This window comes from Dermacentor albipictus, unplaced genomic scaffold, assembly GCF_038994185.2.
Source record: "Dermacentor albipictus isolate Rhodes 1998 colony unplaced genomic scaffold, USDA_Dalb.pri_finalv2 scaffold_21, whole genome shotgun sequence".
In the NCBI taxonomy this organism is placed as follows: domain Eukaryota; kingdom Metazoa; phylum Arthropoda; class Arachnida; order Ixodida; family Ixodidae; genus Dermacentor; species Dermacentor albipictus.
In genome coordinates this window covers 2,504,631-2,576,719 of record NW_027225575.1, presented here as the reverse complement: position 1 = coordinate 2,576,719, position 72,089 = coordinate 2,504,631, and the positions used below count along the sequence as shown (strand labels likewise).

Sequence of the window (72,089 nt, the reverse complement as noted above, 5' to 3'; positions counted from 1 at the left end):
CTGAATCACTCGTTGAAACAACATCCTTGTATGGTATTATAGGACGATATAAACTGCTGCTTGTCTCTTTCTATTACATTTCTAAAAAAAAAACACGGATTGAAATTAGCCTTGACTACGGTGCGGGAGGTCGAAGGGTTTTGTGTTTTCTCGACTCCGCGCATCCCACGCTTTCGCGTTTTAGTAGTTTTGTTATCGGGTAGTGCTGCGGTGGTTTAGCTGGCTCGCGAAACTTGCACAAAGTGAAAGTGGCAGAGGATTCAACTTCCATGTGATGTCGCGGGATTCCCGAATGGTCTATGCCACTTGACCAAAAAGCAGCTGCAGCGGCGAATCCGCCTGTCTTGGCTCTTTACCGCCGTCTGTCAGGCACCGCTTAACTCTGCGATGGCAGCAAAGGGTGGGGATGGCGTATGCAACGTCACCACTTTCCTGGTAGGGTGGCGGGAGATTTGAATTTTGAAAAAGGTATTCGGACCCTTCAGAAGCAATTTTCTCGTAAACTAAGTATTTTCTTGGCGCGGAACAAGCGTCGTGAGGTTTCTGTAATGGTAGTTAACCAGTCCACTTCGACTTAGTATTTGCCTTTAGTGCACCTTTGATAAGGAAAGTATGAGTCGGGTCGAAGATCACTATGCAGAAGACAAAGATAATCCTGAATAGACTGGCAAGAGGAGAAGAGTTGTGGATCGCCCGTCAAACTCTCGAGTCTGTGAATGAATAAGCTTACCTATGTCAACCATTTATGGAGACCTTGATCATGATAAGGAAATTCACAGAAGAACAAAAATGGGTTGGAGTGCTTGCGGTGGACATTGTCAGATCCTGACAGGAAAATTAATCGTTATCATTGATAAGAAATGTGTACAATCAGGTCATTCTAGCGGTGCTAACATGTGGGGCAGACACTTGGAGATTCACAAAGAAGCTCGAGAACAAGTTTAGGACCATGCAAAGAGCGATAGAACGAAGACTGTTAGGCGTAACGTTAAGAGACAGGAAGACAGTGGTGTGGACAAGAGAGAAAATGGGGATAGGTGATATTATATTTGACAGTAAGAAAAAAAATTGAGCTACGCAGGTCATGTAATGTGTAGGTTAGATAACCAGGTACCAAGCGAAGGGAAGCGCAGTCGAGGACCTCAGAAGACTTGGTGTCGCGACGAAGTTAGGAAATTCGCAGGCGCTTGTTCGAATCGGTCGGCGCAGGGCAGGGGTAATTTATATATATATATATATATATATATATATATATATATATATATATATATATATATATATATATATATATATATATATATATATATATATAGGCTGATGATGATTATCATTAGGCTGAGAGCTCTGGTTAACGGAGGCAAAGAACACACGTTTTGACAGGCGTAGAACGGAGTCGACTGGCTTTATTCAAACGTAAGAGCCGGTGTGCCGAGAGGCTGTGGTGGCGCCCCCGTCGGGCATGCAGGGGGCAATGGCCTCCACGTCGAGGCATGTTAAGAGGTGCAAAGCGCAAGGACCCCCACGGAGAGGCGAAACGGATTTCCAAGGAGCGGGGCGACGAAGTGAGGGGGGGTTGCTACAAATACAAAGAGTTCCAGGTAAAGATCAAAAAGTAGCGATGATAAACACCATACTTGTTTTACAGATCATTCAAAGCAAATACTTACACTCAGTTTCTTATTGGTCACAAGTTTCGCTATACATTTATCATACACCATTTTCATGCCATCTAGAATTATAGATGATACATTGACATAATTCGGGATAAGGAACAATATTTCGTGCACAATTTTATCAAATGCCTTTTTCAAATCTACTTGAAGCATAGCAACTCAATCCTTCATGGCATCGCAGCATTGGACAACAGTTTTTGTCACGTGGATATTTGTAAGATTGGTTCTACCTATTATTGCGGAGGTCTGATGTTGACCTAAGAGAGAATTGATAATACTTTGGAGACGGTGAGTTAAAACTTTCATGAAAATCTTGTAATCAATATTCGTTACAATTATCGGCCCGTATGCTTCTATTGAACTCAGTTTAACTTTGTCATTAATTTTCGTGATCAGCATCATGTGGGATGTTCACAAGGTCGATGGTGCTAGTTTCTTTTCATGGCATTATTTCATTTTTTTTATAACCCGGTGTAGAGAGTCTGCCATTTCACTTTTGAAGTGCTTGTATACAGCTGCACCGAGACCATCTGGACCAGGCGCTTTACCAGGACTGCGATAGGACTGAGATTAAACATCTGCGACTGTTATTGGCCTTTCAAGTGACCTTTTTTTCGTAATCAAGCCTAGGCATAAGCGGTAGAAAGGCAGTTCAAAACCGTTCAGTATCGCATGTTTTATGACTAAATAGTTTTCTGTAATATTGAGCAAAGGCAAGCCGTGTCATTTTCACTCCCTTGAGTTGTGTCATGTCGAAAACTCATTTTGTTTTTTGCTTTCAAATTTGCATGTTTATTTGCATGTTCGTGCTTGCAATTTGCAATTTGCATGTTTGAGCGCGTTTTATTGGCATTCCGCCAAATCAGAGCTGCTCGGAAATATATATCTCTAACGTCCTCATGTTGTAAACTTATAGAACATATTATAGCCACTGAGATTATAGAATTCTTTGACAAACACTCCATATTAACAAGTTTTCAGGCACGGTTTTAGAAAGAAGTATTCGACCGTTACGCAACTCGTCGTTACATGGTTTTGATAATAATATTCAGATAGACAAAAATTTTTTATTTCTGTAAGCCCTTTGATAAGTTCCTCAGGACAAACTAATCTAGAAACTCAACAACATTGGTCTTCCGGAGGAGTTGGTGGCTTGGGTGGCTGAATATTTGAGAAATTGGGTGCAGTTTTTCACAGTCGAGGACCTAAATTCGCGCCTTCTACCAGTCAGGTCGGGTGTGCCCCAAGACAGTGTGCTAGGGCCCTTGCTATTTTTGTGCTATATGAATAATATCGCGGGTATAATTGATCCAACTATTCAGATTCGATTGTTCGCAGATGACTGTATATTATTCCGTGAAGCTTGCAGCATACATTATCAACTAGAACTAAACGAAAATATAGATTACATATACCAATGGTGCAACCAGTGGGGCATGGTCATAAATGCACAAAAAAATCTGTTTCCTTTCCTATTAATAAAAAAAAATCCACTTTTCAGTATGGTTACTCCCTATGTTCATCTACAGTTAATCATGTCGATAGCTACAAATATTTAGGTGTAACGTTCACTGCTAACCTCTCTTGGAATTCACACGTTGATAACATTTGTTCTGCTTTCAGAAAATTGTGTTTTTAAGACACAAGCCTCGTAATTCACCACCAAAAGTAAAACGTCTATGCTCTCAGTCATACATCAGACCAAAGCTAGAATATGCAAGCATAGTATGGGACCCTTACACAAAACGTACCATTGATAAATTCGAAAGAATTCAAAGAAAGACTAGTAGATTTACTTTTTCTAAATTTCGTCGTGTGGACACTCCGTCGGAACTAATGACAGTCAATATCGTACCCCAACTTCTGTACCGAAGAAGGTAATTTCGCTTCGACTTCCTGATTTCTCTCCTTGACCAGAAATTCACTATTAACCCTTCATTGTATTTATCCCCCGTATCAACAAGACATACAGGACATCAACAACCAGGATCTTTAAAGCCATATTTCGCAAAAACAGATGCTTGTAAATTGTCCTTTTTCCTGCACACAGTGTCTCAATGGAATTCTGTACCATAGCGCGATGGTCTTGCCATCATGTAGCATTGTGTACATTTAGCCATTGTGTTCATTTTTGCTATTTATTTGTGTCTGGATATAAAACAAAATGTATGTGCACCTTTAAACGCAATGTGATTTGTTAAATAAATGCCCCTCCTGCTTCGACCACGTTAACTGGACTGCAGGATGTATAAATAAACAAAATACCGGACATAAGAGCGCGAAAAAATTGTATTGCTACCAGCTAATGCTCTTTCTTCGGTTCACTATACCTGAAAAGGACGTACACTTGAATTAACTCTCAAAAAATTATAAACTACGTAAATCGTACCGGAGATTACACCGTGTGTTATACATGAAAGTCGTGATTTTATTTGCATGAAGGTGGACTATTAAAAATGATGAAACAAAATAGCCATACGACACTTAGGATTTTCAAGCACAGGTGATGAAAAGAAATTGCAAAATGAATGGCTCGTCTTCAACAAACTCCAGCATTAAAATGATCAAGAAGCCTGAGCAACACGTCCATGCATTCAACACTACCACTACACAGGCTGCGGGAGCCTCAAACACGAAGCTGGTCTCCTGCAGGTCTAGATAGCAGGTCTTCTGGCCAAGCGGTGTTGACGGCGGTTCCAACGGCGTTCATTAGCCGCCTCTATGTTGACAGCCTGTTGTAGGCATATCCTCTGTCGCATTGATTCTAGCGGGTACAACGCCCACAGGACGTCGATGGTTCTACGGCTTCCCGTGCGTCCCTGGGACATGTCCCGCCAACAGTCACTTCTCTGACCGACGTCACCGCCACTATTAGGCGCACCGGGTTCTCCAACTGCCACGCCATGAACGAATCATAGCGACTACGCAGCCTGTCGGACCAAAACGTCATGCAATAACCGTGGAATGCGCCGGTTGCGAAAAGCACGACGATTTTCAAGACATGACCGCTCCAATCAAGCGCTTCCAACGCTCTCCTAAGGTACAGGAAGGAGAATAAGGTGGCTGATGTGATTAGGAAGAAGCAGAGAAGGTCGATCAGCAGCGCTTGTCGTAGCCGCCCGTCGCTCTGCCAAACATAGTGGAAGAACCGGCGTGCGCTCCCGGGTTGGGCCGCCATCGGGAAATGCTCACCGCAGAGCTCGCAGATGTCTACGTTCCGCTGGTTCAGCCAGTGCTCCAGGCAGGACACATGCACGAAGGCCATGGTGCCAGTGCAGCTGCAGGGGGACACGAGTGGATCCTCCCGGTCGCCTTCATGGCAGATCCGGCACATGGGTCCACTGTTCACGGCCCCGTTTAGGTCACCAGTTGCCTGATCGGGACAGACGCAGTCCCGCGCCGAGGCATCCTTGGAGTCACTCATAACTTCAGGACTTTTCAGCAACGGCTGTTCCACGTCCTTGGACAGTGCACCGACGTTCGTTTGCCCTGCGTGCTCTTCGCCCTCCAGGCTAGAGCCCACGTATGGTGGCGAGGGGGTGACTACACCTGATTGAGAAGGCTCACAGTCAGAGCACGGGATGTGGCGAGCACCATCAGTCTCTGGGTATTGCGAAGAGGACGGCAAAGATGAGGAAACGGGGCAGCTCTTCTTTTCGGGTGATGAATCCTGATCGTCGCGGTGGCATCGACTTCACAGCGTTGGTACGTTAACTTGACGAAAACACAAGTGGTGGTCGCGCTTACTAGATTCCGCGCGCGTTTCCTTGTTCGAGTTCTCGTTGTGCTCACTGGCCATTGTGCTTGCTGTCCTTCTGCCACTTCTGCTCGCAAAAGATACGAATGCCTGCACAAAGCCGCTCGCAGGGCTATTTATACCGGTCTCTTCCTTTGTACTCTGCTGTGCAACGTCATCTACTCGTGAATATAAGTCTGTGGAAACGTGTGTTCTCACCTTCCATGAACAAACAATAGCGCAACATATATAATGCACAGTAATGGTGCGGTCAGTGACACGCAGTGTTACATTTTGCGCAGTGTTTATGCACATCGAGCGCCCCTAGCTATCAACGAAAGAGAGGCCAATTTAGTATTTGGCCCGGAAAGAACGTATCAGCCCTTTAAAGAGACCCTGGCCATCTGATGATAAAGGAGCTCTTGCGCTGCAGGGAACTATTGGCCATTCGCAAAAGGCGTTGCTGCCATGTCAGTGCCCACTTCAAAAGCACCGGCCAGCGCCGTGTTTCTGTCAGGTGGTAAACAGAAAATATTCTAATTAGCAATGCACGCATGGATGTTGCAGCACTGTATTATGCGCAGACGCCTGACAAAACAGTGACTGCAGGACCGATATGTCGATGAGTCTACACGTTAGTATTTAACCCGAGTAGAAAACCAGAAAGACGGTATCACCCCTGTGAAGCCACAGTGGTCCCACACCAGGCTTGAACCTTGCAAACAAGCAACTGTGGTACGTATCTTGTGCGGTAACTATTGTGCCTGCAGAATATTACACCGATGTAGCTGCAAAAGGCTACATTGGTGTAAGGGGCCACTCCGATAACAACTGGAGATGACGTCACACGTGTGGCGTCACACTGTCAGAGCCCAAATGGCCAGCACCGGCCAATGCGAAATCTCCGAGGCTCCCGCGAAATGCAGTGCGAAAAACAGGCTCTGGAATATTGCAAGAACGAAGACAAGAAAGAAAAGGACGAGTTGCGTAAAACACGGTCTCCGACAACAAGAATACTAATAGCTTAATAGAACAAAAGACGTTGCGGTTCCTACAGGGCAGCCTTGCTGACGACAATCTTCTGCTCTCCTAAAAAAATTAGTATTTTTGTGGTTCGTGTCCGTGTTGATTACACACTTATGTCGTGATGATTCCTGACTGGAAGAGCATTCGCGAAACCATCAATTTCTAGAAAAAATGCTCTGTTGGTGCAAAACACATGTTCAGTTCAGTTCAGTTCAGTTTTATTCCTTAAAGGCCCCCATTTCAGGGGGTGTTACATAAGGGGTGGGATTACATTTGTAGTGAGAAAAACAAACAGCGATGGTGATTTAACATTGAAGGTGATCTGTTACGCGTTCTTGAAAAGCAGGTGTTGAAGCGATGCCGACGATGTCATGGGGTAGGCCGTTCCAGTTCGTGGCTGCTCGAAGAAATAATGAAGCTGAAAACGTAGTAGTACGCGATAGTGGGCGGGCAACTTGAAGGGGATGACTGGTGCGGTGAGATATGCGTGATGTGGCGGCGATATACGGTTCTTGATTGAGAGGAGAATAAAAGAATTTGTGATAAAGGGTGAGGCTAGCAATGCGACGACGAAAAGAGAGGGGTGGCAGTCCGGATGTAGCTTTCAAGGATGAAACACTGACGTCTTCATGAAACGAAGGTTTAGGCACGTGGTTAATAAAGGCTATACAATCATGCAATGATAGTGCAACAACAAGGCTACACAACAACTTACAACAGGTGTTTATTGTTGTCTTGTTTATTCTATAGATTGTTTTTTCAACACAAATGCCACACCTTTAAAATCACGAAACATTCATATTTATGCCTAGAAGGAGCCAGGGCTTATGCTGGAACAAGTGGACCCCACGCATGGCAATAATAGAGTGACGACAAAGTAATGACGATGGCGGAATGACGACAACACCGTGAGGGCGACGGCGTGACGATGGTGAAACCATAACAACTGCATGACGCCCAATGTATGACCACAATGCAATGACGACGATGGAAAGAGACGATGGTATAGAGAGAATGCCATGACGTCACTGGAATGACGACGGCATCACAGCAATGCTATTACGATTCTCGAACGATGACGACGGTATGAGAACCACCGTGCGACAATGGCATGTTGAAGATTGGATGACATCCATGCAGCGAACACGATAGCATTGCAACGACGCTGTGACACAATGCCGTGATGTTGACGGAATGCCAATAAGGGTACGCCAGGAACACCTCGCCGTATTGTTTTGAAAATAAAATAATATTTCATCCCAACGTATGAATATTTGTTCTCGTTCTCAAGGGCGCACTTTTAAACATGAAGTCTTTCTTATGGGTAGTCTTTTCATATGGGGTATGTTTCTAGCCTCTTTCGTGGGCCGAATCCAGAGATACTCCAGCCAACAAAATGTCGGCCAATATAGGCTACTGGGTATGTGACCCAGGCACATACTAACAAGAGCTACTTGCAAATACAACTTGCAATGCACGCAGTCTACAGAAGCAATTTGCAGTAAAGAAGAAGAGCAGGGGTACTGCTGGCTGCAAAGTCGTGGCCGATTATACAGACACTTTCATAAGCTATTCACATAGCGGCTAAAGCAGTCATAGCAGCGTCTACAAGCACAAAAAAAGACCTTCACGGTACAATTATTCATAATGATACCACAAAACACACACAAAAGAAGAAGCAGTCGTGGCCGGGAAGTAAATATACAGGATATTAGAAGCGCGATGGCTTAGAAATATATTGGCTCCTTCCCACATTGGCTGAAATAGTGTCCACGGCGTGAGTAATTTTTTTGTAAGCCTGAGTGGGACCTTGTGCATTTTTGTAGAGGAAGCAAATGCGCGTAGAACATTTAGTTAACGCATGTTCTACGTAACTTCGCGTAAATTAAAAAAAATGTCACATACCCGACCCCCACGCGCCTAGAGAAAACAACAACAGCAACCTGCAACTTAATTTGTTCAGAGCAGGGAGCATTCAATGAAGGGGTAAACCGAGCAATAAATAAAAATAGCGATCGTTGTAACCGAGTGGTTACGGCGATGCACTGAAATCCATTGCGTCCCCGATGGAAGGTTCGAATCCTCTCGGCTGTTTGACTTATTTTTTATTTTTTTGCAAGTCTGAGTGGTATCTTGAGTTACAAGGGTGGTCAAATGTCTCAGCGCCACGCACCGAAGGAAACCAAGAAAATCAATTGCATTTATTCAGCGCAGTGACGAGTCAGAGAAGGCATGCTGTTAACAGTTACAGCCGTTGCCGAGATCAAGGTCCATATAAATAGGTCGCGAAGCTCGGAACGAAAAGCGTGCCAAAACCAATCGCCAAAGATATCAGTTAGTGTTGCACGATTGAAGCGCGACGTGGTGAGGGGAGGGGGAAAACACTGAAACTCAGAATCAGAATACTGGCATACGATTAACTTTTCTGTTTCAATATTTTTCTTACACTAAAGGAACAAATGCTAATTTGTTTTGTATTGCACAATTTATTAGTTCTTTGTCGGCGACTCGTACCAACCAGTGATTCTGGCGCAAGACTTGGCAAAGCTATGCAAACCAGCTATTACCTTGTGAGGAATGGCGTTGCTCACTTGAACGCGGCTGTTTTGTCCGTTTTTTTTTCCTGGAATGTTTCTTGAAAAAGAGGTGTGCGCTTCACTTCGAACGTTGCGTCACAGAGCGCACTGCATTCGTTGGCGAAAGGTGTGACTGCAGGTTTTTTGTTATCGTGCAAGTTCACGCTGTGGCATCCGACGCGCTTGTCTCGTCGTGACGATAAATGCGGAACGCCCCTCGAAGAAACGTCACGCTCTGTAACACAGGCTGTGATTGTCCGACTGGCAGCAAAATTAGTAAGTGCAATGTTTTCTAAATGATTATGATGATCATCATCATCAGCCTCGCTACGCCCACTGCAGGGCAAACCCTTCTCTCATACTTCTCCAACCACCCCGGCCATATGTGCTAATTGTGGCCATGTTGTCCTTGCAAACTTCTTAATCTCATCCTCCCACTTAACTTTCTGCCACCCCCTGCTACGCTTCCCTTCTTTTGGAATCCCATCCGTAACCCTTAATCACCATCGGTTATCTTCCCTCCTCATTACATTCCTTGCCCATGCCTATTTTGTTTTCTTGATTTCAACTAAGATGTCATTACCTCGCGTTTCTTCCCTCACCCAATCTGCTCTCTTCTTATCCCCCCTTAACGTTACATCCATCATTCTTCTTTCCATACCTCATTGTGTCGTCCTCAATTTAGGTGGAACCCTTTTCGTAAGCCTCTAGGTTTCTGTCCCTTAGTGGTGTATTGGTAAGAGACAGCTGTTATACACTTTTCTCTTGAGGGATAATGGCTACCTGCTGTTCATGATTTGAAAATGCCTGCCAAACGCACCCCAGCCCATTCTTATTCTTCTGATTATTTCAGTCTCATGACCCGGATCTGCGGTCACTATCTGGCCCTGAGCAGATGTATTCGCATACCACTTCCAGTGCCTCGCTACCTATCGTAAACTGCTGTTCTCTTCCGAGACAGTTAAAGATTACTTTAGTTTTCTGCAGATAAATTTGTAGACCCACCCTTCTGCTTTGCCTGTCCAGGTGAGTGAGTAAGCATTGCAATTGCTCCCCTGAGTTACTGAGCAAGGCCATATCATCAGCGGGTCGCAAGTTACTGAGGTATTCTGCAATAACTCTTATCCCCAATTCTTCCCAATCCATGTCTCTGAATACCGTCTGTAAACACGCTGTGAATAGCATTGGAGAGATCTTATCTCCCTGCCTGACACCTTTCTTTATTGTGATTTTGGTGCTTTCCATATGGAGGACTACAGTGGCTGTGGAGCCACTATAGATATTGTTACGGGGATGTTTGGAGTATAGAATATTATATTTACAATATATATACAAAATTGGTCTGAGTAGTTACGATGCCTGACCACCAACAACCCGCAACAGCCAGCGTCCCGCGATCTTCTTCTTCCTCTGTTCGTTCATCCGTCAGTAACAATGTCTTACATTATTTTTACATACAACTCGTCTACACCCTGATTCCGTAATGCATACATGACTGCTGAGGTTTCGACTGAATCAAACGCTTTCTCGTAATGAATGAAAGCTATATATAAGGGTTGGTTATATTCCGCACATTTCTCTATCCCCTGATTGATAGTGTGAATATGGTTTGTTGTTAAGCAGCTTTTACTAATCCTGCCTGGTCCTTTGGTTGACAGAACTCTAAGGTGTTCCTGATTCTATTTGCTATTACCTTAGTAAATACTTTGTAGGCAACGGACAGTAAGGTGATCAGTTTATAATATTTAGTTTTTGGCGCCCCCTTTCTTATGGATTAAGATAATGTTGGCGTTCTTCCAAGATTCCGGTATGCTCGAGGTCATGAGGCATTGCGTATACAGAGTGGCCAGTTTTTCTAGAACATTGTGCCCACCATCCTTGAACAAATCTGCTGTTACCTAATCCTCCCCAGCTGCCTTCCCCCTTTGCATAGCTCCCAAGGCTTTCTTCTTCCGGTGTTACTCGTGAGATATCAAATTCCTCTGGACTATTCTCTCTTCCATTATCGTCGTCGGTGTCACGGGTAATGTATAAATCTTTATTAAACTCCTCAGCCACTTCAACTATCTCATCCATATTAGTAATGATATTACCGGCTTTGTCTCTTAATACATACATCTGATTCTTGCGTATTCCTGGTTTCTTCTTCACTGCTTCTAGGCTTCCTCAGTTCCCGAGAGCATGCTCAATTCTATCCATATTATACTTCCTCATGTTAGCAATCTTACGCTTGTTGATTAACGTGGAAAGTTCTGCAGTTCTATTCTAACTGTAAGGTTAGATGCTTTCACACATTGGCGTTTCTTAATCAGAACTTTCGTCTCCTGCGATTGCTTACCGGTATCCTGTCTAACGGAGTTCCCACCGACTTCTATTGCACTTTCCTTAATGATGCCCATAAGATTGTCGTTCATTTCTTCAACACTAATGTCCTCTTCCTCAGTCAAAACCGAATACCTGTTCTGTAGCTTGATCCGCAATACCTTTATTTTCCCTGGTACTGGTACATAAGAAGCCGATCAATGAGTTAATGGTAAGACCATTAACTCATTGATCGGCTTCTTATGTACCAGTTTCTTCTCTTCCGTCCTCAAGTCTAGGCCAATTGCAGACCTCAACATCCTATGGTCAGTGTAGCAAACCTTGCGGACCACGTCTACATCTTGTATGATGCCAGGGTTAGCGCAGAGTATGACGTCTATTTCATTTCTAGTCTCGCCATTCGGGCTCCCCCACGTCCACTTTCGGTTGCCCCGCTTGCGGAAGAAGGGATTCATTAGACAGTTTTAGTTTAGCGTACGCAACTATAGCGTACGGTATACGCTATTATATAGCGTACGCTAAGCAGCGCCGTTTTCTACAATTTTAGTTGGACGACGATATCTTCAAATCTCTGAGGCCATATGCCGTCAGTGCGACTATTTCATGCCTGTCGCGATAGGTGGCGCTGACATCTCGAAGGTTTCTTTCGTTAGGCTTCGACTCGTTCGAAACGAGAAGCGATCTCCAAAACACCACGAAGTTATCCATAATACTCTGTCGTCGAAGAGGCCTGAGACTAAGCGAAAGCTGTTTACACAGTCATTTGCTACGAACGAACTGCATTTTCCAATAGCAACGCCAAATTCAATTCGAAGCGGGCAGCCGGGACCGCCGCCATGTTTCCCGCAAACTCCGCAAACCACGCAAAAACGCTAACGCTAACTCGTTTGCGTTGCGTACGCCCGCTATACCCGCTATTTCGTTTAGCGTTCAGCGCATGCGCAGTGACGACCCGCTATTTTTTAGCGTACGCAATGGAATAGCGTACGCTATACTAAAACTGTCTGTTATCAGCAAATTATTCAGTTCTGTAAACTCTACTCCTATTCCTAGAACGTATGCCATATTCCCCCACTAACTTGTCTGCAGCGTGCTCCATGCCTACCCTGGCATTGAAGTCGCTCATGAATACTGTGCATATTGTTTGGACTTTACCCATCGCCGATTCTACGTCTTCAAAGAATCTTTCGACTTGCTGGTCATCATAACTTCATGTAGGTGCGTAGACCTGTACGACCTTCAATTTGTACCTATCATTATGTTACACAAGACCTGTCACCCCCTCGATAATGTTATAGAATTCATATATGTTACCAGCTATATCCTTATTAATTAGGAATACGACTCCTAGTTCTCGTCTCTCCGCTAAGCTGCGTTATCACAGGACATGCCCGCTTTTTAGCACTGTATAAGCTTAATTTGTCCTCCTAACCTCACTGAACCCTATTATATCCCATTTAATGCCCGCTAATTCCTCCATTAACACGTATGCTAGACTCGCCTCACTAGATAACGTTCTGGCGTTAAACGTTGCTAGGTTCAGATTCCAATGGCGGCCTGTCCGGATCCAGAGATTGTTAGCACCCTGTGCTGCGTCACAAGTCTTACTGCCACCACGGTCAGTTGCTTCGAAGTTGCTGGGGACTGAGGGCCGGGGTTTTATTGTTGTATTCATATAGGAGGTTGTGGGCAAGTACTGCACCAGGGTGGCCCATCCCACTCTGGTTAAGGAGTGTGTTTCCGGTTCTGGTCACCGGGGTCAGGCCGCACTCCAGGCCTGTTTATACAACTTTATAAACACGCGGATTTTTTTTTAATTTGGTGGAAAATTGCCCGGCACCGCGATTTGAACCACGGTCATTTTGCTCGCGAGGTGGATACTCACTCTACCTCTACGTCATCGCTGCAGCTCTAAATGATAGTGTGTGGCAATGTTGTCTGATAATTGTTGGATATGAATACATGGTTTCGCAATTAAGGAATTACGAATCATTCTGTGAAAGCGATTCGCATAGGTTGCTGTGCATTATGACTATGTGCTGGTCACAGTACTTTTCATCATTCAGACATGTTGTGTTTGGTCAGTTATATCGGTTGCATTGTTCAAGATGAACCAAATTGAAGTTGATTTTGAGGGCGCTTTGGCAGTCTCATTTATTTCCATCCTATTCGCTCACCTTCCTATGGAAGCTATTGGAACAGTTGTCCTCAATGACAGCGTAATTACGTTCAAATTAAGACATACGGCACTCCTAATAGTTCAACGATAGGCTTGTGTTTCAGCTGAGGTGATTCCCAAGCCCGCCTCAGGCACAAAAGAAAAATAACTGCTGTTGAGCGGCCGTGATGCCGGGCGTTAAAGGAATTCAAACACTCGCGCCAAGCACCGGAAGATCATGACGTCATTGCCAATTCCGGTTGGGACGTCTATTTTTCTTATTTTATTTTTTGATTAGTGTTAGTTCTCCTTATGGTACGTAGATGACGACGGTTACAACAAGCCCCATTTTCTTCACACGTGGGCTTCTATAGAAACTTCGCTACCAGTTTTCATATACCTTGGCCGAAATTGCACGTCCGGTCCCCGGACTGATCGGTCAACATGGGCTTCCTCGGAGCGCTTACAGGACTGAGGTGTTATGACCAAGAGGCAGAAGATTATCAGGTTGTTTTTCGCATGTGCCCTTAGGTGATTCTGCTTTGAATACAGTTTTGTTGTACGATTGCCTAAAGACAGGGCATTATGGTTGCGAGCACTTCCGCCACGCTATCGACCGTCTTTCGCAGCTGCCGGAGGTGGTTTCCTTAGGGTCATACCAAATTAATCACCTGTGGGAGTAACGTTCCTTTAGAAAGAAGGAAAGGAGGTACTGGCTGCAGACGCCTTAATAGTTAAGTACCAGTACTGTATGGTTATAGACCCCTGCGACCGAGGCGCACGCTTGAAGTTCCACTGGCTACTTCATGGTGCACCGGACGACGATGTGCGAACGGCTCTGGAGGTGACAGAAATTACCAAAGAAAATCTAAGGTGAAAGGATGCGTCGATAAACGGGCGACAGCACGGTTCCTGACGTTGAATCAGAAGGTGGGCGTTACCATCGAAGATCTGCCTCATCAGTTGCGTGTCACTACGCTGAAGACGCCGCACTCGTCTACGTCCCAGGCAGAGCCCCGCTGTACCTCCGTTGCTGCGGCATCGGGCACATACGTCGCGAGTGCCGTGTTCCATGTTGCGGGCACTGTAGTCGTTATGCGGCTTCGAGATCCAGTGCGTGCGTTCTGATGATGACGTGAGCACATGATGGACTCACTCCATGCCAATACGCCAAGGAACTGTCACGAAGAAGGCCTTAGCTTGGACTGATGCTATTGCAGCAAGCCTCAAAGCGCCGAAAGACGACGAAAGCAAGACCCAAGACTACACTGATTACACTTCTGACAACATGAAAGCAACAAAGGAAGTTTCCACCGATTCGTCATGACAGCGTAAAGACCTGTAAAGAGGACGCGATAGGAAACTGGAGACACCACTGCAATTTCTGTTGAAGCAAGCACCGGTGAAAAGCCTACAAAGGCTGCAACATCGCGACTGCAGTAATTCGAACTAACGCCAGACCTTACGCTAGACATTGTGTTACACGGCTGTTTAGCGGCGGCGTTTTTTTTGTTTTTAGATTACCAATTACCAATTACGGAAATGAAAACTGGTTAAACAGTCTACTGCCAATCCTATTATCATTAACGGTATCAAAAACGATCTCACACGTGCAATGAACGAGTCTAAGGACTTCTTTTTCACAACAACTTTGCCCAACTTTATGAATAATGCACCAAGAAAACTTTGGGATTACTTTAGCGATGCTGACAGGCGCGTGGCGCAGGTTTCGGTTGATGGTATCTCTGTTACAGATTCAGAAGTTATCACTGAGTATTTTATTACTTATTTTACTGGAGTGTTTTCTAAAGCGAGTACAACCGTGAATCGTCGTCACGGGGCATTTTTAGCATCCCATGTTGATTTTATTTCATATCACGGTGTAGTCGCAATGCTGGTAAATCTGAAAACAAAATCGACTTATGGTCCTGATGGTTTGCCCAATATCTTTCTTCGTCATTATGCCGAAACTATTGCTAAATTTCTTGTGATTTTGTTTCGGTGTTCGCGGTTAAGTTCCAGGCTACCTGATGAATGGAATACAGCTGGTAGTAATACAGCTGGTTAACGGAACCCGCCTATAATAAAGGTGACCGTTCGTTATTAGAAAATTATCGCCCAATATCCTTAAGATCTTTTTGTTGTAAATTACGGGAACACGTTGTAGCAAAGCGCATCATTCAATTTCTTGAGGAAAACTCTATACTCTCAAGCTTTCAACACAGATTTAGAAGATATATCTCTACTGCGACACAATTGGTGACGGTAGTTAATTCATTTGCAGCATGCATAGATAATAATGAACAAATTGACGCGATGTTCTTAGATTTTAGTAAAGCGTTTGACAAAGTTGTTCATGATAAATTGCTCGATGAACTCATAAATATTGAAGTTCCCGACATTTTGGTCTCTTGAACCGAACGCAGTTTGTTTCAGTTCAGTTAAAGGTTTTGATTCCTGCAGTCTTCCTGCAACATCAGGTGTCTTTCAAGGAAGTGTTCTGGGACCGTTGCTGTTTCTTTTGTATATATATATGACATTGTCTCCGTAATTACTCCTGGAACTCAAATTAGGTTATTTGCAGATGATGTTGTTTTATTTCGTGAAATCAGAGGTGTACATGATCAGGTTTGAGTTGAATTCGAATCTCATTAATGTATCGAAGTGGTGCACAGATTTTCGCGTTACTTTTAATGCCGATAAAACTGTTTATCTTTGTGTAACGTTTAAGAAAACTCCTCTTAAATGTACTTATAACCTGACGTCTCTTCCTTTAAAACAGGTTAGCAGTTACAAGTACCTAGGAGTCACAATCACTACTAATCTCTCTTGGAATCTGCACATTGATAATATTTGCTCTTCAGCTTTCCGCAAACTTTGTTACTTTAGACCTAAACTTCGTAATTCTCCTCCTAACGTCAAACTTAGCTATTTCACATTCATACGACCTAAGCTTGAATATTGCTGTATTGTTTGGGATTGTTATACTAAGCTTAACATTAAAAAGTTAGAAAGGATTCAGCGAAAAGCTGTCAGATTTATCTATTCAAAATTTGAATATACTGATTCTCCTTCTGAGCTCATGAAAGCTAACAACATTGAACTGCTTGAATCGAGAAGAAAAAAATGTTTAAATTTTTTTTAACTTGCATGTAAAATGGCTATTGATCAGACACAGTTTCTTTCCCCTTTAGCCACGATACCTACGCGACATTACCAAACCCACTTTCTAACGTCTTACTTTGCAAGAGCAGACATTTATAAGTTTTCCTTTTTTCCGCGTTCTGTGTCCGACTGGAATAGCCTAACAGAACATTATGACGCACTATATGACTAGATGATTATTTCTTTTTGCGTTCTTTCCTCTGGTACTATCACGTTTCTTTTGCAGTTGTTGTTTTCTTTTTGTGTAATAGAAATATTCTGTAAATTGTATTGCCCGTCCTGCTTGGACCAGATTGGTCTGCAGTATGTAATAAATAAATAAATAAATAAATAAATAAATAAATTCAAGGAGCAATTGAAAGCCCCTAGACTTTGTCTCTGGCGCCCGTGCTTACTCGCACCTGCACACAAACGGCTGGCGGTCCCTGAAATGAACGTCTCGTGTCTCCTAGTGTGTTGATTTGGCTTGTCTCGCTGTGTGGTCCTATGTACGACTTTAGGGAGTCAATGCACCTTTGGTGTCGAATGTTTAGAGCAACATTAAACCCACAATGTTCCGGAATTGAAAATCTAAAGCACGACTTTGGAAATGCCAATGCACCTTTAGCATCAAAGGTTCATGAGAATGTTAAACCCATAAAGATTTGGAATTGAAACCCAAGCGCTCTTTAGATTCCGCGGCCTCGGCGAGATGCCACAACAAGACCGCTCGCGATCAAAACGCCTTTTAAACTTTGTGCTTGGATAGAGCTCCTTGGCGTTACGATATGTGACTCCCGGTGCATTGGCGTTGCCGCGAAATTTAGCCCGATTTCGCAATGTCCGCAATGAAATGCCTTTTCAAATGTGAAAAGGACTTTCGAAAAAAAAATTGAACATTATTTCCGGCGCCGGGGGTTGTTTTGGTTGGCGGCGCATGACCGCACGAAGATATTTCGGGGGGACTTAAGCTCTATAATCTGCCCCCCCCCCCCTCCCCCCCCACCTAGCTACACCCCTGGTGTTGAGGCATGGAGGCCAAGCAGAATACAACCGCTTTGAAGATGTCTCTCAGGGCAGATTGGACCGTTTTTATGTGCCAGTTGACTTTTGTACGGTTATGTATCCAACATCATACGGCAGCATGTGAGCTTAAGTGATCGTTGTTTAATCATGGTTACCATACACACGACGTGTCAAAGTTTAACTGGGAGTTGTGAAACTTCAACAGCACATTACTACTAGATAAGAGTTTTGTTGCAAAGATAAAGGAATATGTAGACAGTATGCGGTCGAATCAAACATGTAATTTGAAGCTAGCGTTGCAACAGTTTAAGTGCGACTTCAACGTCCCTGCATTGGAAAGTGCAAGCAGCATGTTAATGCAGAAAGGAAAACAGCAATAAAAGGAGCTGTATGGCGCTTTAGATTCCATGGTCAGCGGAGATAATTCCAAGCTCTGGTTGTTCTGGAAGGAAATAAAAGAAGTCAGGGCGAAGCTCGAGACCATATAAGCAGAAGAGTATCGCGGCGCAATGATAAAAGCGAGGTGTGAGCAGCTTTGATTTGGCGGAACGTCAATAAAACGTGCTCAAACATGCAAATTACAAATTGCAAACACGAACATGCAAATAAACATGCCAATTTGAAAGCAATTAACAAAATTAGTTTTCGAAATGACATAACTCAAGTGAGCGAAATGACACAGCTTGCCTTTGCTGAATATTACAGAAAACTATTTAGTCATAAAACATGCGATACTTAACGGTTTTGAACTGCCTTTCTACCGCTTATACCTAGGCTTGATTACGAAAAAAAGGTCGCTTGAAAGGCCAATAACAGTCGCAGAAGCTGAAACTCAGTGTTATCGCAGTCCTTGGTAAAGCGCCCGGTCCAGACGGTCTCGGTGCAGCTGTATACAAGCACTGCAGAAGTGAAATGGCAGACTCTCTACACGGGGTTATAAAAAAAACGAAAGAATGTGCTATGAAAAGAAACTAACACCATCGACCTTGCGAACATCCCACATGATGCTGATCCCGAAAATTAATGACAAAGTGAAACTGACTTCAATAGAAGCATGCGGGCCGATAATTGCAGCGAGTATTGATTACAAGATTTTCATGAAAGTTTCGACTCACCGTCTCCAAAGTATTATCAATTCTCCCTTAGGTTAGCATCAGACCTCCGCAATTATAGGTAGATACATTCTTACAAATATCCACGTGACAAAAGCTGTTTGTCCAAGGCCGCGATGCCACGAAGGATCGAGTTGCTATGCTTCGAGTAGAGTTGAAAAAGGCATTTGATAAGATTGTGCACGAAATGTTGTTCCTCATCCTGAATTATGTCAATGTATCATCTATAATTCTAGATGCATGAAAATGGTGTATGATGAATGTATAGTGAAACTTGTGACCAATAAGAAACTGAGTGTAAGTATTTGCTTTGAATGATCCGTAAAACAAGTATGTTGTTTGTCATCGCTACTTTTTTATCTTTACATGGAACTCTTTGTATTTGTAGCAACCCTACCTCACTTCGTTGCCCCGCTCCTTGGAAATCCGGTTCGCCTCTCCGTGGGGGTCATTGCCCTTTGCTCCCCTCACCATGCCTCGACGTGGAGGCCATTGCCCCCTGCTTGCCTGACGGGGGCGCCACCAAAGCCTCTCGGCACACTTGCTTTTACGTTTGAATAAAGCTAGTCGACTCCGTTTTCAATCTGTCAAAACGTGTGTTCCAATTGCCTCCGTTAACCAGTGCTCCCATCATCATCATCATCATCATCATCATCATCATCGTCGTCGTCGTCGTCATCAGCATCATCATCATCACCATATATATATATATATATATATATATATATATATATATATATATTACCCCTGCCCTGCGCCGACCGATTCCAACAAGCGCCTGCGAATTTTCTAATTTCGTCACCCCACCAAGTCTTCTGCCGTTCTCGACTGCGCTTCCCTTCTCTTGGTACCTGGTTATCTAACCTACGCATTACATGACCTGCCCAGCTCAATTTTTTTTCTCACTGTCAAATAGAATATCAGCTCTCCACATTTTCTCTCTTATCCACACCGCTGTCTTCCTGTCTCTTAACGTTACGCCTAACAACCTTCGTACTACCGCCCTTTGCATGGTCCTTAACTTGTTCTCGAGCTTCTTTGTGAATCTCCAAGTGTCTGCTCCACATGTTAGCAACGCTAGAATGCACTGATTGTACACATTTCTTATCAGTGATAACGATTAATTTTCCTGTCAGGATCTGACAATGTCCGCCGCAAGCACTCCAACCGAATTTTATTCTTCTCTAAATTTTTTTATCATGATCAGGGTCTCCATAAATGGTTGACATAGGTAAGTTTATTCATTCACAGACTCGAGAGTTTGACTGGCGATCCACAACTCTTCTTCTCTTGCCAGTCTATTCAGGATTATTTTTGTCTTCTGCATAGTGATCTTCGACCCGACTCTTACTTTCCTTATCAAAGGGGCACTAAAGGCAAATACTAAGTGGAAGTGGACTGGTTAACTACCATTCCAGAAACCTCACGACGCTTGTTCCGCGCCAAGAAAATACTTAGTTTACGAGAAAATTACTTCTGAAGGGTCCGAATACCTTTTTCAAAATTCAAATCTCCCGCCACCCAACCAGGAAAGTGGTGACGTTGCATACGCCATCCCCACCCTTTGCTGCCATCGCAGAGTGAAGCGCTGCCTGACAGACGGCGGTAAAGAGCCAAGACAGGCGGATTCGCCGCTGCAGCTGCTTTTTGGTCAAGTGGCATAGACCATTCGGGAATCCCGCGACATCACATGGAAGTTGAATCCTCTGCTACTTGCATTTTGTGCAAGTTTCCCGAGCCAGCTAAACCACCGCAACACTACCCGATAACAAAACTACTAAAACGCGAAAGCGTGGGAGGTGCGGAGTCGAGAGAAAACAAAACCCTTCGACCGCCCGCACCGTAGTCAAGGGTAATTTCAATCGGTGTTTTTTTATAGAAATGAAATAGAAATAGACAAGCAGCAGTTTATTTCGTCCTATAATACCATACAAGGATGTTGTTTCAACGAGTGATTCAGTACTAGTGACAGAGTTTAACTGAGTAGTGCTTTCTTCATCTGGCAAGTACTTGAATGTCCCGGGGGAGTCTCTAATCATGTTCTGCAGTTACCTCAATTTCTCGATTATTAAGGCTCTGTTCCTGATAATACTCAAGCCTTGGAGATTCCCGGGCACTAATCTATCACTCTAGCTTGACCTAATATTTGACTTTATTGTCACTTTAATGTCCTCAATGATTTCTTGTAACTCATCTACAGTGGTGCTGAAGAGGACAATGTCATTTGCAAACCGAAAGTTGCTCAGATATACGCCGTTGATCCTCACTCCTAACCCTTGCCAGTTTAATAGCTTGAACACTTCTTCCAAGCATGCAGTAACAGCATTGGAGAGATTGTGCCTCCTTGCCTGGCCGCTTTCTTTATAGGTATCTTTATTCTTTTCTTGTGGAGAATTAAGGTATCTGTGGAATTTCTGCAGATAATTTCCTAGATATTTACGTAAGCCCCCTGTGCTCCTGAGATTGCGTAATGCCTCTATCATTGCTGGAATCTCTACTGAATCAAATGCCTTTTCGTAATCTATGAAAGCCATATATAGAGTGTGACTGTACTCTGCAGATTTCTCGATTACCTGATTAATGACATGGATGTGATCCATTGTAGAGTATCCCTTCCTGATGCTACCCTATCCTCTTCGTTGACTGAAGTGCATTGTTGCTCCTATTCTATTCGAAAGTATCTTGGTGGATGTTTCATACAATACTGGATGTCCCCTAATTGGCCTATAATTTTGAATTTTTTAACGTCTCCCTTTTTGTGAATTAGTATAATGTTTTCATTCTTCCAGTTCGCTACGACCCTTAATGTCGTGAGACATTTCGCATAAGTTTCACAAGCTTTTCGAGCATGAAGTCTCCTGCATCATCGATTAAATCAACTGTTATTCCGTTTGCTTCTGCGGCTTTTCGCCGGTTCATGCCTTGCAAGTCCCTTCTAACTTCATCGCTAGTTATAGAAAAAGCCTCTGTAACCTCTTCAGTACTAGTTCATTTCATCTTCAGTACTACCGCTCTGGGTACTGGGCAGATCAGCATAGAATTCTTCCGCTGTTTTTACTATAGCTTCAAAGTCGCTGATGATTTTGCCGAGCTTATCTTTCAGTGCATACGTGTTGCCTTGCCCTATGCCAAGTCTTCTCACTGATTTCATCCTGCGTCCATTTTTTACTGCTTCCTCAATCTTGCTCACGCTATAATTTCGAATATCTCTTATTTTCTTCTTGATTTGGACACTTTCATTTTTGTCGTTTAAGGCACTCGCGAATCCGAGTATTAATAGCTACACTTTCTGCAACTATGAATTGAGGGTCCTTGCTTATGCTGACGATATAGCTGCCTTTTCCACAGATGAAGTAAGCGTGCGTGGCGTTGTAGAAGCGGTAAAGGATTTCTGTACAGACAGAGGAAGCATGATTAGCTGGACAAAATGTCTTGGTTCGTGGCATGACCACTGGCAACATGCTCCAGACACATTTTGCAACAGTCAATGAAGCACAACTCCGGATAGCTATTTGGGATTTCCACTGAAACATTATAAGGACAGCAAAGACTATTGAGCAGATAAAGCAAGAAGATTTAATTTACAAAGAGAAAAATTGGGGACAATTATTTTTCTATGACTTCAAGAGCCACCGTTTTTAATGCGTTTTTAATTGCTAAGGTGTGCCATGTGCTACAGGTGATTAGCATGACTAGTGTTTCTGTACGAAGACCACATAGAGGCCTTGCAGTTTTTATCTGGGCGTCTATTTGGGAGCGCATGAGCCTTGGCAACCTTTTTCGTAAAGTTAAAAACGGGAGCTTGCCACTATCGCACTTCTGTTTCAAGCAGAATTTGACGAGGTTTTTCTTTTCTTGCGTCAACAGGCCCACGTTTCTTTTCGAACAGTAATCCAAGAGCGATTACGAGATTCCTTGCCAGACTACGTAGTATCGATGCAGTATCAATGTATTTCTTCGGCTATAGTGGTCTTATCTGGCTACCTACGACAAGTTGTAGCATTTGTGGAAATTTTTACTGCACGCGTTTGTACGAAGACTAATTTGCGACGTCATCAAGCGTATTAACCGAACACCAGTGAAACCCTCAATGAAATATTTCTTTTTTTCAAATGCGTACCGGCACCCTCCCTGTAAAGCCAATGTTGCAGAGCAAACGCTTCTTCGTTCCATGGTGTGACAACTTCCTAATGTGTAGAAAACCGGGAACAATTAAACATGTTTTATTTAACTGCCATGACGCGATGTTCCTATGGGATGTACTTCAAATGACTTTAAAAAAGGCCTGCCTCAAAATCCTTTCGGAATTTGGTGCCTACCTTGTGCTGAGCCAGAGGAAGTACCCAGTGCTGTCATAGCGATATGTATGCACAGCGTCTGACTAACAAGAGTGCACGTCCGACATGCGAATTTGAATCCATGATTGGCGAGATATTTCAGTGAAGCTGTTGTCCATATACGAGATGTATATAAGGCACTAAATGATCCTCCGTGGTGAATTAGTGTATGATTAATCGGCCAAAATTAAGCTATTTTAGAACCTGCGAACTAGCCGAATGGCGAAGGATTTTGATGTGATGTGATGATGTGATTTTGATTTGATGTGAAAGTGATTCTACTCTAATTCTACTGGACAGACGTGACTCCCCAAACAAGCTCTACAAACTGACGAAGTGAATATTTAAGAAGAAATGCGACATTGGCGCATTTCTTTTATTAGCTACATGGCAAATTAAATTGGTCGTGCAAGTTACAAGTAATGCCTGCCTCTTCATATACAGTCTACATGAACAGACCTAATTGCGTTATTTTTCACAGGTGATCTCGAGAGACGCGTTTCAATAAAAAAACAAATAAAAAATACCCATACTCCCTCGTAGAACTGACATATATTCTTAATGCGACGCAATGCACGGATAGCTGCAGCATGAGATGCCCACGCACGTCCAGCTGATTGTGCCTTGCAGCAGCCACAGACGCGCTTTATCGCTTTTCGATTGCCTATAGTGGTTTAAGACGTCGAATGAACGAGCGAGAGAGAGAGCGAAAGTATTACTTGCCGAGCGCTCAAATACCATTTATTCGTTGATGAACTGGAGAGTGTGCGTAGCAATGAGTTAGTTCGCGTATCTTGCTCCAGGTAATACGATAGCAGCCAGAAGGGCGCGTAGAAAACAGATTCCTACCAGCCAATGCATTTCGGCTCAGTATACGTGAATACGAAATACTAGTATTACCGCTTGCAAAATTTCAAACGAAAAGTAATTGCATCCGCAGTTTACACCTTTTATTATACATAAAACTCAGGATTTTATTTGGACGAAAGTGGACCCTTAAAAATGCTAAAAGAATATTGGCATACAAAGCTTGTGATGTTGAAGCACAGGTAATGAAAATAAATCGCATACGAAATAGTTACACTAGAAGCATAACGCAGGAAGGACGATCGACAAACACTAGAGAGTTCTAGTCTAGTCTTTCTCGATCGCCCTTCCCGCGCTATGCTTCTAGTGTAACTATGTATTACCAACCAGCCCAAGCCTATACTCTTCATAAGAAATACCTCGTCTTCAACAAACCCGAGCGTTAAAATGATCAAGCAACATAAGCAACACCTCGATGCTTTCAGCGCTACCTCTGCACAGTCTGCAAGAGTCAGGCACGTAGCTTGTCTTTTACAGCCGGTAGGCCTAGATGGGAGGTCTCCTGGCAAAACGGTTTTGGCGGCGGTTCCAACAGCGTTCAATAGCCGCCTCTATCTTAACGCTCTGCAGTAACCATATGCCCTGTCCTGTTGATGCTAGTGGAGGCAACGTCAACCGGACGTCGATGGCTCACCGGCTGCACTCGCGTCATCGCGTTCTGTCGGACCAGCACTCATTTCTGTGACCGTCGGCACTGCCACGACCCGGCGCACCGGGTTCTCAAACAGCCACCTCATGAACGAATGGTACCAGCTGCGCAGCTTGCGGAACGAAACAGTCAGGAAATAACCGTAGAATGCGCCGCTCATGAAATCCACGACTATTTGCCAGGCAAGACCATTCGACTCAAGCATTCCCAATGCTGGCAACAGCATGACCAAGGAGAACGCTATGGCTGATGTCACCATGGCCAAGTAGACAAGGTCGCTCAGTAACGCTTGTCGCAGCCGCCCCTCGCTCTGCCAAACATAGTCGAAGAACCGACGCGCGCTTATGGGTTGGGCCGCCATCTGGAAATGCTCACCGCAGAGCTCGCAGATGTCGACGTTCTGCTCGTTCAGCCATTGCTCAAGGCAGGACACATGCACGAAGCCCATGGCGCCAGTGCAGCTGCAGGGGGACACGAGTGGATTCTCTTGGTCGCCTTCATGGCAGATCCTGCACGTGGGTCCGCTGCTCGCAGCCCCGTTGAGGTAACCAGTGGGCTGATCGGGAGAGACGCAGTTCCGCGCGGAGTCATCCTCTGAGTCACTCCTAGCTTCAGGACTTTGCAGCAACAGCAGTTCAGCGTCCTTGGACAGTGCGGCGACGTTCGTTTTCTCTGCGGGCTCTTCGCCCTCCAGGCTGGAGTTGACGTATGGTGGCGGGTGGGTGACTGCACTTGATTGAGAAGGCTCAGAGTCATAGGACGGGATGGGGCGAGCACCATCAGTCTCTGGGTATTGCGAAGAGGAAGGCAAAGACGCAGGAACGCGGCATTTCTTCTCGTCGGATACTGACTCCTGATCGCCGTTTTCGCGGTGGCATCGGTTTCGTAGTGTTCGTACGATAACTTGAGGAAAACACATGTGGTGGTCACGCTTACCAGATTGCGTGCGTGTTTCCTCGTTCGATTTCTTGTAGTGGTTGCTGGCCATTGTGCTGCGTTTCTGCCACTTCTACTCGCCAAAGTTACGAATGCCTGCGCGTAAGGGCTGGCAGTGCTCTTTATACTGCTATCTTCCTTTGTACTCCGCAGTACAACGTCATCCACACGGGAATACAAGTCTGTGGAAATCTGTGTCACCTTCTCGCCTTCCATGAACAAACAATAGCGCAACATATATTTTGCACAGTAATGGTGCGGCCAGTGACGCGCATCGTTAAATTGTTCGCTGTGTTTTTGCGCATCGAGTGACCACCCACCATCAACTAATGCAAGGTTGATGTTATATTTATGCACAAAGGAATGTTTTGGAACTTTTAGGTGATACTGGCCATCTCATGATAAAGGAGCTGCTGCGCTACCGGGCACTGTGGGCGATACTCAAAAGGCGTTGCTACCATATCAGTGTACACTTCAAAGGGCTGGTGCCATCTTCCACTTATACGTCAAACAGAAAACATTCTAATCAGCAGCGCACGCATGGATGTTCCAGCGTTGTATTATGCGCAGACACTTGACAAAACCGCGACTGCATGACAGACATGTCGAAGGTTCTGCAAAACTAGAAAACAAGAAAGACGGCACCACCACTCCGAAGAACGTGATCTCCCCAAAAAGATCACGTTCTCGTGACGCCTGCGGCAAAAAGGACGTCCCACGTCCGCCGCCACGGTCTGTGTGTGGTGGCGCTTGCTAACACTCCCAGGGTTCTACTAGGACACATAAATACCTAAGAAAGTGGATGGGAAAACAGCGCCGTGGCAATAAAGAAAAAAAAAAGAAAACAGCGCCGTGGTAGCTCAATTGGTAGAGCATCGCACGCGAAATGCGAAGGTTGTGGGTGCGGTTACCACCTGCGGCAAGTTGTTTTTTTCATCCACTTTCATTTCCGTTATTTCTTCGCTTCTTTCTTTCATTCATTGAGCACAAGTAATTTCCCCTATGTTGTCCTTGGTGTCAATGTTTGTTGGCTTCTTATGATATGACTAATAAAATCGGGACCCTCGGTTAACCCCCTTTCTTTTGCCTCTACAATGAAAGTTTATTCCTCCTCCTCCTCCTTTACGTGCAAAAACCACTTTCTGATTATGAGGCACGCCGTAGTGGGGGACTGCGGAAATTTCGACCACGTGGGTTTCTTTAACTTGCACCTAAATCTAAGTACATGGGTGTTTTCGCATTTCGCCCCCATCGAAATGCGGCCGCCGTGGCCGGGATTCGATCCCGCGACCTCGTGCTCAGCAGCCGATGATACATAAAACCAGGAACATATTTGGAAGAAGGTAGAGTATTAAATATGCTAAAACCCAATTAGCATACGAGGCATATGATTATCGAGCACATGTGTACAATATAGATACATAAGCAACATGTCGCCATCACCAAATTCAAGCATTAAATAATCAGGCAGCATGAGGTACACCTCAATGCATTCAACGCTACCTCGGTACAGTCTGCTAGAGTCTCAAGCACGTAGCAATTCTTCTACAGGCTAGATGGGCGGTTAACTTAAGTGGGAGGTCTTCTGGTAAAACACCTTTGCAGCGGTTCTAACGGCATTTATTAGTCGCCCATATGTTCACGATCTTTCGTAACGGTAAGATCGGTCCTCCTGTTGATGCTAGCGGCGAGAATGCCTACCGGACATCGATGGCTCTCTAGCTTCCCGCGCGTCATTGCGTTCTGTCGGGCCAACACTCACATCTCTCACCGAAGGCTCCGCCGTGACGCGGGGCACTGGGTTTGCAAAATGCCACGTCAAGAAGAATTGGTACTGATTGCGCAGCCTTTGGAATGAACATTGCAAGCAATAAGTAAAACTACGATGGCGAATCACCAGGCATCGCCCTCCGACTGAATCCCTCCCAACGCTGCCACCAGCATGACCGAGGAGAAAACTATGGCTGACATCATCATGGCCAAGTATAATAGGTCGCTCAGCAATGCAAGTCGCTGGTGCCTATCCCCCGGCCTAACATAGTGGAAGAACTGGCGCATGCTTTAGGGTTGGGCCGCCACGCGGAAAGGCTGACCGCAGAGCTCGCAGTAGCCTACGTTCTGTTCGTTCTGTGAGTGCTCCAGACAAGACACATGTACTAAGCCCATGCTGCCAGAGCAGCTGCAGAGGATTACGAGTGAATCATCTTCGTCGCCTTCATGGAAGATCCAGCACGTAAGTCTGCTGCTTCCAGTCCCGTCGAGGTAACCAGCGGATTCATCCTCAGAGTCGCTTATGGCTTCAGAACGTCGCAGCGAAGGCAGTTGAGCGTGCTTGGACCATGCGGCAACGTTCATTTTCCCTGCGTGAACTTCACCCTCCAGGCTCGAGTCCACGCATGCAGACTGGCTTGTGATTGCACTTGATTGTGAAGGGTCAGTGTCGGAGGACGAGATACGGCGAGCATTGTAAGACTCTGGGCTCTATCAAAATGAAGACAAGGATGACGGAACGAGCAAGTTCTTCTCTTCAGGTACTAAATCCTGATTGTCGTTGTCGCGGCGGTGTCGATTGAGCAGTTCCGAATGCCTCCGCAAAGCAACTGACAGTGCTATTCATACCGATCTCTTCCTTTGTACTCTGGAGTGGAATGTCATCCAGTCGGGAGTACAAGTCTCAAGAAACCTGTGTCACCTTTTCGCCTTTCGTGATCAAACAATGGCTCAGCGTGTATATTGTCCAGCAATCGTGCGGAGAGTGACGCGCAGTGTTACATTCAGCGGAATGTTTGTGGATATCTAGTGGCTATCCACCATCAACGTGTGTGATATTGATGTTATATTTGACCCCAAAGGACGGTTTCAGCGCTTTTAATTGATGCCGGCCATCTCATGACATAGACAAGATTTTCGATATCTCGTAAGCGAGTATCAGCTGCGCCGATTCTCTCGACCCTATGCAGGTGCTGCCTCGGGGGGGGGGGGGGGGGGGGGGGGGGGACAGCGGAAAACGGAAGAAAGTGGCTGTGCGTGCGGTGCTTGTTCACATAATAAGGCGCAAGCCTTAGATGGCTAATGGGTCAGAAAATTGACGGTCCGGCGTTGTGGCACCAAAATTCAAGTGCATGCGCCAGTATTTTTTTATCTATAAAAAAACAAAGACCTTGATTATCTCACGCTTCTACATAATCACTATATCCACAAAAGTGTCTCATTATGGTTTTCCTGGTTTTGTTCGTGTTTGCCGAGTTTCGTGACCTTTTGAGTAGTATAAGTACGCATGCAAAAATTGTAAATAGAGCTGTTGTTGAAAGCCAACAGTATCTGTTTGTTTTATTTGCATTTCCGTGTCCCTCTCATTTTCTCTAGGCTACAAACAAGTAGAAGGGATGTTGCTACTCTGATTGACTAAAGTGCTAAAAAAATTCATTCAGTGACTATGAGAGTGTGTGTTAATTAGCTTCATTGACTTGCCACGACCTTTCTAACTTGCCATTAACCACGCAGAAACCGTGGTCATGCCTAGATGACTGAAAAATATAACAAGTAATGGGAAGTCACAACGCCTTCGAATGAGCATGCCAGAATATTTTAATGAATGTCTCGTTAGCGCGCAGGCTTTCGCTTTCACCCTGTTTAGGGTACGCTAATCTAACTCTCAACTTTTATTGCGGTTATAGACGTCTTCTTGCCGCATCTGCTGAAGTGTTTGCTTTAGACGTATTCTTAGCGGTATGCACGCAGGTTATTGGTCCGTGGAACAGTATGCCGTCGTTGGCGGCACCAACAACCCGGGAAAGAGAAAGCTGCTCACGCATGAGCACTGTGATCGACGTTCGTGGAGACGCAATAAATTTGTGCTCGTGTGTAGTGCCTTCGTTGTACATACAAGGTTCCTGCGGGGCCTGCAAAACGACATGATAGGATAGCCGCTTTGAATAGAAAAAGTCTTTGTTTTCGGTGAGCTCTCTCAGGTGGGTATTCGTTTTGTCGTCGTGAACTACGAGACAGTGGGCGTCTTGCCTTCCCGTGCTGCGGGCCTGGGACAGAAGGCGTTACAGCAACGTGTAATACTTTTCGGCCTCTTTATTTTGGGTCTGCTCGGTTGACTTTCCCTATTAAAAGCCCGTGCTCAAAAGTGCGTTTTGGATAAGAAAGAGAGGTGAGCAGAAAGCTTTCGGGTGTGCGTGTCGACTTCGTCATTTTGCGCACTGATTGTTGCGTTACGGCAAATAAACAAGACAGCACGGAACTTGTCGGTTCTCGCGTCCTGTGTGTGTCATGCAAATGAACGAGCCGAATTCTCATACTGGTGAGCACGAAAAAGAGAAAGCAACGTATGACAAGCGTCCTCAGAAACAGGGCAGCGCACGCGTCAATGCCTCAGTTGATTGACTGCTTTTTTTTATGCGCAATGTATGGGTGCTTGAATTGATTGAATTGGGCAGCGCTCACACTCAGGGGCCACGCGAGAAGCATTTTCAGCCGTTCCCAACAGAACTGCTGCCACCTTCTGATATCACGTACACTAGTATTAAATTTAGTTATTCTCTGTTCCCTGTTGCCTGCGAGGAAGACAAATCTTGAGTACGCTTGATCTTCGCCTTTAAGAGTGGAACGCGATAGCATTCAAAGATCCCTGACGGCTTGTCATGCTTCCCGGCAACTGCAGCGTATGTAAGCGTAATGTTTACCGGGAAACGCTCGGGGCGAGCCCTATGCACGAAAGCGAGCTTGCTGCTAGAAACGCTGCCTCTTGCGTGGGCCGCGATGCGGCGGAGGCAAACGCCATCTGGAGGTGTTTCAAGGAAATGGGCGCGCCGCTCCGTGGACTCCAAGATATTCATGTGCCGGCACGCGCAAATCGCGGAGGCCGTGGCAGGTCTCTAAATGATAGAAATGCTGGAAAAGGGGTTTGTTAGCATTTTGGCGCAACAGAGTTATGTTCTCGTGTATATTCAAATTACAATCTGATGCCATCGTGTCTATAGGTTGTGTCTCAGTCGAACTTTACAATTTTTTGCTTTTTTTAGTTTGGGAAATACAATAAATTCAGTTACTTCCTTGCGACACATGGAGGGCCTGGGTAAAGGTGGTTCGAAATTTTTTTTTTTTTTTACCACGCGACGTCCGACTCTGCATGCCGGGCACCGACGCCGACGCTGACACCCGATTTTCTGCGACGAGGAGTGTTACCGCTTTCGCGTTAAAATAATAAAGCGCCTGTAACTGTCAGCACAGGTGACATAAAATTTTAATGCATATATCTCGTGCACACAGCACTAGCCCACTTATTGGTCATGCGTCTAAATATGTCGTTGTAAGTGTTAAATACTGCTCATATTTCCTTCTTGTCGAGAGAGAGAGAGAGAGCAGGGTGGCATAATAAAGGCAGGGATGTTAACCAGACAAGATTTTGGTTGGCTACCGTACGCTGATGATGGTAGAAGGGCAAAAGAAAGAAATTGCAGACGTAAATACTAAAAGGTTAAGCTTTTCCCTGTGACTGCGTGGAGCTTGCCAACCAAAGTAAATAACTTCATTACAATCATATCGATTGTGGTATGCTACAGCCACATGGCTGTCGAGATCACAAATTATTCTATGCGACACAATATATGGCGGTAGCGCGCAACACAAATATGATACTCGTCTTTAATAAAACAAGGTATAGATTGCCTCAAGCGCATAAATGTATGCATAGTTAATCAGATCTCGCAGAAAGAAAGCTTGGCCAACTGCACGATCATGCAACTGCAGCCAAGCAGACGACGCTGCTGGCAACTCCGTTGAAGCAGACGATGCGGAAGGGTTCTATCGATAAATCATCTCCATGTTGTATATTTCTGATCTGAATTACCATCCCATTAAGGAAGACAGTTACTCGCATTCAGAGACGACAAGACGGCTGCAGCGCTTTCCGAATCAGCCACCGCAGGCGAATGACAGGCCCCACACCGGGTTTGAGCTTTGCGAACGAGCAAGTGCGGTTGCACCAATATTACACCGATGAAGCTGCAAAAACACCTGGGAACTCAAAGAAAAATGCGCGCGCATTTCTCGAAGGGGCCACTGCAAGATGACGTCACACCTGTGGCATCACCAGGTTAGAGCACATATAGCCTGCACCGGCGCAGAAACTGAGGGATTCCGGTGACGTGCAGCGAAGAAAACCGGCTGTGCACCTGCTTCGCGCTGCAAAAAGGGAGAGAAGACATTTCCGTAAAAACATGGACACCGACCACAAGAACGCTAAAAATTTAAAGGAACAAATGTCGTTTCTGCTCCTACAGGCAATCATTGTTCACGATCAACTTTTTCTCTCTTGAACTTTTAGTATTTACGTGGCCGGTGTCCATGTTTATTAGACAACTATGCCATGATCATTACCGACAAGTAGAGCTTTCGGCAAACCATAGATTTCTAGATAAAAAAATTCACCAGCCCTTTCAACCTGTGAAGGACGACCAGCGAAGCTGTGGTCTGTTTTACCTCATTAGACGCATCTTTGCATATGTATTTATTATTATTATTATTATTATTTTTATTATTATTATTATTATTATTGTTGTTGTTGTTGTTGTTGTTGTTGTTGGTGGTGGTGGTGGTGGTGTTGTTGTTGTTGAAGGACACAGGCACTGAATGCATCTTTTGACTGTAGAGTTATTTATTCTTATTCTTTTATGAAGTAGTGACGTGTGCAAATACCGCTGCGGCGCAGACGGGAATTCCACAACATTTACAACTTCGCTGTGAACTATGTAAACAGGAAAAGTAGATGGAACTCAGCGTATTGTTAGAATCCGTTTAACCGCTAATTGTCATATAATTTGTTTCGGGAGAGTTTCGATAAAACAAGAGCTACTGCCGTTTTCTGTAATGATACTCCCCCGTAGACGGCCATGTATTGACAGCAGGTTGGAATTCTGTGACGTTTACAACTTAACAGCGGACTGACTAATTATGACAAGTAAACTAAAACTAGCGTAATGACAGAGTAGTCTTAGCGGCCAATTAAATATGATTTTTCACCCAAGATACCTATATTAGAATGACAGCGACAGAACGTACGCCATAAACTGGAGACGAAATTTTTTTCGTCTTGACGCGACGCGTATACGGAGGGACATCGACCACCGCCAGATTACAGCACAGTTTCGCTGTAATAGTTGCACACATCTAAAACAGATGTGGCAGTCTATGTGAAGCGAAGATTTTGGTGCGCAGCTAATTCAAGGCAATAATACCACCAGATATGCTCACAGGTTTCTTTATTTTCATCCTATATGCAATGTGTAATACCGTGCAATGTTTGTTTTTTCCCCACCAAGGTTACAGCTTTAAAATCGTGAAATGTTTATACTTACGCCGAAGAAGGATACAGGGCTAACGCTCGAACAAGCAGATCACACGCATGGCGATAATGCAACGACGACGAAGCAATGACGAAGCAGTCGCGACGACCACGGCAAGAGGACCATGAAAAGATAACGACGGCATGACTCCCAATCTACGACAACGACGCAATGGCGACGACAGAATGAGACGACGGCATATCGACAATGAGATCATGACGCTTGAATGACGGCGATAGTGTGAGGACAATGGTGTGATGACAGGAGCATTGTAACAATTCTATGACGATTCTCGATTCTATGACAATGTTTGCTTTTGTCCCGTCAAGCGCGAATATATGCTGCTACGTAATGCCCTAAGCCTTACGTGCAAATAGACGGATTACGTATAGATTTGCCGTATTCGCGACTAAAAAAAGAAAGAAAATAAGAAACTGCGCAGCCACTGCACTAGAGCGGACAATACACCGCCTTTATCTGTAGGCTCTTCATTGCCCCACTTTCCTCCTTGGTTTTCGGGCGTGAAATCTTATACCAAGGTTCAATTCCGGCCTGTGTGCCATATGTCGCGATTTTTTTTATTTCACTTCGTGAGAATACTTAATTGGCCTTCAAAACGCAATTCGGCCTGCTTAGGTTGGTTACCAGAGATCGCTGGCGTAACTGTCACAGTGAACCTCAACGTGCAAGCAGCCATATGTGAAAATATTCCATAGTTAACTTTTTCATTGTTCCCTTTCGGTTACTTGTTGAAATTGTGCAGTCATCCATGCTCAACGGTAATACTAGGATTTCCAGCAGTTACGATATAAGGGTAACCAAAATATGTCACGAAGAATATTGATGCCGCTGTTAACTTTCACGAGAGCCTCCGTGGAAGAGTTCGGAACGATAATATCTGGAACGCCGACATGAATAATTTAGCATATTTTGGGGACAAAAAAACTCGAAAGTGATTCTACTCTAACGAATTCTACTAGACAGACATGACTTCGCTACGTATCAGTATTAATTTCACAAACTCACAATGACAAAAATTGAAAAGCTTCATTGGTGCATTTGTCATGTTAACTTCATGGCAAATTAAATTTGTCATGCAAATTGCAAGCAATGCCTGCCTCTTCATAAATAATCCACCTGAAAAGACAGCATTGCGTTATTTTTCACAGCCGGCCTCTAAAGACTCGCTTCAATTGAAGAGGGAGATTGGGCAGACTCACCTGTAAAACTGACATCTATTAGTTTTAGAATAATGTTTGTCGCCCTACGTACGTTAAACGCAATCACCTAAGTGGGACGCTACGGTACGCGTCCTTTCAAGACTTCTTGTTTACCCTACGGGAACGCAAACGTTGCAGCTCGGCCTCCTCGTTATGTAATTTGTCTAGGGATCAAATACACGAAGAACTGCATTGTCATTGCCAAATATGCTGCAAATGAGTTTGAATGCTACGCACTGTGAAGAAAAGTAGAATATCTATATGTCATGAAAGAATATACATCGTATGTCCCAAAAATTGTACCCCAAATAACTCATATTAATGCTTCCACGTTTTTGTCTAATTAATAAGTAAAGAAAATATCACACCAGCTTTAGAACTATACCACTTCGAAACCAGCAAAGCAGTGCGTGCCGCTGATATGAACAATGGGAAGGCCATCAAATGGACAAGTTGAGCACAAATATTTTAATGAAACTTTGTCATTCAAGAAGCTTGCTTACATTTTTGTACTAATGCAACGACCAGGGGAAAATATCAATGACGTTGTTCTTGGTTCCAATGTATTTCACAGGAGCAGCTTTCGCCGGTCGTGTATTGTAAGTAATTGCACCGAAATTATAGTCGGAACAGAGAGTACATATAAAAAGCAGGAGTTCTGCAAGATATACCGGGGCGAGTCAAATGAAAGTGAGTGGATGCGAATATAGGGCAAATGGTGTGCTTTATTTAAAGGTAGTCTCCATTACTATTTAGGCAATTGTTCCATTGACTAACAAGTCGCGTGATTGATGTCTCATAGAACTCCTTGAGTTACTGCTTCAAAAAGTCTATAACTCACTGTTTCACGTCATCGTCAGAAATTTACCTTGTTCCCTTGAGCTGTATTCTTTTGTTGCCCCAAAATTTGGAAGTCGCAAGACCACCGGTCTGGGCTGTATGGCGGACGTTGCAGCGTTTGCCACTTCAAGTTTGCCTGTTTTGTGTTAACCACATCGGTGACATGGGGACTGGCATTGCCATGGAGCAAGATGACCGCATCCGCCAAATTTCTAAGTAGTTTGTTCTTGATTTGGTCATGCAGCTGATCCGGCATTTCACAATGTCGGAAACGATTGATAGTCTCTCTAGGTTTATCAAATTCGATCAGTAATGAACCTTGACGCTCGTAAAAAAAAAGTCAACAACACATTTCCGGTGGAAATGAGTGCCTTGGCTTTCTTTGAAGTGGTGAATTTGAATGTTTCCACTGTAAGCTTTGCTGTCGTGTTTCAGGCTCGTACTAGTGGCATCATGATTCGTCCATAGTCACAATTGCAGACAAGAAGTCGTCACCCTCATTGTGATACTGGATCAGATGAGTCAAGGCAGCGCCGAACCTCTCCGTCTTCTGGATGTGGTTCAAAATCGTGGGCATTCATTGTGCACACGAGAGCCGATAACCGAGATTTCCATGAATTATGGTGTGAACCGAACCGTGGCTGATGTTTGCCCACTCTGCGAGTTCATCGATGCTTATCCTTGGTTTTTGTCTAATCAGCTCATCAATCTTTGCAATTGTGTTGGGGTGATTGCGTGGTGGCTTTGGCCCGGTCTTGCGTCGTATTTGCAACTTTCGCGTCCTTCTTTGAACTATTTGCTCCAATGCTTCCCAGGGCCCAATGAAATCCAATATTCAACGTACACGGCAGCCAAACGGTGACTAATTTCTAACACCTTCAGCTGTCAAATACCTCACTACACCACGCTGTTCAACTTTTGGAGCGTCCATTATGTCACACAACCATGCTCAACGTAGTGTATGAGAGCATTGGGGAACATTTATTCTCACACCTGTATGCCACTTTTGCAAACGAGAGGTGCCTGTGTGCGACCCGCATGCCTGGCCGATAGTGAAGCGAACCATTATTGCGCGGGATGGGTAGGCTCACTTTCATTTGACTCGCTTTCGTACATTAGAAATGCGAAGATTCAGCTTGATAAAGGGCAAAAGAGTGTCACTGGAAACAAAGTGGACAGCAGGTATACAAAATACCTCGCAAAAAGATATTTAAATAAACGTAAAAGTATCCAATGAATCTACGTATCGAAGAAAAAGTCGCTGTGTATAATGCGTCAAAGAAGGGAAATAAACCTGTTGCGCAATCGCAGATACACAGAATCCTAAGCCCCCCTCCCCCCCCCCCCCTACCTCTGCTCCGCCTGACGGTTCGCGGTGCATGACAGTACATCGTTTGGTCCACGGTGCATGACAGCATGAAAGAATTTCAGGGAGGGGGGGGGCCTGAAGCCTTATAAGCCCTCCCCCCCTCCTGGCAACGCCCATAATTATCTTAGTGAAAGCAAGAAAGCAGTTTCGAAGATATTAGTTGACGGTGGCATGGTTACACATTATGACGATATAGCAAATCATTTTAACGCTGATTTTCATAGCGTGTTTTCAGTATCCGGACCATGTATGCCTAACGCAATCTCATTTCAACCATGCGAAATCAATTTTATTTCATATCCTGGTTTCGTTTCTATGCTTTTAAACTTAAACACGAAAAAATGTTGCGGTACTGACGATCTTCCAAACGTGTTTCTTCGACGATATGGCGAATGCGTTGCCAAGTTCCTTTTTATTATTTTTAATAGTTCCTTGTTAACAGCAACCTTGCCGCGTGACTGGAAGACGGCCTGAGTAATTCTTAGTTTCAAGAAAGGCGACATATCATTACTATCTAATTACAGACCGATATCTCTAAAGTCCTCATGTTGTAAACTCATAGAACATATTATAATCACTCAGATTATAGAATTCTTTGACAAACACTCTATATTAACAAGTTTTCAGCACGGTTTTAGAAAGAAGTATTCGACCGTGACGCAACTCGTCGTTACAAGGTCTTGATAATAATATTCAGATAGGCACAATTTTTTTTAGATTTCTTTAACGCCTTTGATAAAGTCCTTCATGACAAACTAATCTATAAACTCAACAACAATTGGTCTTCCGAAGGTGTTGGTCGCTTGGGTGGCTGAATATTTGAGAAATTGGGTGCAGTTTTTCACAGTCGAGGACCTAAATCAGTGTGCTAGGACCCTTCCCATGTTTGTGCTATATAAATAATATCGTGGATATAATTGATCCAACTTTTCAGATTCGATTGTTCGCAGATGACTATACTATTCCGTGAAGTTTGCAGCATACATGATCAACTAGAACTAAACGAAAATATAGATTACATACACCAATGGTGCAACCAGTAGGGCATAGTCATAAATGCACAAAAAAAACTTTCCTTTCCTATAACTAAAAGAAAAACCCTTTTCAGTATGCTTACTCCCTAGGTTCATCTTCAGTTAATCATGTCGATGGCTACAAATATTTAGGTGTAACGTTCACTGCTAACCTCTCCTGGAATTCACTCGTTTATAACCTTTGTTCTGCTTTTAGAAAGTTGTGTTTTTAAGACACAAGCCTCCTAATTCACCACCAAATGTAAAACTTCTATGCTATGAATCATACATCAGACCAAAGCTAGAATATGAAAGCATAGTATGGGATCCTTACACAAAACGTACCGTTGATAAATTCGAAAGAATTCAAAGAAAGGCTGTTAGATTTACCTTTCCTAAATTTCGGCGTGTGGACTCTCCGTCGGAAATAATGACTGTCAATAACATACCCCCACTTCAGTAACGAAGAAGGCAATTTCGCTTGGGGCTTCCTGAATTATCCCCCCTATCAACAAGACATACACGGCCTTAATATCCAAGATCTTTAAGGCCATATTTCGCAAAAACGGATGCTCATAAATTTTCCTTTTTCCCGCACACAGTGTCTCAATAGAATACTGTACCAGAGCGCGATCGTCTTGCCATCATGTAGCATTGTATACATTAAGCCATTGTGTTCATTTTTGCTATTTATTTGTCTCTGGATATGAAACACAATGTATGTGCACCTTTACACGCAATGTGATTTGTTAAAAAAAATGCCCCTCTTGCTTCGACCACGTTAACTGGTCTGCTGTATGTATAAATAAAATATCTGCCACAAGAGCGAGTAGAAAACGTATTGCTACCAGCTAATGCTCTGTCTTCGGTTCACTATACCTAAAAATGACGTACACTGGAATTAACTCTCACAAAATTATAAACTAAGTAAATCGAACCTGAGATTACACCGTGTCTTATACATAAAAGTCATGATTTTATTTGCATGAAGGTGGACTATTAAAAATGATGAAACAATATAGCCATACGACACTTATGATTTTCAAGCACAGGTGAAGAAAAATAAATTGCAAAATGAATTGCTCGTCTTCAACAAACTCCAGCATTAAAATGATCAAGAAACCTGAGCAACATCTCCATGCATTCAACACTACCACTACACAGTCTGCGGGAGCCTCAAATACGAAGCTGGTCTCCTGCAGGCCTAGATAGCAGGTCTTCTGGCAAAGCGGTTGTTGTAGGCATATCCTCTGTCTCATTGATTCTAGCGGGTACAATGCCCACACGACGTCGATGTTTCTCCGGCTGCCCGTGCGTCACTGGGTTATGTCCCGCCAACAGTGACTTCTCTGACCGACGTCACCGCCACTATCCTGCGCACCGGGTTCTCCAACTGCCACGCCATGAACGAATGATACCGACTGCTAAGCCTGTTGGACAAACAAATCAAGCAATAACCGTGAAAGGCGCCGGTTGCGAAAATCACGAAGATTTGCCAGTCAAGACCGCTCCAATCAAGCGCTTCCAACGCTCTCCTAAAGCTGACGAAGGAGAATAAGGCGGCTGATGTCATCATGGCGAAGTAGAACAGGTCGCTCAGCAGCGCTTGTCGCAGCCACCCCTCGCTCTGCCAAACATAGTGGAAGAACCGGCGCGCGGTCCCGGGTTGGGCCACCATCGGGAAATGCTCACCGCAGAGCTCGCAGATGTCGACGTTCCGTTGGTTCAGCCAGTGCTCCAGGCAGGACACATGCACGAAGGCCATGGTGCCAGTGCAGCTGCAGGGGGACACGAGTGGATTCTCTTGGTCGCCTTCATAGCAGATCCGGCACATGGGTCCACTGTTCTTAGCCCCGTTTAGGTCACTAGTTGGCTGATCGGGAGAGACGCAGTCCCGCGTGGCGTCATCCTCTGAGTCGCTTGTAGTTTCAGGACATTTTAGCAACGGCTGTTGCACGTCCTCGGACAGTGCGGTGACGTTCGTTCGCCCTGCGTGCTCTTCGCCCTCCAGGCTAGAGCCCACGTATGGTGGCGAGGGGGCGACTACACCTGATTGAGAAGGCTCACAGTCAGAGCACGGGATGTGGCGAGCACCATCAGTCTCTGGGTATTGCGAAGAGGACGGCAAAGACGAGGGAACGGGGCAGCTCTTCTCTTTGGGTGATGAATCGTGATCGTCGCGGTGGCATCGATTTCCCAGCGTTGCTACGTTAACTTGGCGAAAACACAAGTGGTGGTCGCGCTCACTAGATTCCGAGCGCGTTTCCTTGTTCGAGTTCTCGTTGTGCTCACTGGCCATTGTGCTTGCTGTCCTTCTGCCACTTCTGCTCTCAAAAGATACGAATGCCTGCACAAAGCGGCTGGCAGTGCTATTTATATCGGTCTCTTCCTTTGCACTCTGCTGTGCAATGTCATCCACCTGTGAACATAAGTTTGTGGAAACCTGTGTCACCTTCTCGCCTTCCATGAACAAACAAAAGCGTAACATATATATTGCACAGTAATGGTACGGTCAGGGACACGCAGTGTTATTACATTGTGCGCAGTGTTTATGCACATCGAGTGCCCCTCGCTATCAACGAAAGCAAGGCTAATTTAGTATTTGGCCCGAAAAGAACGTATCAGCCCTTTAAAGAGACCCTGGCCATCTCATGATAAAGGAGCTCTTGCGCTGCAGGTAACTATTGGCCATTCGCAAAAGGCGTTGCTGCCATATCAGTGCCCACGTCAAAAGTACCGGCCGGCGCTTTGTTTCTGTCAGTTGGTAAGCAGAAAACATTCTAATTAGCAACGCATGCATGGATGTTGCAGCATTGTATTATGCGCAGACGCCTGACAAAACAGCGACTGCAGGACCTATATGTCGATGAGTCTACACGTTAGTATTTAACCCGAGTAGAAAACCAGAAAGACGGTATCACCCCTGTGAAGCCACAGTGGTCCTACACCATGTTTGAGCCTTGCAAACAAGCAACTGTGGTACGTGTCTTCTGCTGTAACTATTGTGTCTGCAAAATATTACACCGATGTAGCAGCAAAAGGCTACATCGGTGTAAGAGGCCACTCCGATAACAACTGGAGATGACGTCACACGTGTGACGTCACACACGTGTGACGTCACACGTGTGTGACCCAAATGGCCAGCACCGGTGCGAAAACTCCGGCGTTCCCGCGAAATGCAGTGTGGAAAACAGGCTCTAGAATATTGCAAGAACGTAGACAAGAAAGAAAAGGACGAGTTGCGTAAAAACACGGTCTCCGACAGCAAGAATACTAATAGCTTAATAGAACAAAGGACGTTGCGGTTCCTACAGGGCAGCCTTGCTGACGATCATCTTCTGCTCTCCTAAAAAATTTGTATTTTTGTGGTTGGTGTCCGTGTTGATTACACACTTATGTCGTGATGATTCCTGACTGGAAGAGCGTTCGCGAAACCATCAATTTTTAGAAAAAATGCTGGGTTGGTCCAAAACACATGTGGCAGTCTTCATGAAACGAAGTTTTAGGTACGCGGTTAATAAAGGCTTTACAATCATGCAATGATAGTGCAACAACAAGGCTACACAACAACTTACAGCGGTGTTTATTGTAGTCTTGTTTATTGTAGATTGTTCTTTCAACACAAATGCCACACCTTTAAAATCACAAATCATTCATATTTATGCCTAGAAGGAGTCAGGGCTAACGCTAGAAGAAGCGGATTCCACGCACGGCAATGATAGATTGACGACAAAGTAATGACGATGGCGGAATGACGAGGACACCGTGAGGGTGACGTCATGACGATGGTGAAACCATCACGACTGCATGACGCCCAATGTATGACCACAATGCACTGACGACGGTAGAAAGAGACGATGGTATAGCAACAATGTCATGACGTCACTGCAGTGACGACGATGGTATGACAACCACGGCGTGATGACGATGGCATCACAGCAATGCTATTACGATTCTCGACCGATAACGACGGTATGAGAACCACCGTGCGACAATGGCATGTCGACGATGGAATGATGACCATGCAGCGAACACGATAGCACTGCAACGACGGTGTGATACAATGCCATGATGTTGACGGAATGGCAATAATGGTACGCCAGGAACACCTCGCCGTATTGTTTTGAAAATAAAATAATATTTCATCCCAACGTATGAATATTTGTTCTCGTTCTCAAGGGTGCACTTTTAAAGCTGAAGTCTTTCTTATGGGCTGTCTTTTTATGTGGGGTATGTTTCTAGCCTCTTTCGTGGACCGAATCCGGTGATAGTCCAGCCTACAAAGTTTCGGCCAATATAGGCTACTGGGTATGTGACCCAGGCACATGCTAACAAGCAGAGCTACTTGCAAATCCAACTTGCGATGCACGCAGTCTACAGAAGCAACTTGCAGTAAAGAAGAAGAGCAGGGGTACTGCTGGCTGCGAAGTCGTGGCCGAATTTACAGACACTTTCATAAGGTATTCACATAGCGGCTAAAGCAGTCATAGCAGCGTCTACAAGCACAAAAAGAAACTCTTCACCGTAAAATTATTCACAATAATACCCCAAAACACACACATAAGAAGAAGCACTTGCGGCCTGGAGGTAAATATGCATGCAGGATATTAGAAGGGCGATGGTTTAGAAATCCATTGGCTTCTTCCCACACAGGCTGAAATAGTTTCCGCGGCGTGAGTAATTTTTTTTGTTAGCCTGAGTGGGACCTTGTGCATTTTTGTAGAGGAAGCAAATGCGCGTAGAAAATTTAGTTAACGCATATGTTCTACGTGACTTCGCGTAAAGTGAAAAGTTGGTCACATGCCCGACCCCCACGCACCTAGGCAAAACAACAACAGCAACCTGCAACTTAATTTGTTCAGAGCAGGGACCATTTAATGAAGGGGTACTCCTATCAGCGACCGTTGTAACCAAGCAATTAATAAAAATAGCGATCGTTGTAACCGAGTGGTTACGGCGATGCACTGAAATCCGTTGCGACCCCGACGCAAGGTTCGAATCCTCTCGGCTGTTTGACCTATTTTTTATTTTTTTGCAAGTCTGAGTGGGATCTTGAGTTGCAAAGGTGGTCACATGTCTCAGCGCCATGCACCGAAGGAAACCAAGAAAATCAATTGCATTTATTCAGCGCAGTGACGAGTCAGAGAAGGCATGCTGTTCACAGCCTACAGCCGCGGCCGAGATCAAGGTCCATTTAAATAGGTCGCGAAACTTGGAACGAAAAGCGTGCCAAAACCAATCGCCAAAGATATCAGTTAGTGTTGAAGCGCGACGTGGTGAGGGGAGGGGGAAAACACTGAAACTCAGAATCAGAATACTGGCATACGAATAACTTTTCTGTTTCTATATTTTTCTTACACTAAAAGAAGAAATGCTAATTTGTTTTGTATTTCACAATTTATTAGTTCTTTGTCGGCGACTCGTACCAACCAGTGATTCTGGCGCAAGATTTGGCAAAGCTGTGCAAACTAGCTATTATGTTGTGAGGAATGGCGTTGCTCACTTGAACACGGCTGTTTTGTCGTTTTTTTTTTCCTCGAATGTTTCTTCAAAAAGTAGCGTGCGCTTCACTTAAACGTTGCGTGACAGAGCGCACTGCATTCGTTGGCGAAAGGTGTGACTGCAGGTTTTTTGTTATCGTGCAAGTTCAGGCTGTGGCATCCGACGCGCTTGTCTCGTCGTGACGATAAATGCGGAACGCCGCTCGAAGAAACGTCACGCTATGTTTGTTTACGCTTTGTAACACAGGCTCTGATTGTCCGACTGGCAGCAAAATTAGTTAGTGTAATGTTTTCTACATGATTATGATGATCATCATCATCAGCCTCGCTACGCCCACTGCAGGGCAAAGGCTTCTCCCATACTTCTCCAGCCACCCCGGTCATACGTGCTGGTTGTGGCCATGTTGTTCTTGCAAACTTCTTAATCTCATCCTCCCACCTAACTTTCTGCCACCCCCTGCTACGCTTCCCTTCTTTTGGAACCCAGTCCGTAACCCTTAATGACCATCGGTTATCTCCCCTACTCATTACATTCCTTGCCCATGCCTATTTTGTTTTCTTGATTTCAAATAAGATGTCATTACCTCGCGTTTGCTTCCTCATCGAATCTGCTCTCTTCTTATCCCCCCTTAAGGTTACATCCATCATTCTTCTTTCCATACCTCATTGTGTCGTCCTCGATTGAAGTGGAACCCTTTTCGCAAGCCTCTAGGTTTCTGTCCCGTAGGTGTGTATTGGTAAGAGACAGCTGTTATACACTTTTCTCTTGAGGGATAATGGCAACCTGCTGTTCATGATCTGAAAATGCCTGCCAAACGCACACCAGCCCATTCTTATTCTTCTGATTATTTCAGTCTCATGATCCGGATCCGCGGTCACTATCTGGTCCTGAGCAGATGTATTCCGATACCACTTCCAGAGCCTCGCTACCTATCGTAAACTGCTGTTCTCTTGCGAGACTGTTAATGATTACTTTAGGTTTCTGCAGATAAAATTTTAGATCCACCCTTCTGCTTTGCCTATCCAGGTGAGCGAGTAAGCATTGCAATTGGTTCCCTGAGTTACTAAGCAAGGCCATATCATCAGCGGATCGCAAGTTACTGAGGTATTCTCCATTAACTCTTATCCCCGATTCTTCCCAATCCATGTCTCTGAATACCTCCTGTAAACACGCTGTGAATAGCATAGGAGAGATCGTATCTCCCTGCCCGACGCCCTACTTTATTGTGATTTTATTGCTTTCCTTATGGAGGACTAAGGTGGCTGTGGAGCCACTATGGATATTGTTACGGGGATGTTGGGAGTATAGAAGATTATATTTACAATATATATACAAAATGAGTCTGAGTTGTTACGATGGCTGACCACCAACAACCCGGAACAGCCAGCGTCTCGCGATCTTCTCCTTCCTCTCTTCGTTCAACCTTCAGTAATAATATCTTTCAGTATTTTTACATACAACTCGTCTATACTCCGATTCCGTAATGCCTCCATGACTGCTGAGGTTTCGACTGAATCAAACGCTTTCTCTTAATCAATGAAAGGTATATATAAGGGTTGATTATATTCCGCACATTTCTCTATCCCCTGATTGATAATGTGAATATGGTTTATTGTAAAGTAGCTTTTAGAAATCCTGCCTGGTCCTTTGGTTGACAGAACTCTAAGGTGTTCCTGATTCTATTTGCGATTACCTTAGTAAATACTTTGTAGACAACGGACAGTAAGGTGATCGGTATGTAATTTTAAGTTTTTGGCGTCCCCTTTCTTATGGATTAGGATAATGTTGGCGTTCTTCCAAGATTCCCGTACGCTCAAGGTCATGAGGCATTGTGTATACAGAGTGGCCAGTTTTTCTAGAACAATGTGCCCACCATCCTTCAACAAATCTGCTGTTACCTAGTCCTCCCCAGCTGCCTTGCCCCTTTGCATAGCTCCGAAGGCTTTCTTCTTCCGGCGTTACTCGTGGGATATCAAATTCGTCTGCACTCTTCTCTCTTCCATTATCGTCGTCGGTGTCACTGCTAATGTATAAATGTTTATTGAACTCCTCTGCCACTTGAACTATCTCATCCATATTAGTAATGATATTACCGGCTTTGTCTCTTAACGCATACATCTGATTCTTGCGTATTCCTGGTTTCTTCTTCACTGCTTCTAGGCTTCCTCAGTTCCTGAAAGCATGCTCAAATATATCCAAATTATACTTCCTCATGTCGGCTATCTTACGCTTGTTGATTAACTTGGAAAGTTCTGCCAGTTCTATTCTAACTGTAAGGTTAGAAGCTTTCACACATTGGCGTTTCTTAATTAGATCTTTCGTCTCCTGCGATTGCTTACCCGTACCCTGTCTAACGAAGTTCCCACCGACTTCTATTGCACACTCCTTAATGACGCCCGTAAGATTGTCGTTCATTCCTTCAACACTAATGTCCTCTTCCTGAGTCAAAGCCGAATACCTGTTCTGTAGCTTGATCCGAAATTCCTCTATTTTCCCTCTTACCGTAATTCATTGATCGGCTTCTTATGTACCAGTTTCTTCTGATCCGTCCTCAAGTCTAGGCTAATTCAAGTTCTTATCATCCTATGGTCACTGTACCAAACCTTGCGGAGCACGTCCACATCTTGTATGATGCCAGGATTAGCGCAGAGTATGACGTCTATTTCATTTCTAGTCTCGCCATTCGGGCTCCTTCACGTCCACTTTCGGTTGCCCCACTTGCGGAAGAAGGGATTCATTATCAGTAAATTATTCGGTTTCATGAATTCTACTAATAACTCTCCCCTGCTATTCCTAGAAGGTATGCTATATTCCCCCACTTACTTGTCTGCAGCCTGCTTCATGCCTACCCTGGCATTGAAGTCGCCCATCAGTATAGTGCATTTTGTTTCGACTTTACCCATCGCCGATTCCACGTCTTCAAAGAATCTTTCGACTTGCTGGTCATCATGACTTGATGTAGGTGCGTAGACCTGTACGACCTTCAATTCGTATCTCTTATTAAGTTCCACAAGACCTGCCACCCTCTCGTTAATGTTATAGAATTCATATATGTAACCATCTATATTCTTATTAGTCAGGAATACGACTCCTAGTTCTCGTCTCTCCGCTAAGCCCCGTTATCACAGGACGTGCCCGCTTTTTAGCACTGTATAAGCTTCACTTGTCCTCCTAACCTCACTGAACCTATTATATCCCATTTATAGCCCGCTAATTTCTGCATTCACACCTATGCTAGACTCGCCTCACTAGATAACGTTCTGGCGTTAAACGTCGCTAGGTTCAGATTCCAATGGCGGCCTGTCCGTATCCAGAGATTGTTAGCACCCTGTGCTGGGTCAAAAATCTTACTGCCACCGCGGTCAGTTGCTTCGCAGCTGCTGGGGACTGAGGGCCGGGGTTTTATTGTTGTATTCATATAGGAGGCTGTGGGCAAGTACTGCACCAGGGTGGCCCATCCTACTCTGGTGAAGGAGTGCGTTTCCGGTTCTGGTCACCAGGGTCAGGCCGCACTCCATGCCTGTTTATACAACTTGATCAACACGCAGATTTTTTTTTTAATTTGGTGGAAAATTGCCCGGCACCGCGATTTGAAGCACGGTCATTTTGCTCGCGATGCGGATACTCTACCTCTACGTCATCACTGCAGCTCTAAATGATAGTGTGGGGCAATGTTGTCTGATAATTGTTGGATATGAATACATGGTTGCGCAATTAAGGAATTACGAATCATTCTGTGAAAACGATTCGCACAGGTTGCTATGCATTACGACTATGTGCTGGTCACAGTACATTTCATAATTGAGACATGTTTTGTTTGGTCAGTCATATCGGTTGCATTGTTCAAGATGAACCAAATTGAAGTTGATTTTGAGAGCTCTTTGGCAGTCTCATTTATTTCCTTCCTATTCGCTCACCTTTCTATGGAAGCTACTGGAACAATTGCCCTCAATGACAGCCTAATTACGTTCAAATTAAGACATACGCCACTCCTAATAGTTCAACGACACGCTTGTGTTTCAGCCGAGGTGATTCCCAAGCCCGCCTCAGCCACAAAAGAAAAATAACTGCTGTTGAGTGGCCGTAATGCCGGGCTTTAAGGGAATTCAAACATTCGCGCCAAGCAGCGGAATATTGGGACGTCATTGCCATTTCCGGTTGGGACGTCACTTCTTTCTTATTTTATTTTTTGATTAGTGTTAATTCTCCTAATGATGCGTAGATGACGACGGTTACAACAAGCACCATTTTCTTCACATGTGGGCTTCTATGGAAACTTCGCTACCAGTTTTCATATACCTTGGCCGAAATTGCACGTCCGGCCTCCGCACTGATCGGTCAGCAGGGGCTCGCTCGGAGCGCTTACAGGACTGAGGTGTTATGACCATGAGGCTGAAGATTATCAGGTTGTTTTTCGAATGTGCGCATAGGTGATTCTGCTTTGAATACAGTTTTGTTGTACGATTGCCTAAAGGCAAGGCATCATGGTTGCGAGCACTTCCGCCACGCTCTCGACCGTCTTTCGTAGCTGCCAGAGGTGGTTTCCTTAGGGTCATACCAAATTACTCACCTGTGGGAGTAACGTTCCTTTAGAAAGAAGGAAAGAAGGAGATACTGGCTGCAGACGCCTGAATAGTTAAGTACCAGTAATGTATGGTTATAGACCCCTGCGACCGAGGCGCACGCTTGAAGTTAAACTGGCTACTTCATGGTGTACCGGACGACGATGTGCGAACGGCTCTGGAGGTGACAGAAATTACCAAAAAAAATTTAAGGTGCAAGGATGCGTTGATAAATGGGCGACAGCATGGTTCCTGACGTTGAATCTGAAGGTGGACGTTACCATCGAAGATCTGCCTCATCAGTTTTCAGGTGTCGCACTCGTCTACGTCCCAGGCAGAGCCCCGTTGTACCTCCGTTGCCGCGGCATCTGTCACCTACGTCGCGAGTGCCGTGTTCCACGTTGCGGGCTCTGTAGTCGTTATGGCGACTTCGAGATCCAGTGCGTGCGCTCTGATAAAGACGTGAGCACATGACGGACTCAGCTGATGCGGAAGAGGCTACTTGAGGACATGACGATGAAGAAAATACGGAGATGCCAGAGCATCTGAGCACTTCATGCGAATACGCCAAGGAACTGTCACGAAGAAGGCCCTAGCTGGGACTGATCCTATCGCAGCAAGCCTCAAAGCACCGAAAGACGACGAAAGCAAGACCCAAGACTACACTGATTACACTTTTGACAACATGAAAGCAACAAAGGAAGTTTCCACCGATCTCGTCATTACAGCGTAAAGACCTGTAAAAGGACGCGATAGGAAACTGGAGACACCACTGCAATTTCTGTTGAAGCAAGCACCGGTGAACAGCCCACAAAGGCTGTAACATCGCGACCGCAGTAATTGAAACTAACGCACGACTTTACGCTAGACGTTGCGTTATACGGCTGTTTAGAGGCGGCGTTTTTTCTTGTTTTTAACTTACCAATTACCAATTACGGAAACTAAAACGAATTAAACAGTCTACTCCCAATCCTATTATCATTAACGGTATCAAAAACGATCTCACACGTGCAATGATCGAGTCTAAGGACTTCTTTTTCACAACAACTTTGCCCAACTTTATAAATAATGAACCAAGAAAACTTTGGGATTTCTTGAGCGATGCTGACCGGCGCGTGACGCAGGTTTCGGTTGATGGTATCTCTGTTACAGATCCACAAGCTATCGCTGAGTATTTTAATACTTATTTTACCGGAGTGTTTTCTAAAGCGAGTACAACCGTGAATCTTCGTCACGGGGCAATTTTAGCATCCCATGTTGATTTTATTTCCTATGACCGTTTAGTCGAAATGCTGTTATATATGAAAACAAAATCGACTTATGGTCCTGATGGTTTGCCCAATATTTTTCTTCGTCGTTATGCCGAAACTATTGCTAAATTTCTTGTGATTTTGTTTTGGTGTTCGCGATTAAGTTCGAGGCTACCTGACAAATGGAATACAGCTCAAGTTATACCCGCCTATAAAAAAGGGGACCGTTCGTTATTAGAAAGTTATTCCCCAATATCCTTAACATCTTCTTGTTGTAAATTATTGGAACACGTTGGAGCAAAGCGCATCATTCAATTTCTTGAGGAAAACGCTATACTCTCAAGCTTTCAACACGGATTTAGATGAAATATCTCTACTGCGACACAATTGGTCATGGTAGTTAATTCATTTTCATCATGCATAGATGATAATGGAGAAAGTGACGCGATATTCTTAGATTATAGTAAAGCATTTGACAGAGTTGGTCATGATAAATTGCTCGATAAACTCATAAATATTCACCTTCCCGACATTTTGGTCTCTTGGGCTACCGATTACTTACATAACCGAACGCAGTTTGTACCAGTTGAAGCTTTTGATTCCTGCAGTCTTTGTGCAACATCAGGTGTGCTTCAAGGAAGTGTTCTGGGACCGTTGCTGTTTCTTTTGTACATAAATGACATTGTCTCCGTAATTACTCCTGGAACACAAATTACGTTATTTGTAGATGATGTTTTATTTCGTGAAATCAGAGGTGTGCATGATCAGGTTGAGTTGAATTCTAATCTCATTAATGTATCTAAGTGGTGCACAGATTTTCGCATTAGTGTTAATGCCGATAAAACAGTTTATCTTTTTGTAACATTTACGAAAACTCCGCTTAAATGTACTTATAACCTGACGCCTCTTCCTTTAAAACAGGGTACCAGTTACAAGTACCTAGGAGTCACAATCACTAATAATCTCTATTGGAATCTGAACATTGATAATATTTGCTCTTCAGCTTTCCACAAACTTTGGTACTTGAGACATAAACTTCGTAATTCTCCTCCTAACGTCAAACTTAGCTATTTCACATTCATACGACCTAAGCTTGAATATTGCTGTAATGTTTGGGATCCTTATACTAAGCTTAACAGGTTTTCATATGAATGCTTGTCTGTTGTCATGAAAAAGAGTTTGTATTCTGATATTCTCGATGTATTTTTACCATTACCGGTTTACCGAGCTGCCTACAGGCTAGGTCCTGAGCGCGATGTGCTGAAGCCTGTTAAAAAAATGCCAGTGAGACCCTCTGTTGAAACGTTCTTTTTTCAAATACATACCGGCACTCTCCCTGTAAAGCCATGGTTACAAAGTAAAGGTCATTTTGTACTTTCGTCGGAAAACTTCTTAATCTGTAATAAGCCGGAAACAATAGAGCATATTTTTCTTGATTGCCATGACGCCTTATTTCTGTGGGACGTCCTACAAAGAACACTTAAAAAGAGTTGCCAATAACCCCTTTTGGAATCCGGTTTCTTCCACGTGAAGAAAAAGGGGAAGTGCTGAGTGATATGCTAATGCTGCTTTGCATGCATAGCGTATGGAAGACGAGAATGGATATCAGGCGTGGTCATACACAGGCTAGCTCAGGAAGGCACTATTTTGTTGAGAGTATTATATACACACGCGACTTGTTCAGAGCACTATGTGAACCCTCGGAATGGCTACCGGTACTAGACCAATTGGCTTCTGTGAAGCCCTTTTAAACGCCTTCCACTGGCCGAGCTTTGGCTGGTGTCTTTAGCATATGTGCATGTCGTGTATTTGATCTTTTTGTTTTCATTTGTGAAAAGGCAATGAAATAATGCAGTCATGGCCGAGTGGTTAAGGCGATAGACTGGAAATCTATTGGGGTCTCCCCGCATAGGTTCGAATCCTGTCCACTGCGTGCATCCCTTTTTTGCAAGCCTGTGTGGCTTCGTGCTCATTTTTGCAGAGGAAGCAACTGTAGAATAATTAGTTTCCACGCTTTCCACGTCTCTTCGCGTAAACTTGAGTTGCAGTCGTGACCGAGTGGTTAAGGCGATAGACTAGAAATCTATTGGGGTCTCCCCGCACAGGTTCGCATCCTGTCGACTGCATGCATACTATTTTTGCAAGCCTGTGTACTTTAATGCGCACTTTTGCAGAGGAGGCAACTGTAGAATAATTAGTTTCCACGCTTTCCACGTCCCTTCGCATAAAATTGAAGGGTGGGCACATGCCCGACCTCAACAAACCTAAGAAATAGGCGTCTTGCAACTGAATTTATACCGAATAATGGCCTTTTAGAGCACCTTGTTACAAGTTGCAGTCATGGCCGTCATTCTGCTTCCGGCTCCCGAGCTTACTGGATAGTAGGATCATGGTCTCCAATTGAGCGGCATATGCGGCTGTTAGCCGCGGGAACAGGCTGTCGACGGAGGATGATAAGGATTACCGGATTATTTTGCCTCGGCTACCTACAGGACGCATCGTTTGAAACACAGTTTTCTTGCACGGCGACGCTCGGGTTCTCCCCGTTCCGTGTAGAAGATTTTCGGGATGCGCTTCAAGCTGTTGGTATGCTCTCTGGCGTCGTCGCCCTTGGAGCGTACCAGATCAACCATGTATGGGCGGTAACGATGAAGACACCCGAGGATGCTGAAAACGTGGCGGTACTAGTGGAGCTTCAGGTGAAGGGGCGTCGCTGCCTGGTCATCGACCCCAAGGAACAACAGGTGAAGCTTCGTATCCACTGGCTTCTGCACGGGGTGGACGACGAAGACGTCAAGACCGCGCTGGCCTCCTTCGGCAAAGTGACGGAAGTGACCCGGGAGCGCTGGCGAGTGGATGGCGTTTCCGACAAGGGCTCGACGACCCGAGCAGTGCTGCTGCAGGTGAAGGCTGGAATGAAAGTTGACGACCTGCCCCACCAGATCCGCGTCGCCGGAGAGCTTGCGCTAGTGGTAGCCCCAGGACGTCCCGTGCAGTGCCTGCGCTGCCGGGGCTCTGGCCACGTTCGTCGTGAATGCAAGGTTCCCCGTTGCTCGCGGTGCAGGCTTTTGGACACAACGACGCGGACTGTGTGCATTCATACGCAGTAGCCGCAGGTTCGGCGGAGAGCGAGCCGTCGACGTTAGACCACGTGATGGACGTGACCGAGGCGGAGGAAGCGGACACGGGAGTTGGAAACGGCAAAGTGGCGGCCGAAACTGGCGGGATGACCAAGCAGGCCGAAGGAGGACGGAATAATATCCCTCCCCCCAAGGAACCAGCAGCTACAGTCGAGAGCGTGAGGACGGCCCCACAAGAAAATGAGAGCCACCAGCCAGCTAGGGATGCAACGCAGGCAGAGGCGGACGACAACGCGACCCCTGCTAACGCCCGCGTCGAAGGCGTCTCGGCACCGGTCAAAAGATCCCTGCAGTACGAGGAGAAAGTCGACGGAAAGGCCGGCGGTGACTCAGAGGCACCGCCCGCTAAGACGCTACCCCGAAGGAGCTCCACCCTCAAGCCTAAGCCGAACCTGGAGACTGACCGTAGGCTTACCCCGAAGCCGACCAAAGACGAACCCGGGCGACGGCCACCGGATGGCCACGGAGGCGTTTAGCAGTCAGTTAGACGTTAAGATGAGCACCATGCTCCAGGTCTTCTCCCCTCCGGTTTTCATCAATAATGGCTACCAAACAACCGTCGCTTAGCCTCGGCACGCTAAACGTTCGAGGTCAGGCCGCCAAAAGGAAACAGAATCAGTTTTACAGACTACTAGTGGACCACGACCTCGACGTTTTAGCCGTGCAAGAAACCAAGGTAGACGGCGAGGAGGAGACCGGCAGCATGGTGCAGAGGTTCACGTATAACTACTGTACAGTAGTGAGCCATGCCTTAGGGACTTCGGCGGGGTGTTTGTTGTTTGTGAGGAAGCTCCCTGGTCTGGTCATAGAGGGTTACTTCTCGTGCACTTCTGGTCGACTTGTCTTTTGTGACTTCAGCTATTGCAATGTCCCATCGGGCGTGTTTTGCATTTATGCGCCTAATACTGTGCAAGAGAGGGCAGATTTCTTTTTGAGGTTAAAGCGTCATTTCCGTGTGCACAAAATGATAGCCTGTGTAGGGGATTTTAACTGCGTATTGAACGCCGAGGATAGGTCAACGCGACGCGTAGTGTATGACAAAAGCAGCGATATCCTGGCGCCGACTGTGCGTGAATTCGAATGAGAAGATGTCGCTTAGTGTATTCGGGCTGACCGACAAGTGAGATATACTCATTTCCAGGGCACAAGTCACGCACGATTGGACCGTATTTATCTATCATATGATTTATTAGAAAAATGCCTGTGCTATGCAGTTACTCCCGTATCCGTTTCTGACCACTGCCTGGTAAATTGTAGGGTGGGCCGCAAAAAAGAACGAAAGGAATTCGTCTGGGAACTGTGGAAAATGAATAGTGAGCTGCTACGGGATGAAACTTTTAACCAAAAGGTAGTGACTGCTGTTCATTCTTTCGGAAAAGACAGTTTTATGAAATTTGACGAGGAATGGGAGTTGCTGAACCAAACAATAAAAATGAAGGCAATTGAAAGATGCACCGTACTGCGATATGAAGAGAAGGCCAGAGAACAGGATAAAAAAACATAGCTGGAAAAATTGGCGACGCTGGAATGCATACAACCGGACGCTTATCTAGACAATATGCACGCTGTTAAGAAAAAGCTCGAAGTGTTCGAGGAAGTGCGCTATCGAGGCGCACTCGTGCGTGCTAGAGCAGGAAGACTAACATGCGGGGAAACTCCAACAAAAAGAGCACTGGGGCTAGAAAAAAAAAACATTCCAGACGTAAGCAGATTGAGGCCATTGAATATGAAGGGGTGGTATCAACCGATAACCACAACATAGGGCGAGCGTTCTTTGAACATTACCAAAAGCTTTTTGCATTTAGGCATGTCAAGACGCAAAATTTAGAACAACTATTTTTGCAGCGAATGCCACAGCTTTCGAATGAAGTTAAAGAAAAGTTACAAGGGCCAATTACAGAACATAAAGTGATGAAGGCCATCGAAGACCTGAACCCTGACAAGTCGCCAGGTCCAGACGGTCTTTGTGCCGCCTGGTACAAATCTTTTAAAGGCCACCTAGCTCATATCTTAACCGCCGTTTACAACGAAGCATATGAACTGAAAATACTTCTCACCGGCCGTGGTTGCTCAGTGGCTATGGTGTTGGGCTGCTGAGCACGAGGTCGCGGGATCGAATCCCGGCCACGGTGGCCGCGTTTCGATGGGGGCGAAATGCGAAAGCACCCGTGTGCTTAGATTTAGGTGCACGTTAAAGAACCCCAGGTGGTCAAAATTTCCGGAGTCCTCCACTACGGCGTGCCTCATAATCAGAAAGTGGTTTTGGCACGTAAAACCCCAAATATTATTATTATTATGAAAATACTTCCACCATCCTTTGGCCAGTCCCATACCGTACTTATACCGAAAACAGAAGACACCGAAAAGCTCAAGCAACTTTCCTCCTACAGACCCGTAGCGCTTACTAATTGCGACTACAATATATTGATGAAGGTTTTGGCACGACGGTTCCAGTCAGTTATTAAAGAAGCAGTCGGCCCACACCAGACGTGTGGCATTCGCGGCAGAACCAATTTTACTAACATTAATAAGATGAAGTGTGTGCTCGAGTGTTGTGATGCCATGTGTGATGCAGTAGCGATCCTCCAGCTTGACTTGGAGAAAGCGTTTGATTGCGTTTCACACGAGATATTGCTCACCATCCTTGAACACGTGAATTTTGGACACATAATCACTGAGGGAGTGACCATGGCGTACCGGAGCTGCTATACCAGACTTATAATTAATCAGACGTTGGGGGCCCCCATTAACGTGAAGCGCTCCGTTCGCCAGGGTTGTCCACTCAGTCCACTCCTGTTTTGTGTTTACATAGAAACGCTATGTCAGGCCATCATCGAAAATGAATGCATTAAGGGATATTGTATTCAATCTGCAGAGGTGAAGCTATTGGCATACGCTGACGATGTGGCTGTGTGCTGTAAAGATAAGCAAAGTGTATTGAACACTGTGAGCATCGTCAGACAGTTTGGTAACGCCACTAATAGCTTCGTGAATTGGCAGAAATGTTTGGGGTTTTGGCATGGGAGATGGCCGTCCACACCAGACCACTTCTCGAATGTAAACTGGGTCACGACTCCAGTTAAGTACCTTGGCGCACCCCTTGATGCTTACAGGGACAGTAGCGAGTACTGGAAGGAGTGGACCAAAGAACTGAAAGAAAAAGCCGACCGATGGAACGCCGTTCACTTGTCCATGTTCGCGCGAGCTACACCGTGCAACATGTTTCTTGTGACAAAGATCTGGTACGCGATGCAGGTCCTACAGTGATCCCGGATTAATGTGCAGAAACTGCACCACGTGTTCGCTGTATTCGTGTCGAGCTGGGAGCGATGCAGCCGAGATAAACTCTTCCGACGTGTGAAGGATGGTGGTCTGGGGTTGGCGCACCTCTTCTTGCGTCAACTGGTGAATAGGTTCTTCTTCTTTCGAGATACAAACGGCCCATTTCTGTGCATGGTGATCCAAATGAGGCTGTCAAGATGACTTCCCGAATTCGTTGTAGATACGGAAATAATGCCAGGACCACTCTGTGGTTTTTTTCGTGAAATAGTTCAGAGTGTATCGTTTTTACGCGTTCGTTCTTCAAGTGCATATTTGTGTAGTGCAAAACGGAAAAAGCTATATCGTGATTTGTGCGACAGTGCCTTACCTGTATCCATGTACAGAGCCGTGTACAGTGGAGGCCCAGGCCTAGACGTATTGAAAAGAGTGAAGATGATGCCAGTTCAACCAGCCACAAAATCGTTCTTTTTCAAATTACACACCGGTACTTTACTTGTTAAAATCTTCCTGGAACAACGCGGGTTCTACATGCCATGGGGAAGACATTGCCTGATTTGTAAAAAACCAGAAACCATAGAACATGTTTTCATCCACTGTTGGGAAGGGGTTTTTTTCTGGGACGTGCTGCAAAGGACTCTAAAAAATGAGTTACCGATAGATCCTCATGGAATCAGTTTTCTGCCAGTAAATGACGACGAAGGTTTCCCGTACGACGTCATCATGCTTACGGGCCTCCACTGTTTATGGCGCGCAAAAAATGGCGGGCTACCATTGTGACCCAGATGCCCGACCGGCACAAGTATACTTCCGGGAATGCATGCAACGGTATGTGGAAGTGCAGAAATTGCAACTGCCTGTTCCTGGGTGGCTGTCCAGGGTTGAACCCCTGACAGCACTCAAGGAATTTTATTAAGACAGCGTCATTCCATAGTAGCCGACCGCACCTCATGTGTATAGTAGTGTTTATTGTTTGATTTTTGTATTCATTCCTGTTTTGTTTTGTCTTTTTGTATATCTGTTAAGGAATTTTTGTTATGTCGAGGACTGGCAATAAAGAAAAAAACAGTCGTGGCTGAGCGGTTAAGGCGATAGACTAGAAACCTATTGGGGTCTCTCGCACAGGTTCGGATCATGTCGACTTTGTGCATAGCTTTTTTGCAAGCCTGTGTGGCTTCATGCGCATTTTTGCAGAGGAAGCAACTGTAGAATAATTAGTTACCGCACTTTCTACGTTTCTTCGTGTAGAATTGAACAGCAGGAATGGCACCCTTCGGAACAGAAACCGAGATGTCAAAGTAAAAGCGGCGTGTAGTCGTATGTAGTGTCAAAGGGTCGCACACAAGACTCGTGTCTGTGGCCTCACCACAGAAGATCTTCCGCATCAGCTACGCATCGGTGAGGACCATGCACTCATGTTGGTGCCTGGCAGAGCACCGCACTGCCTCCGGTGTCTCGGCACCGGACATATGCGGCGCGAGTGCCGCGTTCCACGTCGCGGGATCTGTCGTCGCTTCGGCCACGAAGATACCCAGTGCGTGCGAAGTTACGCAAATGTGACAGGGTTTGGCAAGAGCGACGTGACAAACGAGCACCTAATGGACCAAGCTGACGCGGAGGACACCATTGGGGAGGGCGGGGCCCCGCCTAACTCTGACGAAGCGCCAGCCGCTACGGGCCATGATAAAGAATAGAAGGATGAAGCCAGCAAAAAAGACAACATGACACAGGAGCAGGTGACAGAAAGCTGCAAAGAAGGCGAGGCTGTGCAGGGAACCACCGAAGAGAATATGGACAACAGTCATGTAATTGTCGGGTGCAGCGCGGAGGCGGTGAATAGCGGCCACTCAACCACTGTTCAAAAAGATCACGTGATGAAAGCGTGGAAAATGCTGGAAAAGAAGACGGGAGTGCAGCTGAATGACCTCCTGCCAAGACTACCACCTCTCATCAACTTTCGCTGCAGCCCAAACCGAACGTGACACCTGACAAGAGGACACCGCCAGCAGTGCCCCTGCCTTAGGGGGCCCACTGGTTTGGCAGTAAAGAATGAATGAACTGAGGTTGGACGTGTAGGTTGCAGTTTTCTTGATGTGTGCCGACAAGGAAGACGCGAGGGCTTCGACCAGTGTGGCGGAGCCATTGAACCATGTCATCCAGTCCAGGGCTGCAAGTCCATTAGCACTAAGCCTGCATCAGCCACCAAGCAGTCCGTCTATCCCCTAGCTTTCTCAACGTGGCTTCATAATAGGGACGCTCAATGTGCGCGTGTGTGTGTGTGAAAACTTTTATTGTACTGAGGTCCGGAGGCTCGAGTTCTCAAGCCAAGGCGGGCCGCTCCCACGTTGGCACTGTCAGGCCAAGCCTTTCAGCGACATCATGGGCCCTCTGGACTGCCCTTAGTTGGTCCTGAAACAATGGGCTTTGAATCCTTTTCTCCCACTGTGTCCATTCTTCAACGAGGTTGGGGAGAGTCGCGGGACACCCTGCCAGCATATGTCTGATTCCAATGATGCCATTACAATCATTGCATTCCATCTTAATCTCCCTCTCTGGATATATTTTATTAATGGTGTACGGTGTGGGATATGTACCCGTTTGCAATAAGCGCAGTGAGACTGCCTGAGCCCTGTTCAGTTTTGAATGTGGCAATGGGAATTGTCTGCGTCCTAAATAGTATAGTTTGGTAACATCATTGTATGTTAATAAATGATCTCTGGATTCCCTCGCTTGATGGTGAACGGCTCGGTTGTGACTGTCACGGTTAGCAAGTCCTCGTGCCAAGTCATGAGCAATCTCATTGAGGTTTACCCGAGTCTCGTGCACTTTCCCCATATGCGCAGGAAACCATCGGATTTCAATTGTCATAATCACAATGTTTTCAAAAAGTTTAGCTGCAACTCCAGCTACGTAGCCTTTATCAAAACACTTTACAGTGGTTTTCGAATCACTGTAAATGAAGGCCCACTTATTACTCCTGATGGCTAGAGCAATTGCCGCTTGTTCCGCCACCGTGGGACGCTCAATGTGCGCGGTCTGTCGACGAGAAAGCGGCAGGCTCAAATTAAAAGGCTGTTAATTGACCATAACATTGATATTCTAGCAGTTCAAGAAACAAACATTGAAAGTGAGGAACAGACGGATAGAATGGTTGAAATGTTTAAATCAAATTACAACGTTTGTGTTAGTCATGCTAATGGGAAGTTCGGTGGATGTGTTATTTTTCTGCGTAACACTGTCGGTATTATTGAGGAGACTGTAGTAGCGCTCGATAACGGCCGATTAGTTATGTGTGACCTATCTGGCAATGAAGTGCAATGAACAAAGCAAACGAGCGAAAAGTGTATTTTGAATATGCAGCCACCTTCATAAGTTTTGATAGGATAATTCATTTATTAGGTGATTTTAATTGTGTATATTTGCCCGAGGACATCTTTAAAGATGTGTTCATAAATAACAAGAGTGCAGAAATGCTAAGATCCACCGTTCAAGAGTATGACCTTGTTGATGTGGCTGATGTACTATATAAAAACACACTATATTCACTCATTTTCAAGGCCGGAGTCACACAAGGCTCGATAGGGCGTATGTGTCCGTGGAACTGGTAGCGACTTGTAATCAATATACTGTTAAGCATGTCAGCTTCAGTGACCGCAGTTTAGTCATGTTCACAATTTATTCAAAAGTGAAGGAGTACCGTTTTAATTGGCAGTGGTAGAAACTGAATGAAAAGTTGATACAGGACGAAGGATTCGTGGATGAAATAACGGAAAAAATTAAAGAATTGCGCGCGAGAGAACCTACAAAATGGTTCTATGCTTGGGATCGATTCAAAAGTGAGGTGATCAATATAGCAATTCAAAGGGCATGTGTATTAAGCCGTCAGGCTAAACAGGGCGAAAAAGAACTAAATATTACGCTGAAGTATCTTGTAGATGTTGAAAGCGCAGTTCCTGGGCATTTTACAACTTAAATCAAAGAAACGAAAGAGCAGCTGGAAGCAATTCAGACTGCAAGTTACGAGGTAGCGGTGATAAGATCACGCGCCGAGTGCATCTGGTTAGATGAAACCCAGACGAAACGGGCACTCGGAGAAGAAAAGAGATATGCGACAAAGAAACAAATTAAACAAATTTGCTATCACGGCGTTCGTTCACATTGATCAAGAAACCATTCAAAGCGCTTTTGAAGAAAGGTATTCTAATTTGTTTAACAGTAAAGTAGAAATAAATGAGTTCCAGACACAGCTTTTGCCACTCGTGCCTGCACTGCAGGACGAAGTAAAGACGGGACTCGAGAGACCTATAAGTGTTCAAGAGTTAGAAGGAGCAATTGATGAGCTTAGTACAGCAAAGGCTACGGGGCCCGACGGCCTATAGGGTCTAGCTTCTACAAGTCTTTGAAGCGTCAAATGGCGGAAATACTCTTCAACATCATAACTGAAGCGTACGAAGGTAAAAGACTGCCTCCATTCTTCAGGTCCAGCCATATGGTCCTGATACGAGAGACTGATGAACCAGCCATGTTGCATTCGGTGGGTGGATACCGACCAATTAGTCGCACGAATGTAGACTATAAAGTGTACATGAAGGTACTGGCCAAGAGGCTTCAGTCAGTTATTACATCTGTTGTTGGCCCGAAGCAGACATGTGGGGTCAAGTGAAGAACGATATTAACCAACATCCACACAGCGAGAAGCGCTCTCGAGTGCTCTGACATAACCCTCGGACAGGTGGCAATGGTACAGTTATACCTCGAGGAAGCCTTCGATAAGGTTGCCCACAGCATATTTTTCGCTGTGTTCGAACACATCAACACCGGAAAAGTTATTCAAGAAGGAGTACGAATGGCATACGCAGACTGCAGTGTAAGGCTCATAATTAACAAGCTGAGTGCTAGTATACCGGTTCGGTCGAGTATGCGTCCGGGATGCCCGGCCTCGCCCTTGCTTTTCGCCATATTTCTAGGGTCATTCTGTTTAAAGGTGTTGCACAACGAGAAGGTCAATGCATTTCGATTTCATATGCACGAATTTAAAATCCTGTCATGTGCTGATGACAGAGCGATCTTTTGTGGCGACCAAGACAGCATTGTTCAGGCACTGAAAGATGCAAAAATGTTCTGTAAGCTTACTAGCAGTGCCATAAGCTGGCAGAAAAGCACCCGTTTTTGGCACGGAGAATGGGAAAGTACGCCAGCCTATGTGGAAAACATAAAATTCTTTGCGAGGCCGTCTGGTTATCTCGGAGTCCCATTGGAACACTACCGCGATGTAAATACGCATTGGGTAGGTGAAATAGAAAGAGTAAAAGCACAGACAGGGAAGTGGGGTGGACACAACCTGTCTATGTTCGGACGCGCAACAGGGTATAATTTGTTTCTGGTATCAAAGGTGTTCTACTTACTGCAAGTTCAATGTATGTCCAGCGTATGCGTGCAGAAGTTGCACCGAATTTTTGGTGTTTATGTATGGGGATCGTCATGGGAGCGCACAACTCGTTTAAGTTTGTTCCATCCATTGCACAAAGGGGGTATGAGCCTATCTGATTTATTTCTGAAGCAGGTAGTTTCAAGGTTTGCTTTTCTACGAGATCAAAGAGATGGTTTTTTGCGGTCCGTAATTCAATGGCGATTGTGTGATGCGTTGGCTGATTACACTGTGACGTCGCATGCTGGACCTAAGGAAGCGATTAAAGGTTTCTGGTCAGAGGTGGTGAACGCTTATCGCCTCCTCAGTGCGCATTCTCCCGCAGATTACTTGCATACTGCACAACGAAAACAATTGTATAAAGACTTACTAGATATTATGTGCCCAGTGCCTATGCACCGAGCTCTGTATCACTTCGGCCGCGAAAAGGACGTATTGAACCGGGTTAAAAAGATGCCTGTGAAGGCGACCATGAAACCATTTTTCTTCTGTTAGCACACTGGTATGCTCCCTGTCAAGTCGTGGCTCCAAGAGAAAGGATTCTTCCTTCCCTGGGGCGTTAACTGCAACATTTTCCAAAAGCCTGAAAAAATAGAGTACATGTTCCTAGACTGCAGGGATCCAGTATTTCTGTGGGACATTATCCAGTGAACAATTAAGAAGGATTTTCTGTTAACCACTTTTGGTATTAAGTTCTTGCTGCTAACTGATGTAGAGGGCGTGCCGTGTGATATGGTGATGCTCCTCTGTATGCAAAGCGTGTGGAAGACTAGGATGGCTGCAAGAAATGAGGAGGCAAATCCTAGACCAGCCAGAGATTATTTCATTGAAAATATTATTGATGCGTGCGAAGTGTTAAAAACCCAAACAGAGCCAACACACTGGGTGCCTACCCTTGATCAGCTAGCGACGATCAGGCAATTTTAACCAACCTTCACATTTGAATGTTCAGTGGTTTCTTCTTTTTTACATCACAGCTTGTGTTGAATTCAGAGATTGAAGTTGTGCTTTGTATATTTGTATATGTACAGTTCTCAAAACAGGAAATAAAGAAAAAAAGCAGTCGTGGCCGAGTGGTTAAGACGATAGACTAGAAATCTATTGGGATCTCCCCGCACAGGTTCGAATCCTGTCGACTGCGTGCATACCTTTTTGCAAGCCTGTGTGGCTTCGTGCGCATTTTTGCAGAGGAAGCAACTGTAGAGTAATTAGTTTCCACGCTTTCCACGTCTCTTCGCGTAGAATTGAAGGGCGGGCGCATGGCCTACCTCAACAAACCTAAGAAGCACACGAGCGTCTTGCAATTGAATTTATACCGAATAATGGCCTTTTAGAGCACCTCGTTGCAAGTTTCAGTCGTGGCCGACCGGTTAAGGCGATAGACTAGAAATCTATTGGGGTCTCCCCGCACAGGTTCGAATCCTGTCGGCTGCGTGCATACCTTTTTTGCAAGCCTGTGTGGCTTCGTGCGCATTTTTGCAGAGGAAACAGCTGTAGAATAATTAGTTTCCACGCTTTCCACGTCTCTTCGCGTAAAATTGAAGAGCGGGCACATGGCCGACCTCAACAAACCTAAGCAACAGACGAGCGTCTTGCAACTGAATTTATACCGAATAATGGCCTTTTAGAGCACCTCGTTGCAAGTTGCAGTCGTGGCCGAGCGGTTAAGGCGATAGACTAGAAATCTATTGGGGTCTCCCCGCACAGGTTCGAATCCTGTCGACTGCGTGCATACCTTTTTTGCAAGCCTGTGTGGCTTCGTGCGCATTTTTGCAGAGGAAGCAACTGTAGAATAATTAGTTTCCACGCTTTCCACCTCTCTTCGCGTAAAATTGAAGCGCGGGCACATGCCCGACCTCAACGAACCTAAGAAACAGACGAGTGTCTTGCAACTGAATTTATACCGAATAATGGCCTTTTAGAGCACCTCGTTGCAAGTTCCAGTACCCGGAAGACCGCTGCTTTGCTTGCGGTGTCAGCGAACAGGGGACGTTCGCCGAAATTGCCGCGTTCAACGTTGTAAGCTTTCTCGGTGGTTCGGATATGATGATAGCCAGTGCGCTAAATCTTACGCAAGCGTAGCAAGCCAGAGGAGTCGGGAGGACCTCACAGAGGACAATATGGACGAGGCGGACGCGGTGGAGGCTGCGGGAATCAAGGACAGCAAACCTACGCCGGCAGCTGCTGAAGCTTCCGAGAAGAGAATTGTGAAATGTTTTGAAAGCGACAAGGGTGAAGTGGCATCCGTTTGACAGGAAACAGCTACGCCAGCGTGCGCCGTCAAAGACGTCGGTGGTCAAAGACGTCGCGAACAGCTCGTCTGCGAAGCGGCCACACGCGCAAGTTTCCGAAGGTTACCAAGGTGGCAGCGGGAAGGCACCGGAGCCACCCAGAAAAGAAAGTTCATACCGCCGTCCATCTTTCAAACCAAAGCCTCACCTTCCGCCAGATCCCAGTCCGACGTTAACGAAGGCACCCCCGTAATAACGAGGGCGTTGCCTAGCAATGTTTTATGGGAGGTAAGGGACGAGCTCCAGAGCACGTTTGTATAGTTTGGCCGCTTTTGCCTAGGAAAGGACTTTCGAGCGTTCTGAGAAACAACAATATGTATGGGTTTAACTGAACTATTGTTCTGGTTTTTTCTTTTCAAAAAAAAACACATACAAAAAAGAAATGGCTTGAAAATCTAGAATACCGCTACGCACTGGTACGCTCAATGTACGAGGCCTGGGCGCCAAAAGGCGGCAGTACCAGGTCTGCCGGTTATTGCAAGACAATGATTTAGACATAGTCGCTCTACAGGAAACAAAAATTGAAAGTGAAGAGCGAACCGACCGAATGATTGAAACTTTTAGAGCGCGCTGCAGTGCGTGCGTTTCCCATGCTGTCGGCCATTCCGGTGGGTGTGTTTTGTGCTTGCGGAAATCTTTAAAAATTGTTGCGCAATATGTATTTGTTTGTTTTGTTTGTAATGAAAGGCGAATGATCACGTGTGCCTGTTCACTCTGGGATTCTGAATGGCGGGTAGTTTGCACATACGACCCAACTAATGAATGAAAACGCTATGACTTTTTTTGGAAAACTTGATGTCTATTTGCAATCTGAGCGCTATATCATCCTTCTGGGAGACTTCAATTGTCTTTGGTTTTCTGAAGACCGGAATAAAAACTCGCTTGCACGTGAACAACGGGCAGTTTACTTGCTGGCAGCAACCCGAGAGCGTGAATTAGAAGATGTTGATGCGGTGTTTTGCAGTGGAAAGAAGACTGTGTTTACGCATTTCCAACGGGGCAGTCACGCGAGATTAGATCGAGCTGGTTCCATTGTGTAGAAGCTATGACGTGAGGCACGTATCCTTCAGCGATCATAGTCTTGTAATGTACTCGCTCGGCAGAATAATAGGAAACCGGCCTTTCAATTGGCAATTATGGAAATTCAATGTCAAGCTTCTGGACGACGCAACCTTTATCGCGTTTGTAAAAGAACGTATACGAGAGATGCTTGCTTGCGAAAACCTGGTATTTATAGCTACGTGACCCGCCGTGGTTGCTCAGTGGCTATGGTGTTAGGCTACTGAGCACGAGGTCGCGGGATCGAATCCCGGCCACGGCAGCCGCATTTCGATCGGGGCGAAATGCGAAAACACCGGTGTACTTAGGTTTAGGTGCACATTAAAGAATCCCAGGTGGTCGAAATTTCCCGAGTCCTCCACTACGGCGTGCCTCATAATCAAAGTGATTTGGGCGCCTAAAACCCCATAATGTATCTAAAAATACCAACCATTGAAAGAGTCTCTGTATTACGCTACAATTAAAAAAGAAAAGAAAATGAATTGCGAAGTAAGCTTAAAATATTGTTGTCAATAAAAGGCACTCCGCCAGGAGAGTTGTCAACAGCGATAAGGAACGTTAAAAATGAGCTTGAAATCGTTGATCTCAAGAGATACAGGGGGTCAGTGATACGTGCGCGCTCAGAGCGTTTGTGGCTCGGGGAAACGCCCACAAGACGCGCTTTGAGCGAAGAGAAAAGATACGCATCGCAAAATGAAATAAAATAAATCGATATAAAATAAATTATGGGGTTTTATGTGCCAAAACCACTTTCTCATTATGAGGCACGCCGTAGTGGAGAGCTCCGGAAATTTCTACCACCTGGGGTTCTTTGACGTGCGCCTACATCTAAGTACACGGGTGTTTTCGCATTTCGCCCCCATCGAAATGCGGCCGCCGTGGCCGGGATTCGATCCCGCGACCTCGTGCTGAGCAGCCCAACACCATAGCCACTGAGCAACCACAGCGGGTAAAAAAAAAGAGGAAATCGAATATGGCAACTTTAGTAGCGGTAATAATACAATACACCTGCCTTCTTCGAATACTGCAGATATCTGTTAAGCTGCAATGGACCGGTGTAAGCTGGCTTCGATAGGGAATACTTGCCTTTATTGCCGAGACTTGATGACGACGTCAAGACCTATTGAGGAACCGATTACGTTGAATGACACTGAAACCGCAATCGATGAATCGAGGCGCGGATTTCTATAAGGCATTTAATTATGAACTAGCAGCCATCTTACACCGTGTTCTGGCCGAGGCTTATGAAGTAAAATCCATGCCACCTTCTTTCAGAAAAATCCACACCGTGCTAATCCCAAAATGCGATGACCCTGTAAAGCTGCTCTCAGTAAGGTGGTATCGCCCCATACCTTTGTCTATTGTAGGGTATAAAATATTCATGAAGGTGTTAGCAAGAAGGTTGCCGTGAGTGATGAAATCAATAGTAGGACCACACCACACTTGTGGCATAAGAAAGCGGTCGATACTTTATAACATGTGGCAAGAAGTATTCTTGAGTGTTGCGATGCCTGGGAGGGATGAGTTGCTATGATGCAACCAGGCGTGGAAAAGTCATTCGACAATGTTGTGCACAGTGTGCTTTTTTCTATTCTAGAGCACATGAATGCTGGAAACATTATATTAGAAGGTTTAAACCTGTCTTACGAAGGGTGTAGCCCGAACTTATTGGTAAATAAAGAACTATCTTGTAACATTAATTTATGTAGAATCAAAACAAAGATGCCTGGCTTCGTCACTTCTCTTCGCAGTTTACTTACAGCCTTTTTGCTTAAAAGGTATACACAATGAGAAAATACGGGGTTTCCGTTTAATGGCGAGTGAAGTCATAACTCTCTCGTATGCAGATGATGTCGCCGTCTTTTCTGGGGATAAATAAAGTGTTCGTGAAACTGCTAAATAAGATCGAACGTATTCCAGAATGTCTGGACGCGCTGTTAACTGGGGGAAGTACGCCGCTTTTTGGCATGGCAGCTGGGATGAGAAGCTCAATGTCTGAAAATTTACACTGGACAGTCTCTCCTACAAAATATTTTGGAGCGTCGTTAAACTCGAATTATGAGCTTCCAGAATATTAGAGAGAAGAGGCCGAAGGAATGCGCCAGAAAACTACCAATTGGGGCGGAAAAAATTTATCCATATTGACCAGGTTCACGATTTGCAATACGTACCTTGTGACACGTTTTTTAATTGAATTATGGGGTTTTACATGCCAAAACCACTTTTTGATTATGAGGCACGTCTGAGTGTAGGACTCCGGAAATTTCGACGGCCAGGGATTCCTTAAGATGCACCTAAATCTAAGTACACATGTGTTTTCGCCCACACCGAAACGCGGCTGCCGCACGTGGCCGGGATTCGATCCCGCGACCTCGTGCTCAGCAGCCCAACACCATAGCCACTGAGCAACCACGGCGGCTTGTGGCGCGTTTTTGGTATGTGTTGCAGGTGCTCGCTATGACAGTAGCTAGTGCCTAGAAATTTCACAGAATCTTGCAGCATTTGTATGGAATTCAACATGGGAGCGCACGAGTCGTCCAAACTTGTTTCATTCACTGAAAGCCGGAGGGCTTGGCTTTGCTCATTTTTTTCTGAGGCAGATTGTCTCAAGGTTTATTTTCTTGCGGGACCAACATGACCCCTTTTTCCAGCATTTCGAGCACTGCTTCAATTGAGACAGCAGATTGCTGTTCCTGACTTTATTGTGTCATCGTGTGGCGTTACCGGAAGCGGTTTGTGCGGGTATCGACGCGAAGTAAGCGCTTTCAAGGTTCTTAAAGTGTGTTTCTCGTTTGATTATCTCACTATAATATCAAAGAAAGGATCGTACAACGATCTACGTGATGTAATGCTTCCAGTACCTTTATATCGAGACATTCTTTCTGTTGGTCCGGGTAAGGACGTTTTAAAAGAGTTAAAAGAATGCCGGTTCGGTCGTCTGTTAAAGCTTTCCTTTTTCAACTTGATAGTGGCACGCTCGCAGTCAAACCCTGGCTGCAGAAAAAGCGCTTTTTTGTTCCCTGGTCAGTTGACTGCAGTTTATGCCGCAAGCCAGAAACAGTAACACATATATAACACTGTTTAGATTCAAAATTTCATTGGGACGTCCACCAGAGAACGCTGAAAAAAGATTTGCCCCTCACACCATAAGGAATTCATTTTCTTGCAGTAAACAATGATGGAGGTGTGCCCTATGACAGGTTCATGGTATTAAGCATGCATAGCATTTGGAAAGCAAGAATGGCTGTCAGACATGCAGAACCTATTGTAAGATCGGTAAGAGAAAACTTCATTGAAAGCATTTCCTATATCTGAGATAACAACCACTCCCAGGACGAACAGCCAATATGGTATCCTGCACTTAATAACCTAGTGTCATTAAAGCGTTTTTAGCAATGTCGCGTCAACAAGTTCATGTTTGGTGATTTTAACATTTTTATGTTGGTTTCTCTGTTGTGTTTTCTTACCTTGGAAATAAAAGAAAGCCGTCGTGGCCGAGAGTTGACTTCCGGCCACCGTAGTGTACGGACGTGGCTGATATGAGCTCCGTCGGAGCGGATGTTGCGGCCCACCACAGCCGCGGTTCCAGGAATGAAGTGTCGCAGGATTATGCAATCATTTTGCCCCCACTGCCAACTGGGTACGTTGTTCAAAATACCGTTTTTCTACATGCTGATGTAAAAGGTAGACCATATAGCGCAGAAGATTTTCGTGAGCCACTGTTTCAACGTGTTCCGCCCACCGAGCTTCTTGCGCTCGGCACCTATCAAATGAATCATGTGTGGGCTGTTACCTGCAAGACTGCTGAAGGCGCGAAGAAGTTTTTGGCCGAACCGGAATTGACGGTCAAGGGCCGGAGATGTACCGTAATTAATCCAAGTCACCGCGACGTCCATCTGAAGCTTCACTGGCTGCTCTACCATGTACGCGAAGAAGACGTGCGAAACGACCTGAAACCCTACGGAACAATCTTGGAAATAGGACTGGATAAATGGCGCCTTGATGGCTACAGCCAACAGAACACCATGACACGCACTGTCGTGGTGCGACTGAAGGCTGACGTTACGTTGGACGATATACCACATGAGCTGCGCGTCGGAGGTGAGCTAGCCTTGTCGTAGCGTCCGTAAGAGCGCCAAGGTGCTTGCGCTGCCAACAAATTGGTCACATAAGAAAGGACTGCCGCGTGCCGCGGTGCAACGTCTGCAAACGCATTGGGCACGCCGTCGAAAACAGCTCGAGGACGTATGCGGCAGCTGCATTGACCACGTTGAGCACGGAGAAATCCGAGCTCTCCATAGACGAAGCGGAAGCAGAAGAATGTGTGGATTCTGCGACAACATGAGGAGTACAAGAGACAAGCACCAGAGGGAGTAAACAAACTGACAATACTACAGCGGAAGATCTGACAGCCACTGCACAGGTAGCAATTGCAGTAGATGCAAAAGCCAAGATACAGCGCTCCGAATTCATCGAGGGTGGTGCCAACAAAAGAAGTGGGAATAAAGGGACAGCGGAAGTTCACCACAAGAGTGCCGAAATGGACGCCATGAATTGCCGTGAACCAGAAGACAACAGTGCGCTGGGAAAGAGACCACAAGACGAGGCCGGTGCAGAGACGAAGGACACCAGCAGCAGTGAACCGCCGACGAAAGCATTCACTAATCGCCGGCTGCGGCCCACCCCAAAGCCAAACGTTTTGGAGGGGGAGAAGAGGGCGGCTAAGCCACCCACTTGACAAGACGACTAACACACTAAGGGTGTACCAGAATATCGAAGCACAGACTGTTTGGTGAGCGCATCCCTTTTTAAGATAACAATGGCTGTTAGACTTGAAAGAGCAGTTCGTTTCGCCACTCTAAATGTGCGCGGGCTATCGTCGAAGACGCCAATAGCAGTTAAGTAGGCTGTTTAGAGAGCATGATTTAGACGTGATTGCCGTGCAAAAAACAAAAGAACAGAGGGAGGACAAAACTTATCGAATGGTTGCGCCTTTCCGCACAACGTATAATGTTTGTGCGTCGCATTCCAATGGCTTATCGGGAGAGTGTGGAATTTTTATAAAAAGATCGATGGGCGCTGTTGAGACAAGCATAAGAAGCAGTGAGAGTGGACGTTTCGTGGTATCAGATTTTTTGTTACTGAATTTTGAATGGCGCGTGATTTGCTTGTATGCCCCAAATCGTGAGAACGAAAGAAAGGCATTCTTTGAATCTCTTCAAAGAATGCCTTTCTTGATTTTCTTGATTGTAGTAGATATATGATATTGATTGGTGACTTCAAATGTGTGTGCACGATTGAGGACCGCTCAAAACGTGTAAACTTGCTCGTTCAGAGCGCACTGTTTTTGAGGGAATTGATTGCAGAGAATGGACTAGAAGATGTGGCCCTCTGTATGTCTAATGGCCAGGTTCAGTTCACGCATTTTCAAGGCCAAAGTCGCGCGCGTTTGGATAGAGCCTACATCCCACTTGACCTTGTGATGTCTTGTGACGAATACGTTGTTATACCAGTGTCTTTTAGCGATGACTGTTTGGTGAAATTCACGCTTGGGACAAAGAAAAAAAATGCCTAAGTTCAACTGGCACCTCTGGAAATTATATAATAGCATCATGAAAGATGAATTTTTTTTTCTAGAAAAGTAAGTGAAGCATTACCGATGCTGTATCAAGTTGGAAAATACGACTGGGAAACGAGGTGGGAAGTTTTTAAACAAGATGTTAAAATTGAGTGCTATAGAACGTACGACTAACCTTAATTTTGAGAAGAAACAAGACGAGAAGAAATCGCAGTCGCAACTGCAAGCGCTATTAAAGGAAGAGAGTGTGAAACTGGGCTCTTTCACTGAAGAAATCAAAAATACCAAAAACAAGCTGGAGCTTTTGGATAAACAAAAGTGCAGCAGTGCTATTATTAAGTCAAGAACAGAAAAGCTTTGTATGGGCGAAACACCGACAAAGCGGCCACTAAGTGATGAAAAGCAATATGCACAAAGAAAAGAAGTTAAGGATACAATGTATAATGGCAGATTTTTTTTAATTAATGGGTTTTACGTGCCAAAACCACTTTCTGATTATGAGGCACGCCGTAGTGGAGGACTCCGGAAATTTTGACCACCGGGGCTTCTCTAACGTGCACCTAAATCTAAGTACACGGGTGTTTTTGCATTTCGCCCCCATCGAAATGCGGCCGCCGTAACCGGGATTCGATCCCGCGACCTCGTGCTAATGGAAGATTGACGAAAGAAAAAAGTAAGATAATGAACGCGTTTGTTGAACCCTATCGCGACTTGCTTGGAAAACGTATTCCGATGGCGAGTGGATTAGGTGAAGATTGCCTTTCTTTTTTAGTGCCCAAGTTTGACGACGAAACTAAAAAAAAGTTTGGAGGCTCCTATTAGTATACAGGAGATTAAAAAAGCTATTCATGACTTAAGCACTGGAAAGACACCTGGCCCAGATGGAATCGGAACAGAATTCTATGAAATGATTAAAGAAGAGATAGCCAGCGCGCTGTTCGAAGTTATTAAAGAGGGGCATGAAAAGAAGAAGCTACCACGGTCTTTCACTAAAGCGCACACTGTTTTAAACCCCAAAAAGGATGGTGACATCTAACTTCAGTTTGTGACGTCCTATCACCCCATTAGCCTCTTGAATACGGATTACAAAATTTTCATGAAGGTTTCAATACATTGTACAACCGCACCAGACATATGGCATAAGACGTCGTAGCATTACGACAAATATACACGTAGTAAGAAGTGTCTTAGAGATTAGCGATGACTTTGGAGACGGAATAGCAATGATGCAATTAGACTTACAAAAAGCTTTTGACCGTGTCTCCCATGAAGTGTTGTTCAACCTGTTAGAACGTGTGCAAGTTGGAACTGTGTTTCTTGATGGATTGAAGATGGCGTACTCGCAGTGTGTAACACACCTGGTAGTTAATAGGAACCTCAGTGAAGAAATTGACATAGTCAGTTCTATCAGACAAGCATGCCCGGCCTCAGCCTTACTTTTAGCCATATACCCAGAACCTTTTTGTTTATCAATTATCCAAAATTCAAACGTGCACGGAATTAGATTAAAGTACTGAAGTAAAGATTCTTGCATATCCTGACGATGTGGCCGTACTCTGTCAAGATAGGCAGAGCATATATGAAGTTGTTCATACACCCAAACAATTTTGTTCCATGACAGGTAGCATGATTAATTGGGACAAAGCAACTGCGTTTTCGTATGCTCATTGGAATATGAAGCCTGATGTATGCGTAAATGTAAGATTGGAAACCCGCCCACTGAAGTACCTAGGCGTGCCACTCGAGGTTTATTGTGACAACGAGCACTGGAAGGACGAAGCAGAAACAATCAGGCAAAAAACAAACGCCTGGGGTGGGCGGGAGCTCTCTATTTTTGCACGGGCGTCTGTATACAACCTGTTTTTAATAGCCATATTATGGTATGTGTTCCAAGTGCTTTGTATGTCGCGGGTGAATGTGCATAAATTTCACAGGAATTTCGCCGTGTTTGTGTGGAGATCGACCTGGGAACAAACAAGTCGCTCAAATTTATTCTTACCGGTCCGAAACGGTGGATTGGGTTTGTGTCACTTATTTATTAGACAAGTTGAGTCTGGTTTTATTTTTCTCCGCGACCAAAGAAATGGCTTTTTGCAAACTGTAATAAAATTAAGGCTGTGTTGACACGCTGCAGAATTTGTTGTGTCATCGAAGAACAATATGTACCATTATGTGACTGGATTCTTGGGTGAAGTAGTGCATTCTTTTCAATTTCTCAAAGTGCGCTTTTCACTAAAGTATTTGTCCTCTATGAAACAGAAAACACTTTACAAAGACCTTGTCGATTGTTTGTTGCCAACACCGCGGTAAAGATCTTTATTCATTGTCGGACCCGGACAGGACGTGGTAAGAAGGGTGAAAAAGAAGAACGTAAAACCGGGAACAAAAACTTTCTTCTTTAAACTTCATTCTGGGACGCTCCCCGTAAAGCAATAGTTAGCTGATAAGGGACTCTAAGTTCCATGGACGACAAACTGTCTAAGTTGTAAGACGCCCGAAACGGTAGAACACGTATTTCTTTACTGCTGGGACGCCGTTTTCCATTGGGACATTCTGCAGCGCACATTGAAGAAAGACCTACCCATCACGAGTTATGGCATTCGTTTTTCGAGTGTGCACAATGAAGACGGCGTCCCGTACGACA

The 72,089-nt window shown here is 45.1% G+C and overlaps 2 protein-coding genes and 5 non-coding genes across 7 annotated transcripts in view; 5 read left to right on the top strand and 2 right to left on the bottom strand.

The window, feature by feature from the left end:
- Positions 1-5,472, bottom strand: part of LOC139052326 (E3 ubiquitin-protein ligase MARCHF11-like) — an 11,266-nt gene extending 5,794 nt beyond the window's left edge. Inside the window, exons 1-2 of the mRNA XM_070529420.1 lie at positions 5,466-5,472; positions 4,866-5,222 (exon numbers count right to left, since the gene is read on the bottom strand). Of these exons, the coding sequence (XP_070385521.1) occupies positions 4,866-5,222; positions 5,466-5,472 (364 nt within the window). The remainder of the gene's footprint in view (positions 1-4,865; positions 5,223-5,465) is intronic.
- Positions 5,473-24,315: 18,843 nt separating this feature from the next.
- LOC135896187 (E3 ubiquitin-protein ligase MARCHF8-like) lies at positions 24,316-25,675 on the bottom strand. Its single transcript, XM_070529353.1, has one exon. The coding sequence runs from the start codon at positions 25,612-25,614 to the stop codon at positions 24,589-24,591; it is 1,026 nt and encodes a 341-aa protein (XP_070385454.1). The 5' UTR covers positions 25,615-25,675; the 3' UTR covers positions 24,316-24,588.
- A 24,846-nt stretch (positions 25,676-50,521) lies between these two features.
- TRNAS-GGA (transfer RNA serine (anticodon GGA)) lies at positions 50,522-50,603 on the top strand. Its single transcript has one exon. It is a non-coding gene; the product is annotated as a tRNA-Ser (tRNA).
- Positions 50,604-50,714: 111 nt separating this feature from the next.
- TRNAS-AGA (transfer RNA serine (anticodon AGA)) lies at positions 50,715-50,796 on the top strand. The gene has a single exon. It is a non-coding gene; the product is annotated as a tRNA-Ser (tRNA).
- A 10,780-nt stretch (positions 50,797-61,576) lies between these two features.
- Positions 61,577-61,658, top strand: TRNAS-AGA (transfer RNA serine (anticodon AGA)). The gene has a single exon. It is a non-coding gene; the product is annotated as a tRNA-Ser (tRNA).
- A 211-nt stretch (positions 61,659-61,869) lies between these two features.
- TRNAS-AGA (transfer RNA serine (anticodon AGA)) lies at positions 61,870-61,951 on the top strand. The gene has a single exon. It is a non-coding gene; the product is annotated as a tRNA-Ser (tRNA).
- Positions 61,952-62,163: 212 nt separating this feature from the next.
- TRNAS-AGA (transfer RNA serine (anticodon AGA)) lies at positions 62,164-62,245 on the top strand. Its single transcript has one exon. It is a non-coding gene; the product is annotated as a tRNA-Ser (tRNA).
- The last annotated feature ends 9,844 nt before the right edge of the window (positions 62,246-72,089 follow it).

Coding starts and splice junctions, on each gene's coding strand:
- LOC135896187 (XM_070529353.1), bottom strand. CDS start 25,614: ATGGCCAGCAACCACTACAAGAAATCGAACGAGGAAACACGCACGCAA.